The sequence below is a fragment of the Mus musculus genome, chromosome 7, assembly GCF_000001635.26.
Source record: "Mus musculus strain C57BL/6J chromosome 7, GRCm38.p6 C57BL/6J".
Taxonomy (NCBI): Eukaryota; Metazoa; Chordata; class Mammalia; order Rodentia; family Muridae; genus Mus; species Mus musculus.
The window spans coordinates 20,817,777-20,888,927 of NC_000073.6; the positions used below are offsets into that span (position 1 = coordinate 20,817,777).

At 39.7% G+C, this 71,151-nt stretch overlaps 3 protein-coding genes across 3 annotated transcripts; 1 reads left to right on the top strand and 2 right to left on the bottom strand.

The window, feature by feature from the left end:
- Nucleotides 1–26,321: 26,321 nt before the first annotated feature.
- Nucleotides 26,322–27,209, bottom strand: Vmn1r115 (vomeronasal 1 receptor 115). Its single transcript, NM_001166745.1, has one exon. The coding sequence runs from the start codon at nucleotides 27,207–27,209 to the stop codon at nucleotides 26,322–26,324; it is 888 nt and encodes a 295-aa protein (NP_001160217.1).
- Nucleotides 27,210–54,479: 27,270 nt separating this feature from the next.
- On the top strand, nucleotides 54,480–55,403 carry Vmn1r116 (vomeronasal 1 receptor 116). Its single transcript, NM_001166744.1, has one exon. The coding sequence runs from the start codon at nucleotides 54,480–54,482 to the stop codon at nucleotides 55,401–55,403; it is 924 nt and encodes a 307-aa protein (NP_001160216.1).
- Nucleotides 55,404–65,421: 10,018 nt separating this feature from the next.
- Vmn1r117 (vomeronasal 1 receptor 117) lies at nucleotides 65,422–66,345 on the bottom strand. The gene has a single exon (NM_001166743.1). The coding sequence runs from the start codon at nucleotides 66,343–66,345 to the stop codon at nucleotides 65,422–65,424; it is 924 nt and encodes a 307-aa protein (NP_001160215.1).
- Nucleotides 66,346–71,151: the final 4,806 nt, after the last annotated feature.

The following is a 71,151-nucleotide window of genomic DNA, read 5'->3' on the forward strand; positions in this document are numbered from 1 at the left end:
GACTAGGATATCATCTGATACATATGCAGATAGAGACAAGAGCTCCGGGGTACTGGTTAGTTCATATTGTTGTTCCACCTATAGGGTTGCAGATCCCTTATGCTCCTTGGTTACTTTCTCTAGCTCCTCCATTGGGGGCCATGTGATCCATCCAGTAACTGACTGTGAGCATGCACTTCTGTGTTTGCTAGGCCCCGGAATAGCGTCACAAGAGACATCTATATCAGTGTCCTTTCAGCAAAATCTTGCTAGTGTATGCAATGGTGTCAGCGTTTGGAGGCTGACTATGGAATGGATTCCCAGATATGTCAGTCTCTAATTGGACGATCCTTTTGTCTCAGCTCCAAACTTGGTCCCTGCAACTCCTTCCATGGGTGTTTTGTTCCCAATTCTAACAAAGGGAAAAGTATGCACACTTTGGTCTTCGTTCCTCTTGAGTTTTATGAATTCAAAATTTTATCTTATATCTTGGGTATTCTAAGTTTCTGGGCTAATATCCACTTATCAGTGAGTACATATTGTGTGAGTTCTTTTGTGATTGGTTTACCTCACTCAGGTTGATGCCCTCCAGGTCCATCCATTTGCCTAGGAATTTCATAAATTCATTGTTTTTTTTCTTTTTGTTTATTTATTTATTTACTTATTTATTTATTTATTTATTTATTTTTATTACATATTTTCCTCAATTACATTTCCAGTGCTATCCCAAAAGTCCCCCATATCCTCCCCCCAAAATTCATTGTTTTTAATAGCTGAGTAGTACTCCATTGTGTAAATGTACCACGTTTTCTGTATCCATTCTTCTGTTGAGGGGCATATGGATTCTTTCTAGCTTCTGACTATTATAAATAAGTCTGCTATGAACATAGTGGACCATGTGTCCTTCTTACCAGTTGGAACATCTTCTGGATATATGCCCTGAGGTGGTATTGCGGGATCCTCTGGTAGTATTATGTCCAATTTTCTGAGGAACTGCCAGACTGATTTCCAGAGTGGTTGTACAAGCTTGCAATCCCACCAACAATTGATGAGTATTCCTCTTTCTCCACATCCTCACCTCTGCTGAATTTTTGATCTTAGACATTCTGACTGGTGTGAGGTGGAATCTCCGGGTAGTTTTGATTTGCATTTCCCTAATGATTAAGGATGCTGAACATTTTTCATGTGCTTCTCAGCCATTTGTTATTTCTCAGGTGAGAATTTTTTGTTTAGCACTGAGCCCTATTTTTAAATGGGTTTATTTGGTTTTCTGGGCTCCACTTTATTGAGTTCTTTATATATATTGGATATTAGCCCCCTATCTGATTTAGGATAGGTAAAGATCCTTTTCGAATCTGTTGGTGGCCTGTTTGTCTTATTGACAGTGTCTTTGGCCTTACAGAAGCTTTGCAATTTTATGAGGTCCCATTTGTCAATTCTCAATTTTATCACACAAGCCGTTTCTGTTCTATTCATGAATTTTTCCTCTGTGCCCATATCTTCAAGGCTTTTGCCCACTTTCCCCTCTATAAGTTTCAGTGTCTCTGGTTTTATGTGGAGTTTGTTGATCCACTTAGACTTGAGCTTTGTAGATGGAGATAAGGATGGATCAATTCGAATTCTTCTACATGTTAACTGCCAGTTGTGCCAGCACCACTTGTTGAAAATACTGTCTTTTTCCCACTGGATGATTTTAGCTCCCTTCTCAAAGATCAAGTGACCATAGTTGTGTGTGTTCATAACTGGATCTTCAATTCTATTCCATTGTTCTACATGTCTGTTGCTGTACCATTACCATGCAGTATTTTTTTTTCACAATTTCTCTGTAGTACAGCTTTATTTCAGGCTTGGTGATTCCAGCAGAGATTCTTTTATCATTGAAAAGAGTTTTTGCTATCCTAGGTTTTTTTTTCCCAGATGAATTTGCAAATTGCCCTTTCTAATTTGTTGAATAATTGAGTAAGAATTTTGATGGTGATTGCATTAAATCTGTAGATTGCTTTTGGCAAGACAGTCATTTTTTCTATATTAATCCTGCCAATCCATGAGCATGGGAGATGCTTCCATCTTCTGAGATCTTCTTTGGTTTCTTTCTTCAGAGACTTGAAGTTTTTATCATACAGATCTTTCATTTCCTTATTTAGAGTCACACCAAGGTGTTTTATATTATTTGTGACTATTGTGAAGGGTGTTGTTTCCCTAATTTCTTACTCGGCCTGTTGATGTTTTGTGTGGAGAAAGGCCACTGATTTGTTTGAGTTAATTTTATATTCAACTACTGCACTGAAGGTGTTTATCATGTTTAGGATTTCTCTAGTAGTAATTTTAGGGTCACTTATATATTCTATCTTATCATCTACAAATATTGATATTTTGACTTCTTCCATTCCAATTTGTATCCCCTTTATTTCCTTTTGTTTTCGAATAGCTCTGGTTAGGATTTCAAGGACTATATTGAATAGGTAGGGAGAAATTAGGCAGCCTTGTCTAGTCCCTGACTTAGGTGGGATTGCTTCCAGCTTCTCTCCATTTAGTTTGATGTTGGCTACTGGTTTGCTGTATATTGCTTTTATTATGTTTAGATATGGGCCTTGAATTCCTGATCTTTCCAAGGCTTTTATGATGAAGGGGTGTTGGATCTTGTCAAATGCTTTCTCAGCATCTAATGAGATGATCATGTGGTTTTTGTCTTTGAGTTTGTTTATATAGTGGGTTGTATTGATGAATTTCCATGTATTAAACCATCCCTGCATCCCTGGAAGGAAGCCTATTTGGTCTTGATGGATGATTGTTTTTATGTGTTCTTAGATTCGGTTAGCGAGAAGTTTATTGAGTAATTTTGCATTGATATTCATGAGGGAAATTGGTCTGAAGTTCTCTTTCTTTGTTGAGTCTTTATGTGGTTTAGGTATCAGAATAATTGTGGTTTCATAGTATGAGTTGGGTAGAGTAATTTCAATTCGTATTTTGTGGAATAGTTTGATAAGAGCTGGAATTAGGTCTTCTTTGAAGGTCTGTGCACTAAACCCATCTGGTTCTGGACTTTTTTTGGTTGAGAGACTATTGATGACTGCTTCTATTTCTTTAGGGGATATAGGACTGTTTTGGTCATTATTCTAATCCAGATTCAACGTTGGTACTTGGTATCTGTCTAGAAATTTGTCCATTTCATCCAGGTTTTCCAATTTTGTTGAGTATAGCCTTTTGTAGAAGAATCTGATGGTGTTTTGGATTTCCTCAGGATCTGTTGTTTTGTCTCCCTTTCATTTCTTATTTTGTTAATTAGGATGCTGTCCCTGTGCCCTCTAGTGAGTCTGGCTAAGAGTTTATCTATCTTGTTGATTTTCTCAAAGAACCAGCTCCCGATTTGGTTGATTCTTTGAATAGTTCTTCTTGTTTCCACTTGGTAGAATCTGCCCCTGAGTTTAATTATTTCCTGCTGTTTACTTTTCTTGGGTGAATTTGCTTCCTTTTTTCTAGAGCTTTTAGGTGTAAGGTCAAGCTGCTAGTGCATTCTCTCTCGTTTCTTTTTGGAGGCACCCAGAGCTATGAGATTTCCTCTTATGAGTGCTTTTATTGTGTCCCATAAGTTTGGGTATGTTGTGGCTTCATTTTCATTAAACTCTAAAGAGTCTTTAATTTCTTTCTTTATTTCTTCCTTGACCAAGATATCATTGAGACGAGTGTTGTTAGGTTTCCATGTGAATTTTGGATTTGGATTATTTATGTTCTTATTGAAGATCAGCCTTATTCCGTTGTGATCTGATAGAATACATGGGATAATTTCAATATTTTTGTATCTATTGATGCCTGTTTTGTGACCAATTATATGGCCAATTTTGGAGAAGGTTCCACGTGGTGCTGAGAAGAAGGTATATCCTTTTGTTGTAGGATAAAATGATCTGTTAAATCCATTACTTCCATAACTTCTGTTAGTTTCACTGTGTCTTTGTTTAGTTTCTGTTTCCAGGATGTGTCCATTGATGCAAATGGGGTGTTGAAGTCTCCTGCTATTATTGTGTGAGGTGCAATGTGTGCTTTGTGCTTTACTAAAGTTTCTTTAATGAATGTGGCTGCCCTTGCATTTGAAGCATAGATATTCAGAATTGAGAGTTCCTCTTGGAGGATTTTACCTTTGATGAGTATGAAGTGTCCCTCCTTGTCTTTTTTGATAACTTTTGGTTGGAAGTTGATTTTATTCAATATTAGAATGGCTACTCCAGCTTGTTTCTTCAGACTATTTGTTTGGCTTGGTCATCTCAATGTGTCCTGGATTTCCTGGGTGTTTTGAGTTAGGATCTCTTTGCATTTTGTATTTTCTTTGATTGTTTTGTCCATGTTCCCAATGGAATCTTCTGCACCTTAGATTCTCTCTTCCATCTCTTATATTCTGTTGCTGATGCTCACATCTATGTTTCCTGATTTCTTTCCTAGGGTTCCTATCTCCAGAGTTTTCTCCCCTTGAGTTTTCTTCATTGTTTCTACTTCTATTTTCTAGATCTTGGATGGTTTTGTTCAACTCCATCCCATCTTGTTGTGTTTTCCTGTAATTCTTTAAGGGATTTTTGTGTTTCTTTTAAGGACTTCTACCTGTTTAGCAGTGTTCTCCTGTAACTCCTTTAGGCATTTTTGTGCTTCCTCTTTAAGGGCTTCTACCTGTTTTGCAGTGTTCTCCTGTATTTCTTTAAGTGAGTTATTAATGCCCTTCTTAAAGTCTTCTACCACCATCATGAGATATGATTTTAAATCTGTGTCTTTCTTTTCGGGTGTGTTTGGGTATCCAGGACTTGTTGTGATGGGTGTACCTGGTTTTGATGATGCCCAGTTGTCTTGGTTTCTGTTATTAAGATTCTTATGTTTGCCTTTCACCATCTGGAAATCTCTGGTGTTAATGCTCAAGTTGTCTCTGGCTGAAAATTGATCCTTCTGTGATTCTTTTAGCCTCTGTCAGCACTCCTGGGAGTCCAACTCTCACCTGAGTTCCAGCGGTCAGAGCACTCTCTGCAGGTAAGCTCTCCTCTAGCAGGGCAGGTATCCAGAAGTCTGGAGCTCTGATCCACATCCTGAGTCCTGGGTTTAGAGTCCTCCCTGTAGGGTGACTCTCCTCTGGCAAGGAAGGTACCAGGGCTCTGGGTCTCAGGTCCCCCTCCTAGCTGAGGATGAAGGCCCAACGGGACCCTGTCAAAGAAGCTCTGTTGCTTCTGTCGCCCATGTGCTCTCAGGTGATCATGAGGTCCTGGATGTGCTAGGGATCCTGGGACAAGGAGAGTCCTCTGGGTCCTTTGACACCCTAGGCCGGGTTCACACAGAAGATGGTGGGGCTTCCCCTGACCTGAACAGATCCCAGCCTATGGTCGGGCAGGGTTCCTCTGTCCCTGTTCCTGCTGGCACAAGACCCTCCTTGATTCTTTGGAGCTGATGTTGCATTCCACTCACCTGTGATCCCAAAGTTTTGTGGTGTGGAGAGTACTCTGGAGCCCTTAGTGGCCTCCGCTGGGTTCAGAAGGAAGATGGCGGGGTCTCTCCTGTATTTCTTTAAGGGAGTAATTTATTTCCTTCTTAAAATCCTCTATTGGCATCATGAGACGTGATTTTAAATCCAATTCTTGCTTTTTTGGTGTGTTGGGGTATCTAGGACTTGGTGTGGTGGGACAACTGGGTTCTGGTGATGCCAAGTAGCCTTGGCTTCTGTTGGTAAGCTTCTTGTACCTGCCTTTCACCACCTGCTTATCTCTGCTGTTAGTTGGTCTTGCTGTCTCTGGCTGGACCTTGTACCTCCTGTGGGCATGTAAGCCTGTGTCAGCACTCATTGAGACCAGCTCTCCACTGGAGAGATCTGTGTATGGTGGGCTGTAGAACAGCCCCAGCTTCTGGGTAACATATGGTAACTGTAGGTGAATCTATAATTCTATGTTTAAATAAGATTTATTTTTTAGATTCCCAGGCAGGAAGTCTGGGTGGATATGTTGGAGCAATTTCCTAGCAAGATTCTCAGGCAGGATTAATTTACTAATTTTAGTAAGTCACCATCTCCAGGTTTGTGAGACACAGGAAGTTTGCTTTTGATGTCCTCCTTACAATATTTAGGTTTTTCTGGTAGAGTGGGTGACCCAGGATATGTCTGTCTCAGGGCCAGGATTGGAGTAGCATTAATGGTAGAAGCCTTAGCTCCTACATCTGCCTTCTAATTGCCTCTGGACTCCTTGGTAGTTTCCCTGGATGTAGTGCTTGTAGATGAACCAGACCTGCCTTTGTTTGCTGGGCATTTGTGTGTAAAAGGGAGAAACACCTTTCTCCTATCCATCACCATCTCTTGCAGATGAGAAAGCTGGCCCCACGATTTTGAGTGGGTGGATTTGCCAAGTCTCTAACTGACTGCAGCACTCAGGAGAGCAGTCCCCACACCTCACTTGGGCAGCATATTTGAGATGGCAGTGTTCATGTGGCTTGCAGGTGAGCTGGCCCCATGGGCATGATAGCATTGGCTCTGGCAGGCTAACCATCTCTGATATCTCTCAGGTTCTGATCCAGGGCTTTCACTTCAACCATCTCAACATCCATTAACTTCTTGAATGTATGAAGAGGTTGGTTCTACTGATCTAAAACTATAGTATCCTCATGACTCAGGGCAATGACAGCATATTCAAGAGTAGTTTCAGCAGCAGAAGTTAGAGGATTCATATGAGATCCAGGTGTCATTGTAATGAACATTAAAAGCAAAGAAGGGTGGATAAAAGGTGGTACTTTGGAACATAGTGTGACACAGTACTCTCCCATGACAATTGTTTCCTGTGTTACAGGGGAAGTTTGCAGTGGTTGAAGTAAGATATGAAGGGTGGAAGAGATGAGTGGGATTGGGGTGCTGCTCATTCTTGTGAACTGAACTGCTGTATTCTGATTGCACAGATTTGTTTTGCTCCAAAGATTTATTTCTAAAGTGGTCTTCTCCTTCTTTTGCACTGTTAACTTTCTTTCCAAGATCTCTGAAGAGTGAAGGGTTTGAATGTACATTAAATCATTTAAGAGCCCCTATTAAAAGTAGGTCTATAAAAATCTAAGCTTATATACATTAAATCTCAAAGAAGAGATAGTGGGAAATACCCTTGATTAGATTGGTATAGGAGAAAATTTCCTGAACAGAACACCAATGGCTGAGGCTCTAAGATCAACAGTGGGTAAATAGGACCTCATGAAATTGCAGAGCTGCTGAAAGTCAGAGGACACTGCCAATAGGATAAAATGGAAGCATATAGATTGGGGAAAGAGTTTTGCCAACCACATATCTGACATAAGGCTAATATGCAAAATTTTAAAGAATTTAAGAAGTTAGATACCACCTACCCAAATAACTTAATAAAAAATGGGATACTCTCGAGCACCGGGGTACCATACCAGCAGAGTCGCCGGACACCCGCAAGGGCCCACACAGGATTCCCAACGGGATCCTAAGACCTCTGGTGAGTGGAACACAACTTCTGCCAGGAGGCATGTTCGAACACCAGATATCTGGGTACCTTCCCTGCAAGAAGAGAGCTTGCCTGCAGAGAATACTCTGCCCACTGAAACTAAGGAGAGAGCTAGCCTCCCAGGTCTGCTTATAGAGGCTAACAGAGTCACCTGAAGAACAAGCTCTTACCAGAGACAACTATAACAGCTAGCTTCAGAGATTACCAGATGGCGAAAGGCAAACGTAAGAATCCTACTAACAGAAATCAAGAACACTCACCATCATCAGAACGCAGCACTCCCTCCCCACCTAGTCCTGGGCACCCCAACACAACCAAAAATCTAGACCCAGATTTAAAAACATTTCTCATGATGATGATAGAGGACATCAAGACGGACTTTCATAAGTCACTTAAAGAATTACAGGAGAGCACTGCTAAAGAGTTACAGGCCCTTAAAGAAAAGCAGGAAAACACAACCAAACAGGTAGAAGTCCTTAAAAAAAACAGGAAAACACATCCAAACAGGTGATGGAAATGAACAAAGCCATACTAGACCTAAAAAGGGAAGTAGACACAATAAAGAAAACCCGAAGTGAGGCAACGCTGGAGATACAAACCCTAGGAAAGAGATCTGGAACCATAGATGTGAGCATCAGCAACAGAATACAAGAGATGGAAGAGAGAATCTCAGGTGCAGAAGATTCCATAGAGAACATCGACACAACAGTCAAAGAAAATACAAAATGCAAAAGGATCCTAACTCAAAACATCCAGGAAATCCAGGACACAATGAGAAGACCAAACCTACGGATAATAGGAGTTGATGAGAATGAAGATTTTCAACTTAAAGGGCTAGCTAATATCTTCAATAAAATTATTGAAGAAAACTTCCCAAACCTAAAGAAAGAGATGCCCATGATCATACAAGAAGCCTACAGAACTCCAAATAGACTGGACCAGAAAAGAAATTCCTCCCGACACATAATAATCAGAACAACAAATGCACTAAATAAAGATAGAATATTAAAAGCAGTAAGGAAGAAAGGTCAAGTAACATATAAAGGAAGGCCTATCAGAATTACACCAGACTTTTCACCAGAGACTATGAAAGCCAGAAGAGCCTGGACAGATATTAAACAGACACTAAGAGATCACAAATGCCAGCCCAGGCTACTATACCCGGCCAAACTCTCAATTACCATAGATGGAGAAACCAAAGTATTCCACGACAAAACCAAATTCACACATTATCTTTCCACGAATCAAGCCCTTCAAAGGATAATAACATAAAAGAAGCAATACAAGGACAGAAATCACGCCCTAGAACAAGAAAGAAAGTAATCCCTCAACAAACCAAAAAGAAGACAGCCACAAGAACAGAATGCCAACTCTAACAACAAAAATAAAAGGAAGCAACAATTACTTTTCCTTAATATCTCTTAATATCAATGGACTCAATTCCCCAATAGAAAGACATAGACTAACAGACTGGCTACACAAACAGGACCCAACATTCTGCTGCTTACAGGAAACACATCTCAAGGAAAAAGACAGACACTCCCTCAGAGTGAAAGGCTGGAAAACAATTTTCCAAGCAAATGGTCTGAAGAAACAAGCTGGAGTAGCCATTCTAATATCAGATAAAATCGACTTCCAACCCAAAGTTATCAAAAAAGACAAGGAGGCACACTTCATACTCATCAAAGGTAAAATCCTCCAAGAGGAACTCTCAATTCTGAATATCTATGTTTCAAATGCAAGGGCAGCCACATTCATTAAAGACACTTTAGTAAAGCTCAAAGCACACATTGCACCTCACACAATAATAGTGGGAGACTTCAACACACCACTTTCATCAATGGACAGATCGTGGAAACAGAAACTAAACAGGGACACAGTGAAACTAACAGAAGGTATGAAACAAATGGACCTGACAGAAATCTACAGAACATTTTATCCTAAAACAAAAGGATATACCTTCTTCTCATCACCTCATGGGACCTTCTCCAAAATTGACCATATAATTGGTCACAAAAGAGGCCTCAACAGGTACAAAAATATTGAAATTGTCCCATGTATACTATCAGACCACCATGGCTTAAGACTGATCTTCAATAACAACATAAATAATGGAAAGCCAACATTCACGTGGAAACTGAACAACACTCTTCTCAATGATACTTTGGTCAAGTAAGGAATAAAGAAAGAAATTAAAGACTTTTTAGAGTTTAATGAAAATGAAGCCACAACATACCCAAACCTATGGGACACAATGAAAGCATTTTTAAGAGGGAAACTCATAGCTCGGAGTGCCTCCAAGAAGAAACGGGAGAGAGCACATACTAGCAGCTTGACAGCACATTTAAAAGCTCTAGACAAAAAGGAAACAAATTCACCCAAAAGGAGTAGATGGCAGGAAATAATCAAACTCATGGGTGAAATCAACCAAGTGGAAACAAGAAGAACTATTCAAAGAATTAACCAAACGAGGAGTTGGTTCTTTGAGAAAATCAACAAGATAGATAAACCCTTAGCTAGACTCACTATAGGGCACAGGGACAAAATCCTAATTAACAAAATCAGAAATGAAAAGGGAGACATAACAACAGATCCTGAAGAAATCCAAAACACCATCAGATCCTTCTACAAAAGGCTATACTCAACAAAACTGGAAAACCTGGACGAAATGGACAAATTTCTGGACAGATACCAGGTACCAAAGTTGAATCAGGATCAAGTGGACCATCTAAACAGTCCCATATCCCCTAAAGAAATAGAAGCAGTTATTAATAGTCTCCCAGCCAAAAAAAGCCCAGGACCAGATGGGTTTAGTGCAGAGTTCTATCAGACCTTCAAAGATCTAATTCCAGTTCTGCACAAACTATTTCACAAAATAGAAGTATAAGGTACTTTACCCAACTCATTTTATGAAGCCACTATTGCTCTGATACCTAAACCACAGAAAGATCCAACAAAGATAGAGAACTTCAGACCAATTTCTCTTATGAATATCGATGCAAAAATCCTTAATAAAATTCTCGCTAACCGAATCCAAGAACACATTAAAGCAATCATCCATTCTGACCAAGTAGGTTTTATTCCAGGGATGCAGGGATGGTTTAATATACGAAATCCATCAATGTAATCCATTATATAAACAAACTCAAAGACAAAAACCACATGATCATCTCGTTAGATGCAGAAAAAGCATTTGACAAGATCCAACACCCATTCATGATAAAAGTTTTGGAAAGATCATGAATTCAAGGCCCATACCTAAACATGATAAAAGCAATCTACAGCAAACCAGTAGCCAACATCAAAGTAAATGGAGAGAAGCTGGAAGCAATCCCACTAAATTCAGGGACTAGACAATGCGGCCCACTTTCTCCCTACCTTTTCAACATAGTACTTGAAGTATTAGCCAGAGCAATTCTACGACAAAAGGAGATCAAGGGGATACAAATTGGAAAAGAGGAAGTCAAAATATCACTTTTTGCAGATGATATGATAGTATATATAAGTGACCCTAAAAATTCTACCAGAGAACTCCTAAACCTGATAAACAGCTTCGGTGAAGTAGCTGGATATAAAATAAACTCAAACAAGTCAATGGCCTTTCTCAACACAAAGAATAAACAGGCTGAGAAAGAAATTAGGGAAACAACACCCTTCTCAATAGTCACAAATAATATAAAATATTTTGGCGTGACTCTAACTAAGGAAGTGAAAGATCTGTATGATAAAAACTTCACGTCTCTGAAGAAAGAAATTAAAGAAGATCTCAGAAGATGGAAAGATCTCCCATGCTCATGGATTGGCAGGATCAACATTGTAAAAATGGCTATCTTGCCAAAAGCAATCTACAGATTCAATGTAATCCCCATCAAAATTCCAACTCAATTCTTCAACGAATTAGAAGGAGCAATTTGCAAATTCATCTGGAATAACAAAAAACCTAGGATAGCAAAAAGTCTTCTCAGGGATAAAAGAACCTCTGGTGGAATCACCATGCCTGACCTAAAGCTTTACTACAGAGCAATTGTGATAAAAACTGCATGGTATTGGTATAGAGACAGACAAGTAGACCAATGGAATAGAATTGAAGACCCAGAAATGAACCCACACACCTATGGTCACTTGATCTTCGACAAGGGAGCTAAAACAATCCAGTGGAAGAAAGACAGCGTTTTCAACAATTGGTGCTGGCACAACTGGTTGTTATCATGTAGAAGAATTCGAATCTATCCATACTTATCTCCTTGTACTAAGGTCAAATCTAAATGGATCAAGGAACTTCACATAAAACCAGAGACACTGAAACTTATAGAGGAGAAAGTGGGGAAAAGCCTTGAAGATATGGGCACAGGGGAAAAATTCCTGAAAAGAACAGCAATGGCTTGTGATGTAAGATCGAGAATCGATAAATGGGACCTCATAAAATTGCAAAGCTTCTGCAAGGCAAAAGACACCGTCAATAAGACAAAAAGACCACCAACAGATTGGGAAAGGATCTTTACCTATCCTAAATCAGATAGGCGACTAATATCCAACATATATAAAGATCTCAAGAAGGTGGACTCTAGAAAATCAAATAACCCCATTAAAAAATGGGTCTCAGAACTGAACAAAGAATTCTCACTGGATGAATACCGAATGGCAGAGAAGCACCTGAAAAAATGTTCAACATCCTTAATCATCAGGGAAATGCAATTCAAAACAACCCTGAGATTCTACCTCACACCAGTCAGAATGGCTAAGATGAAAAATTCAGGTGACAGCAGATGCTGGCATGGATGTGGAGAAAGAGGAACACTCCTCCATTGTTGGAGGGATTGCAGGCTTGTCCAACCACTCTGGAAATCAGTCTGGCGGTTCCTCCAAAAATTGGACATAGTACTACCGGTGGATCCAGCAATACCTCTCCTGGGCATATATCCAGAAGATGCCCCAACTGGTAAGAAGGACACATGCTCCACTATGTTCATAGCAGCCTTATTTATTTATTTATTTATTTATTTATTTATTTATTTATTTATTTATTATTCTTTAGTTCCACAATTATTACTTTTTTTAAATTATTAGGTATTTTCCTCATTTACATTTCCATTCCTAACCCAAAGGTCCCCCATACCCACCCCCCCAATCCCCTACCCACCCACTCCCCCTTTTTGGCCCTGGCGTTGCCCTGTACTGGGGCATATAAAGTTTGGAAGTCCAATGGGTCTCTCTTTGCGGTGATGGCCGACTAGGCCATCTTTTGATACATATGCAGCTAGAGTTAAGAGCTCTGGGGTACTGGTTAATTCATAATGTTGTTCCACCTATAGGGTTGCAGATCCCTTTAGCTCCTTGAGTACTTTCTCTAGCTCCTCCATTGGGGGCCCTGTGATCCATCCAATAGCTGACTGTGACCATCCACTTCTGTGTTTGCTAGGCCCCGGCATAGTCTCACAAGAGAGAGCTATTTCTGGGTCCTTTCAGCAAAATCTTGTTAGTGTATGCAATGGTGTCAGCATTTGGAAGCTGATTATGGGATGGATCCCTGCATATGGCAATCACTAGATGGTCCATCCTTTCGTCACAGCTCCAAATTTTGTCTCTGTAACTCCTTCCATGGGAGTTTTGTTCCCATTTCTAAGAATGGGTAAAGTGTCCACACTTTGGTCTTCGTTCTTCTTGAATTTCATGTGTTTGGCAAGTTGTATCTTATATCTTGGGTATCCTAAGTTTCTGGGCTAATATCCACTTATCAGTGAGTACATATTGTGCGAGTTCCTTTGTGATTGGGTTACTTCACTCAGGATGATACCCTCCAGGTCCATCCATTTGCCTAGGAATTTCATAAATTCATTTTTTTAAATAGCTGAGTAGTATTCCATTGTGTAAATGTACCACATTTTCTGTATCCATTCCTCTGTTGAGGGGCATCTGGGTTCTTTCCAGCTTCTGGCTATCATAAACAAGGCTGCTATGAACATAGTGGAGCATGTGTTCTTCTTACCTGTTGGGACATTTATGAATGTGGCTGCCCTTGTATTTGGAGCATAGATATTCAGAATTGAGAGTTCCTCTTGGAGGATTTTACCTTTGATGAGAATGAAGTGCCCCTCCTTGTCTTTTTTGATGACTTTGGGTTGGAAGTCAATCTTATCAGATATTAGGATGGCTACTCCAGCTTGTTTCTTCATACCATTTGCTTGGAAAATTGTTTTCCAGCCTTTCATTCTGAGGTAGTGTCTATCTTTTTCTCTGAGATGAGTTTCCTGTAAGCAGCAAAATGTTGTGTCTTGTTTGTGTAGCCAGTTTGTTAGTCTATGTCTTTTTATTGGGGAGTTGAGACCATTGATATTAAGACATATTAAGGAGAAGTAATTGTTGCTTCCTGTTATTTTTGTTAAAGTTGGTATTCTGTTCTTGTGGCTGTCTTCTTTTTGGTTTGTTGAGGGATTATCTTCGTTTTTTCTAGGGCGTGGTTCCCATCCTTGTCTTGTTTTTTTTTTTTTTTTTCTTTTATTATCCTTTGAAGGGCTGGATTCATGGATAGATAATGGGTGAATTTAGATTTGTCGTGGAATACTTTGGTTTATCCTTCTATTGTAATTGAGAGTTTGGCTGGGTATAGTAGCCTGGGCTGGAATTTGTGTTCTCTTAGTGTCTGTATAACATCTGTCCAGGCTCTTCTGGCTTTCATAGTCTCTGGTGAAAAATCTGGTGTAATTCTGATAGGCCTGCCTTTATATGTTACTTGACCTTTTTCCCTTACTGCTTTTAGTAGTCTATCTTTATTTAGTGCATTTGATGTTCTGATTATTATGTGTCAGGAGGAATTTCTTTTCTGGTCCAGTCTATTTGGAGTTCTGTAGGCTTCTTGTATGTTCATGGGCATCTCTTTCTTTAGATTTGGGAAGTTTTCTTCAATAATTTTGTTGAAGATGTTTGCTGGTCCTTTGAGTTGAAAATCTTCATTCTCATCCACTCCTATTATCCGTAGGTTTGGTTTTCTCATTGTGTCCTGGATTTCCTGGATGTTTTGAGTTAGGATCTTTTTGCATTTTCCATTCTCTTTGATTGTTGTGCCGATGTTCTCTATGGAATCTTCTGCACCTGGGATTCTCTCTTCCATCTCTTGTATTCTGTTGCTGATGCTCGCATCTATGGTTCCAGATTTCTTTCCTAGGTTTTCTATCTCCAGCGTTGCCTCACTTTGGGTTTTCTTTATTGTGTCTACTTCCCTTTTTAGTTCTAGTATGGTTTTGTTCATTTCCATCACCTGTTTGGATGTGTTTTCCTGTTTTTCTATAAGGACTTCTACCTGTTTGGTTGTCTTTTCCTGTTTTTCTTTAAGGACTTGTAACTCTTTAGCAGTGTTCTCCTGTATTTCTTTAAGTGAGTTATTAAATTCCTTCTTTATGTCCTCTACCATCATCATGAGATAAGCTTTTAAATCCATGTCTACCTTTTCAGGTGTGTTAGGGTGCCCTGGACTGGGCGAAGTGGACGTTCTGTGTTCTGATGATGGTGAGTGGTCCTGGTTTCTGTTAGTAGGATTCTTACGTTTACCTTTCGCCATCTGGCAATCTCTGGAGTTAGTTGTTATAGTTGTCTTTGTTTAGAGATTGTTCCTCTGGTGATTTTGTTACCCTCTTGCAGCAGACGTGGGATACTAGCTCTTTCCTCTGAGTTTCAGTGGTCAGAGCAGTCTCTGCAGGCAAGCTCTCCTCTTTCAGGGAAGGTGCACAGTTATCTGATGTTTGGACCTCTGCCTGGCTGAAGATGAAGGCCTAAAACAGGATCTTTCCCAGAAGTTGTGTTGCTTTGGCCAGGAAGGTGGCAGGTTGTCTGGAGCCGAAGATGGCACCGCCTCAGAAGCTCTCTGGCTCTCGCCTGTCTCAGAAACTGCTGGCCTCTGTATTCCACACCCTCTCCCATGCAGCCTGCTCTCCTCGGAGTCCCAGAACCAAGGTGCCTCCCACCGGAGCCTGAGGCAGAAACCTCTCGGGCCAGGCAGACCCCTGTGCTCTCACCAGGAAGGTGGCCGGTTGTCTGGAGCCGAAGATGGCACCGCCTCAGAAGCTCTCTGGCTCTCGCCTGTCTCAGAAACTGCTGGCCTCTGTATTCCACACCCTCTCCCGTGCAGCCTGCCCTCCTTGGAGTCCTGGAACCAAGGCGGCTCCCACCGGAGCCTGAGGCATAAACCTCTCGGGCCGGGTGGACCCCTGTGCTCTCATCAGGAAGGTGGCTGGTTGTCTGGAGCCGAAGATGGCGCTGCCTCAGGCAGCCTTATTTATAATATCCAGAAGCTGGAAAGAACCCAGATGCCCCTCAACAGAAGAATGGATACAGAAAATGTGGTACATCTACACAATGGAGTACTACGCAGCTATTAAAAAGAATGAATTTATGAAATTCCTAGCCAAATGGATGGACCTGGAGGGCATCATCCTGAGTGAGGTAACACATTCACAAAGGAACTCACACAATATGTACTCACTGATAAGTGGATATTAGCCCCAAACCTAGGATACCCAAGATATAAGATACAATTTGCTAAACACATGAAACTCAAGAAAAATGAAGACTGAAGTGTGGACACTATGCCCCTCCTTAGAAGTGGGAACAAAACACCCATGGAAGGAGTTACAGAGACAAAGTTTGGAGCTGAGACGAAAGGATGGACCATGTAGAGACTGCCATATCTAGGGATCCACCCCATAATCAGCATCCAAACGCTGACACCATTGCATACACTAGCAAGATTTTATCGAAAGGACCCAGATGCAGCTGTCTCTTGTGAGACTATGCCGGGGCCTAGCAAACACAGAAGTGGATGCTCACAGTCAGCTAATGGATGGATCACAGGGCTCCCAATGGAGGAGCTAGAGAAAGTACCCAAGGAGCTAAAGGGATTTGCAACCCTATAGGTGGAACAACATTATGAACTAACCAGTACCCCAGAGCTCTTGACTCTAGCTGCATATGTATCAAAAGATGGCCTAGTCGTCCATCACTGGAAAGAGAGGCCCATTGGACACGCAAACTTTATATGCCCCAGTACAGGGGAACGCCAGGGCCAAAAAGGGAGAGTGGGTGGGTAGGGGAGTGGGGGTGGGTGGGTATGGGGGACTTTTGGTATAGCATTGGAAATGTAAATGAGCTAAATACCTAATAAAAAATGGAAAAAAATGGGATACAGAGCTAAACAGAGAATTCTCAATGGAGGAATTTTGAGTGGCTGAGAAATACTGCAGGTAGAGCAGGGGAGAGATAAGTGATATCAGTGATTGAGGAGGTCAGTCTCTAGGATGTGCCAGAGACCGGGGATGGGGAGAGGCTTGAGAGCATCTATGGGTGACTCTAGCTGAGACACCAATAGTCAGAAATGTGAATCCTGAAGTGCCCATTTCCTGTAGCCAAGCAAAGCTCCCACTGGAAGGATAAGGATAACAAACTACTCAAAAAACCTTTGCCCCAAATTGTACCCTGACTACTATATGTATAGTGACAAATAAAGAGCATAGACTGAGGGAATGACCAACCAATGACTGACCCAAATTGAGACCCATTCCATGGGCAAGAACCAATCCCTAACATTATTGATAATGCTCTGTTATTCTTGCAGATAGGAACCTGACATAACTGTCTTCTGAGAGGTTCCACCCAGCAAGCCAGTGGAAAGAGATGCAGAAACTTATACCCAAAAATTAGATGAAGGTTTTGGAGTCTTATGAATGAGTTGGGAGAAGGATTGAAGGCCATGAAGAGGACAGGGACTCTACAGAAACCCAACAGAGTCAACAAACCTAGACCTTTGGGAGATCCCATAGACTGAATCAGCTGTCAAAATTGAGCAGAGACTGGACCCTGCAGGTATGTAGCAGATGAGCAGCTTGCTCTTCATGAGGGTCCCCCCAAAACTGGACCCTCATGGTCTTTTTCTGAGCCTATTGCCTTTTTGTTTGTTGACACTTTTCCCACCCCTGTTGCTCCTAAATGGACCAACTTGCCTGGTCTCAATGGGAGAGAATGTGTGAAATTCAGCAGAGATTGATATGTGACTGGTTTGGGGTTCAGTTGGTTAATCAGGGATTTGTGAGGCATGAGGAAAGTAGTTTGACTGCGCTTCAGAAAGGGTGATACCCAGAAGAGGGCTTCCCTTTCTCAAGAAACGAGAAGAAGGTAGAATGGTGGGAGAATTTGATAAAGGTGGTACTGAGAGGAGAGGATGGACTGATATTTTGTTGTAAAGTGTATAGATAAATAAAATTGAAAACATGTTAACTTAAGCCCTACCTTTGCCCAAATATCACCCAGTGATTATTAACATCACACTTTGTTGGAGAAGTTAACCTTGCATGCTTTTCTTACATAGGATGCAAATTTAGTTGTCAATACCTACATATGGCTCACAGCTATCTGTGTTTCCAGTTCAAGGGGATTAAGTGCCATTTTCATACCACTCAGGGTGTCATTAATGCATGTGGTACGAAGACATATATTTAAGCGAATATTCATACACACAAAAGAAAATATTGTTTATTTTTACTGAAAATAGATTTTGTTCTAATGTAATATATCTTGATTATAATTTCTCCTCCCTTTATTCACTCCAGTTTTTCATTCCCTACATATTTACAACTTTTCTATGTCTAATAAGAAAAGAATTACTACCCTTCTGGTCGGTGCCCGCACCGGGTCACCTTGAACGGGGAGTCAGTGGACAACCCCAAGGTCTCCAGAGCACTCTCCACGGGATCTCAGGACCTCTCGTGAGTGGAACACAACTTCTGTTCCAATCCAATCGCACGGGACCTGAGACAGCATTAATTAGGGAAGCAGAAAATGTGGACTGACCAGGGTCACAAGTCCCATCTGGTCTGCGCCAGCACCTGGTCAACTAGGGCATGGAGTCGGCAGACATACCCAAGGTCCCCAGAGCACTTTCCATGGGATCTTAGGACCTCTGGTGAGTGGAACAGAACTACTGCCAGGAGGCAGGTTCGAGGGCCAGATATCTGGGAACCTTCCCTGCAAGAGGAGAGATTGCCTGCAGAGAGTGCTCAGACCACTGAAACTCAGGACAGAGCTAGTCTCCCAGGTCTGCTGATCGAGACTAGCAGAATCACAAGAGGAACAAGCTCTAACCAGAGACAACTATAACAACTGACTCCAGAGATTACCAGATGGTGAAAGACAAACATAAGAATCTTACTAGCAGAAGCCAAGACGACTCACCATCTTCAGAACCCAGCACTCCCACCTCACCCAGTCCTGGGCACCCCAACACACCCGAAAAGCTAGACCCAGATTTAAAGCATATCTCATGATGATGGTAGAGGACATCAAGAAGGACTTTAACAACTCACTCAAAGAAACACAGGAGAACACTGCTAAAGAGTTACAATTCCTTAAAGAAAAACATGAAAACACAACCAAACAGGTAGAAGTCGTTAAAGAAAAACAGGAAAACACACCCAAACAGGTGATGGAAATGAACAAAACCATACTAGACCTAAAAAGGGAAGTAGTCACATTAAGAAAATCCAAAGTGAGGCAATGATGGAGACAGAAACCCTAGGAAAGAAATCTGGAACCATAGATGCGAGCATCAGCAACAGAATACAAGAGATGGAAGAGAGAATCTCAGTTGCAGAAGATTCCATAGAGAACATCAGCACAACAATCAAAGAACATGCAAAATGCAAAAAGCTCCTAACTCAAAACATCCAGGAAACCCAGGACACAATGGGAAGACCAAACCTACGGATAATAGGGGTAGATGAGAATGAAGATTTTCAACTTAAAGGGCCAGCAAATATCTTCAACAAAATAATAGAAGAAAACTTCCCAAACTTAAAGAAAGAGATGCCCATGAACATACAAGAAGCCTATAGAACTCCAAATACACTGGACCAGAAAAGAAATTACTCCTGACACATAATAATTTGAACAACAAATGCACTAAATAAAGATAGAATATTAAAAGCAGTAAGGAAAAAAGGTCAAGTAACATATTATGGTAGGCCTATCAGAATTACAACAGACATTTCACCAGAGACTATGAAACCTAGAAGATCCTGGACAGATATTATACAGACACTAAGAGAGCACATATGCCAGCCCAGGCTACTATACCCAGCCAAACTCTCTATTGCCATAGATGGAGAAACCAAAGTATTCCACGACAAACAAATTCACACATTATCTTTCCATGATTCCAGCCCTTCAAAGGATAATAACAGAAAAAAACCAATACAAGGACAGAAACCACGCCTTAGAAAAAGCAAGAAAGTAATCTTTCAACAAACCTAAAAGAAGACAGCCACAAGAACAGAATGCAAACTCGAACAATAAAAATAATAGGAAGCAAAATCCAAAACAAAATCAGAAATGAAAAGGGAGACATAACAACAGATCCTGAAGAAATCCAAAACACCATCAGATCCTTCTACAAAAGGCTATACTCAACAAAACTGGAAAACCTGGATGAAATGGACAAATTTCTAGACAGATACCAGGTACCAAAGTTAAATCAGGATCAGGTTAATGATCTAAACAGTCCCATATCCCCTAAAGAAATAGAAGCAGTCATTAATAGTCTCCTAACCAAAAAAAAGCCCAGGACCAGATAGATTTAGTTCGGAGTTCTATCAGACCTTCAAAAAAGATCTAATTCCAGCACTGCACAAACTATTCCACAAAATAGAAGCAGAATGTAATCTACCCAACTCATTCTATGAAGCCACAATTACTCTGATACCTAAACCACAGAAAGATCCAACAAAGAGAACTTCAGATCAATTTCCCTTATGAATATCAATGCAAAAATACTCAATAAAATTCTTGCTATGTGAATCCAAGAACACATTAAAACAATCATCCATTCTGACCAAGTAAGTTTTATTCCAGGGATACAGGGATGTTTTAATATACGGAAATCCATCAACGTAATCCAATATATAAACAAACTCAAAGTCAAAAACCACATAATCATCTCCTTAGATGCAGAAAAAGCATTTCACAAAATCCAACACCCATTCACTATAAAAGTCTTGGAAAGATCAGGAATTCAAGGCCCATACCTAAACATGATAAAAGCAATCTACAGCAAACCAGTAGTCAACATCAAAGTAAATGGTGAGAAGCTGGAAGCAATCCCACTAAAATCAGGGACTAGACACGGCTGCCCACTTTCTCCCTACCTCTTCAACATAGTACTTGAAGTCCTAGCCAGAGAAATACGAGAACAAAAAGAGATCAAGGGGATACAAATTGGAAAGGAAGAAGTCAAAATATCACTTTTTTCAGATGATATGATAGTATATAAAAGTGACCCTATAAATTCCACCAGAGAACTCCTAAACCTGATAAACAGCTTCGGTGAAGTAGCTGGATATAAAACTAACTCAAACAAGTCAATGGCCTTTCTCTACACAAAGTATGAAAAGGCCGAGAAAGAAAGTAGGGATACAACACCCTTCTCAATAGTCACAAATAATATAATATACTTTGGAGTGACTCTAAGTAAGGAAGTGAAAGATTTGTATGATATGAACTTCAAGTCTGTGAAGAAAGAAATTAAGCAAGATCTCAGAAGATGGAAAGATCTCCCATGCTCATGGATTGGCAGGATCAATATAGTAAAAATGGCCATCTGGCCAAAAGCAATCTACAGATTCAATGCAATCCCCATCAAAATTCCAATTCAATTCTTCAAGAAATTACAAAGAGCAACCTGCAAATTCATCTGGAATAACAAAAAATCTAGGAAAGCAAAAACTCTACTCAAGGATAAAAGAACCTCTGGTGGAATCACCATGCCTGACCTAAAGCTGTACTACAAAGCAATTGTGATAAAAACTGCATGGTACTGGTATAGCGACAAACAAGTAGACCAGTGGAATAGAAATGAAGACCTAGAAATGAACCCACATACCTATGGTCACTTGATGTTTTACAAGGGAGCACAAACCTTCCAGTGGAAGAAAGACAGCATTTTCAACAAATGGTGCTGGCACAACTGGTGGTTAACATGCAGAAGAATGCAAATTGATCTATTCCTATCTCCTTGTACTAAGGTCAAATCTAAGTGGATCAAGGAACTCCACATAAAACCAGAGACACTGAAACTTATAGAGGAGAAAGTGGGGAAAAGCCTTGAAGATATGGGCACAGGGGAAATATTCCTGAATAGAACAGCAATGACTTGTTGACAAATGGGACCTCATAAAATTCCAAAGCTTCTGTAATGCAAAAGACACCGTCAATAAGACAAAATGACCACCAACAGACTGGGAAAGGATCTTTACTTATTCTAAATCAGATAGGGGACTAATATCCAATATATATAAAGAACTCAAGAAGATTGACTCCAGAAATTCAAATAACCCCATTAAAAATGGGGCTCATCGCTAAAAAAGAATTCTCACATTTGGAATACCGAATGGCTGAGAAGCACCTGAAAAAATGTTTAGCATCCTTAATCATCAGGAAAATGCAAATCAAAACCGCCCTGAGATTCCATCTCACACCAGTCAGAATGGCTAAGATGAAAAATTCAGGTGACAGCAGATGCTGGCGAGGATGTGGAGAAAGAGGAACACTCCTCCATTGCTGGTGGGATTGCAAACTTGTACAACCACTCTGGAAATCAGTCTGGCGATTCCTCAGAAAATTGGACATAATACTACCGGAGGATCCCACAATACCTCTCCTGGGCATATATCCAGAAGATGTTCCAACTGGTAAGAAGGACACATGGTCCACTATGTTCATATCAGCCTTATTTATAATAGCCAGAAGCAGGTAAGAATCTAGATGCCTCTCAACAGAGGAATGGATACAGAAAATGTGGTCCATTTATACAATGGAGTACTACTCAGCTATTAAACAGAATGATTTTATGAAATTACTAGGCAAATGGATGGATCTGGAGGGCATCATCCTGAGTGAGGTAACTCAATCACAAAAGAACTCACATGAAATGTACTCACTGATAAGTGGATATTAGTCCAGATGTTAGACTACCTAAGATATAAGATACAAAGCACATGAAACTCAAGAAGAACGAAAATCAAAGTGTGGACACTTTGCCCCTTCTTAGAATTGGGAACAAAACACCCATGGTAGGAATTGGAGGTGAGACAAAAGGATGGACTAACTAGAGATTACCATATCCGGGAATCTATCCCATAATCAGCCTCCAAACGCTGACACCATTGCATACACTAGCAAGATTTTGCTGAAAGGACCCTGATATAGCTGTCTCTTGTGAGACTATGCCACGGTCTAGCAAACACAGAAACTAATGTTCACAGTCAGCTCTTGGATGGATCACAGGGCCTCCAATAGAGGAGCTAGAGAAAGTACCCAAGGAGCTAATGGGATCTGCACCCCTATAGGTGGAACAACAATATGAACTAACCAGTACCCCCCTGAGCTTGTGTCTCTAGCTACATATGTATCAGAAGATGGCCTAGCCGGCCATCAGTGGAAAGAGTGGCCCATTGGTCGTGCAACTTTATATGCCTCAGTACAGGGGAACGCCAGGGCCAAGAAGTGGGATTGGCTAGGGGAGTGGGAGGAGGGTATGGGGGACTTTTGGGATAGCATTAGAAATGTAAGTGAGGAAAATACTTAATAAAAAAATTAAAAAAAAACCTGACAACCAATTAGTCTGGAGATTTATGGAAAGTTCTTTTGCAAGAAAATAAGCATATATTTTGTCTTAATAGAATATCCCATTCTAAAGACATTCTTAAAATGTATTACTTTCGCCAAACCATGATTGGGGATCTCATCCATTTCTATTGATTTTAAAGCAAGGGAAAACCAGAGGCTGAAAGAGTAGACTTCCTTCATTCGAGAAAGTACCCAAGGAGCTGAAGGGGTCTGCAACCCTATAGGTGGAACAACAATATGAACCTACCAGTACCCCCAGAGCTCATGTCTCTTGCTGCATATGTAGCAGAAGATGGCCTAGTCGGCCATCACTGGGAAGAGAGGCCACTTGGTCTTGCAAACTTTATATGCCCCAGTACAGGGGAGCACCATGGTCAAGAAGTGGGCGTGGGTGGGTAGAGGAGTGGGGGGAGAGAGGGTATGGGGGAATTTTGGGATAGCATTTGATATGTAAATGAAGAAGATACGTAATTTAAAATATATATATAAAAGAAAATAATTACTTTCTAAGAGACAACAAAATGGGACAAAAGAGAATATAATATAAGACAAAATCCATCACATTATGCCTGGTCTAGACAATAAAACAAAACAAAAAGTTCCCCGAGGGAAGGCATAGCAATCAGTGACTCATTTGTTCACACACTCAGGTGTTCCATAAAAATACTAAGCTGAAAGCTTTAATATATATGCAGGTAATCTGATGCAAACCCTTGTAGGCCCATTCTTGATGTTTCAATCTCTGTGTATTCATGTGTACTTTGCTCAGTTGATTTACTGAGTCCAGTTCTCCTGGTGTCTTCATCCCCATGGCTCTTACACTCTGTCTGGACTCCTCTTCTTCAGAATTCCCTGAGTTCTGAGAGGGGAGATTTGATGGAGACATTCCATTTAGAGCTGTGTATTTTGAGAAATCTCTTTCCACATGATGCCAGTCTGTGATTCTCTGAATCTGTTTCTGTCTGCTGTAAGAAGATTTTTCTCTGATAATAAGCAAAAAACACACTGATCTATAAATATGGCAAAATACAATTAGAAGTCATATTATTGATGATTTTATTTTATTTTATTTTATTTCATTTTATTTTATTTTAGAGAGGTAGTATTTGGTCTTACCGTAGGTATGTTTGTTGACTATCTAATTTCTGGTTATTGGTCACCTGACAGTGCTGTGTATGTGTTCTGTCTATGACAAATTTGATATTGGTTGGATACTCCCAAAAGTTCCATGCCACCATTGCATTAACATATCTTGTGTGCAGGACAGATTATAGACCAAATGTTTTGTGGCTGAGTTGATGTTTATGTGTCTCTTTTGGTAGCCTGCAGAGTATTTTTCCATACCAAACACTATTATAGGAGTAAAGGCCCTATGTCGGTACCAGGTCTACTTTTCCATTGTGAAGGAGTGTATGGGTGTTGTCTTAGGTATGGGTATCTCACTGTCAGTTTGTAGAGAGCAAACCTTTATCTTAACATCGGCCTGTGTGTGTTATTTTAAAAAGATTTATTTATTTCATTGATATGTGTACAATGTATCTGTCTTCAGCACACCAGAAGAGAGGATCAGATTTCATTGAAGATGCTTTCGAGCCACCATGTGGTTGCTCAGAATTGAACTTAGGACCTCTGTAATAGCAAGTAGCCAGTGGTCTTAACCATTGAGCCATCTCTCTAGCCCTAGCCTGGGTTTTGTAGGCATTTCCACAGGACATCTTTGGCCAACAACTCAGTTGAATGCAATATAGTCCCTGTACTTGAAAAGACCCCTTAGTTGAAAATAGGTGGTCATTTGGGTGCTCCATACCCTCAGTTATTAGATAATTTCAGTAGGACCGCTTTCATATATGTTACTAAATTTCCACTGCCATATGGTTTCATAACATTTCTCATATGTCCTCCAATTCCAGCTCTCTCTCCACTGATTCCCTCTCTTAACCCTATACCTGTTCCAACCCACCCCCCTAGTCCACTCAGAATAGCTAATCTCTTTCCCCTTTCCATGAAATCCATTTGTCCCTCACTTGAACATTTCTATGGATTAATCTCCTTTTTAGCTTGATTATCATTTATTTAATAGCTATGTATGTATAAGTGAATACATACCATAATTACCTTTCTGGGTGTTGGTTTCCTCACTCAGGATAGATTTTTTTTTCTAGCTTTAGCGTTTCTCCTATAAACATCATGATGCCTGTCTTTAAACAGTGGAGTAATGCTCTATTGTGCTAATGTGCCATATTTTTTATCCTTTCTTTTGTTGTGACTTCTTGGTTCTTTCCAGGTTCTGGCTATTATGAATGAATAGAGCAGTAAGAATCATGGTTGAGTACATGTCCTTGTAGTAGGATGAAGTGTCCTTCAGGTATATATCCAAGAGTGGTGAGATAGATTTAATGCCAACTTTCTGTGGAATCTTTATTTTTTTTAAAAAATATATTTTTATTAGATATTCTCCTCATTTACATTTCCAATGCTAAAACAAGAGTCCCCAATAACCCCCCCCCCCACTACCCTACCCACTCTCTCCCACTTTTTGGCCCTGGCGTTCCCCTGTACTGGGGCTTATAAAGTTTGCAAATCCAATTGGCCTCTCTTTCCACTGATGGCCGACTAGGCCATCTTTTGATTCATATGCAGCTAGAGTCAAAAGCTCCGGGGTACTGGTTAGTTCATAATGTTGTTCCACCGATAGGGTTGCAGATCTCTTTAGCTCCTTGGATACTTTCTCCATTGGGGGCCCTGTGATCCATCCAATAGTTGACTATGAGCATCCACTTCTGTGTTTGCTAGGCCCCGGCCTAGTCTCACAAGGGACAGCTATATCACCGTCCTTGCAACAAAGGCTTGCTAGTGTATGCAATGGTGTCATCGCTTGGAGGCTAATTATGGGATGGATCCCTGGATATGGAAGTCTCTATATGGACCATCCTTTTGTCTCAGCTCCAAACTTTGTCTCTGTAACTCCTTCCATGGGTGATTGTTTCCAATTCTAAGAATGAGCAAAGTGTCCATACTTTGGTCTTCATTCTTCTTCAGTTTCATATGTTTTACATATTGTACCTTATATCTCACTATACTAAGTTTCTGGGTTAATATCCACTTATCAGTGAGTACATTTCATTTGAGTTCTTTTGTGATTGGGTTACCTCACTCAGGATGATGCCCTCCAGGTCCAACCATTTGCCTAGCAATTTCGTAAATTCATTCTTTTTAATAGCTGAGTAGTACTCCATTGTGTAGGCAGATACTGGGGAAGACTGCAGCCAGAACCTCACTGACAAGCCTTATGAAGAGACGAGAATGTATATAAAAGGCATGAAAGATGATACAAATACAATTTAGAAGATAAAAGCTAACAAATGTGACCACCAGCATCAGGATAGTACGGGTTGCTCTTGTCTCAGCTTGGCCTCTGGGGTTCTGATTGGGAGTGAGGATGTGTTGCATTCGCTGGCGATGTCTATGGAGGAGAAGTATAATGGAGACACTGGTCCAGACCATGATGCTCATGAATGTGGCATCATAGGCAAACTGCAAGAAGACAATGCCTACAATGAATCCAGAAGTGGAACAGAACAAGTTGCTTTTAGAGTCAGTGTTATTGTCTGTTATCTGTGGACCAGTGACCTTAATTGGAATGTGGATGTTACTTAAGACACTGAAAAACCAACAACTGTAACAAGAATAACTCACAAATTTTGGGACACTAGCTCTTAGTATAAGTTTACCTCTATTAACAAGAACAAGAGTGACAAACTGATGGATACTCAGGACACAGGTGGAACACAAATTTGTGCTTCTTGCCACCATGTGACTGAAGAATTCTAATTTACATTTGAGTTCAGTTGGAGGAGTTTTTGGAGCAAAAGCTATCATGTTGTTTGGAAATATAGTGAGGAATAGAGTCAAGGCATTGGCCATAGCCATGTGGCTTAAAATCACCTGTCTGGGTCTCTGTTTAGAACCAGTCAAGACTGGAGAGAAATTATGGACAAACAGAAAGACATTGGCCAAGGTCCCAACCCCAAACTGGCAAAGCAAGAGGAGCTGAAGAGCCACTTCCTCAGTGGTTTTCACGGATTTACCATGATCAGACATTGAGAGGGTTTTACAGGACCCTGGATGATTAGGTAGAACACTACTCTTCTCGGGTCTCTGTTTTATTGTCCACACTTACCAATTGATTTGAGACAATTTCTTCACTTGATAAGTGATACACTATTCTATCACACTACAGGTAAATTGCCTGGAAAACATGTATATATAGTAACTCAAATTAAATTTCATACTGATTTTATTACTCCGGCCTTGAGATAATTTTTGTATTACAACTGCAGATTTATTGGTCCAGTAGCTCAAGAACACAATAACACACATTTTAACACACAATGGTCCTTGCTTATGAATACAGACAAGAAAGAGAATAGTTTGAACATGTGATTCTACCATCAGAATTCAATACAATTAGGAGAGAGGGGAGGCTTCAATTGGGATGTAACTAAACCATTAAAAATAAAACAATATATAAATGCAGCATAAAAAATAATTAATTGAATTTACTTATGTTATAGTAACATGTTAAAAATAATGTGTATGCGAATATCATGTAAGATTACACATATTAATGAAGTTGTGTAATTGAGTTCAGGTGTAGAAAATTAAGTTATTGGCTTTTGAGAAAATTTTATACTACTCATCCACACAAGCACACACACACAAAAACCCACCACATATTTCTAATAAAGCCAGCTGTCTTCTGATCACACAGATGAACATAGTCTTACATATGTGTCCTCCATGGAAAAAAGAATCCAACTTGCTAAAACGTTTCATCTATTCATATTTTTCCTGACCTTAATTTTTGTTCTAAAATGTCCTGTGCCAGAGCCTTAGCTGTGTCACCTGCAGCTTCCCTCCAAAGTTACTAACACAATCACTGTTACACCCTTTGGAAGCTGATGCTTAGTCTGCATTTTACTTGTTTATATGTTTTCTGTAGGAACATGAGGGCCCCATCCACCAGATAAAATTCAACATCTCACATACATGTTACACTGAATGCTGTTTTCTCCTGAGTACTAATCTAGGACAGAGACATTTCTTTGAGATAAAAGCAAAATATTAACCTATTTAAGTTTACCTGCAGACTTCCAAAAGAAATAATGTTTCATGTTGACTTCAGAAGACAATTTTCACTGAAGAAAATAGAAGAGAATTTTAAGCAGAAGTCTATGGTTGGAAGAATCCCACCTTCTGAGCCTCAGTCAGGATGAATATTTTCATCTGAAGGCCAGCTGCAGAGCACAGCTCCTTTAGAAGCATATTTCCTAGTGCCTGGATTGAGGAACTTCTCTGTGTCACTCTTTGCCTGAGAAAGAATGCAATGAAATTCGGAATGGTTTTTTATTCTCCATGCAATGCTGTGAAGGTAACCCAACAAAGTCCAAGTTTCCAGTCTCATAAAACAATAGGGCACTGGGACATGACATCCTTCAGAGAGTTTATTATTGTGTCATCTGTGGCATCCGCACATTTGTCTGCATGGTGTCTTTGGGATACCTCCAATGAAGGAAAATCATTTATCCCCAGAGCAAACCTCCATTCCTTTCTGATGTTTACTGATGATGTCTAGGAGTTTGTTAGATGTTAATGAGTACCTGGGCAGAAGTTAGGGAAGGGTTTTCATGTTTCCTTTGGGAGAATCTAAGTTCTGAATTGATCTCATGGTCAGATGTGAATTGGGGCGCTCCAGGGTAGAACAAGAGACTCATTACATGAGTTTCTACAGAGTACTTTCCTCCCTACTATTTTACTCTTGCAAAATTATTCTGACACCAAGTCTTCCCAAAATACTGGCAATGTATCAGTCAAATTCTGTAATTTCCCTGGAAGTTGCTTCATTCCAACTTTTCCCATGTTTGTCCCAGGACGTTCATAAATGACAAATTTATTGAAACTGGTCTTTCCCACCTGAATCCTGGAGTTATTCCAATATCCACTTGTTTTCAGATAGATTATGACCTTTTTTTCTGATAAACTCATGAATTCTTATCACAGGTCTAATATTCTTTGGTAGTATCTAGAGAATCTCATTTGTAATAACTCATACAAGGAAAGATATGGATTGAGCTATCATTAAGGAATAAATAGCTCCAACTCATTTCTGCTCTAGGTATAATAAAAAACTAGGGACTTAGTTTTGATTTTCAATGATGAAAAGTAAAAATTCAGGTTATAAATCTAAGAATTGTATGTTCTAAACATTTATTGATATTTAAGCCTGCAGCAATATAGTCTCAGGCACAATGAACTTATACTTTCATGTGTGAGAATTAAGATATCACTGTACAAAATTTTTACAAATGAAAATACCAGCATTTAGAATGGGATATATGTGGAAATAGGACCAAAAGAAAGAATAACGTATCTTTAATTGCTCAGATACCTTATGTTTGTCTAGGACAAGCACATATCCATGATTTCATCTGTAACATTTATATCGGCTAATTGTCATTTACACATATTTATTAGCCTAATACATAATTATATTGGAATAACCTTCCTAGTCAGGAATTTGTTAGAGTCATGGCATGTTGAAAAAAATGAGAAGATAAAATACAGTCTTTAAAGAATGAAAAGGTGATAATGGAAGATGAAGATTTAGATTTGGGTGTGTGTAGGAGGAAAAGTAGACGAGGAAATATGGAGAGGAATAACTAACACTAAGTTTCTTTTGCAAATATGTACAGAAACATTGTACTCTGGGGCTTCCTGTAATATGTTCACAGGCATAGTTCAAAAGAGTTTTAAAAACCAGCACTATATTAGTTGGACAGTTTACCACATAGATACCTCACGTTGGATTATGTAAAGTTCTTTTATTTTATTTTTTTGTAATTTTTTTTCAGGTATTAATAAGTTCTTGTTGGATATTTTCTTCATTTTCATTTCAAATGTTATCCCCCCCCCGGAAACCCTCTATACAATCCCTTCTCCCCCTGCTTCTATGAAGGTGTTCCTCTACACACTTACCCAGTACCACCTCTCTGCCCTCAGTTCACCTACACTGGGGCATCTATTGAGCCTTCATAGGACCAAGAACCACTCCACCCACTGATGCATGACAAGGACATCCTCTGCAACTTCTGCTGCTGGAGCTTCGTGTACTCCTTGTTCCCTGGGAGCTCTTGGGGGACTGGTTGGTTGATATTGTTGTTCTTCCTATGGGACTGCAATCCCCTTCAACTCCTTTGGTCCTTTCTCTAACTCCTCTATTGTGGACCCCATGCTCAGTCCAATGATTGGTTTTGAGCATCTGTCCCTGTATTTGTAAGGCTCTGGCAGGGTCACTCAGGAGACAGCCATACCAGCCTCTTTCTCGATGCACTTCTTGGCATCCACAAAGTTGTCTGGGTTTGGTAACTGTATATGGGATGAATCTTCAGGTGGGACAGTCTCTAGATGACTTTTCCTCCAGTCTTTGCTCTACTCTTTATCTCCATATTTGCTCCTGTGAGTATTTTGTTCTCCTTCTAAGAAGGACTGAAGCACCCACACTTTTGTTTCCTTTCTTCTTGAGCTTCTTATGGTCTGTGAATTCTATCTTGGTTATTTATAGCTTTTGGGCTAATATCCACTTATCAGTGAGTGCGTACCAAGTGTGTTATTTTGCCATTGGGTTACCTCACTCTGGATGATAATTTATAGTTCTATAATTTGGCTAAGAAGTTCATGAATTCATCACATTTATTTATTTATTTATTTATTTATTTATTTATTTATTTATTTATATTAGATATTTTCTTTATTTACATTTCAAATGTTATCTCCTTTCCTAGTTTCTCTCCTGAAAATCCCCTATCCTCTACCCCCTCCTCCTGCTCACCAATCCACCCTCTTCTAATTCCTGGCCTAAGAATTTTCCTATACTGGGGCTTAAAACCTTCTCAGTCAAAGGGCCTCGCCTCCCATTGATGACCGACTAGGCCATCTACTGCTACTTATGCAGCTAGAGCCATGATTCCCATAATGCATTTTCTTTCATTAGTGGTTTAGTCCCAGGGAGCTCTGGGGTTACTGGTTATTTCATATTGTTGTTCCTCCTATGGGGCTGCAAACCCCTGCAGCTGAAAGGGTACTTTCTGTAGCTTCTTCAATGGGGAGTTTTGTCCTCTATCTAATGGATGACTGTGAGCATCCAGTTCTATATCAGTCAGGTACTGCAGAGCCTCTCAGTAGACAGTTATACCAGTCTCCTGTCAGCAAGCTCTTGTTGGCATCTGCAATAGTATCTGGGTTTGGTGGTGGTTTTTGGAATGGATCCTCAAGTGAGGCAGTTTCTGGATGGTCACTCCTTCAGTCTCTGCTCCATACTTTGTCTCTGTAACTTCTTCCATGGGTATTTTGTTCACCCTTCTAAGAAGGATTGATGTGTCCACATTTGGTCTTCCTTCTTCTTGAGTTTCATGTGTTTTGCAAATTGTATCTTGGGTATTCTGAGCTTCTGGGCTAATATTCACTTATCAGTGGGTACATATCACATGTGTCTTTTTGTGATTGTGTTACCTCAATCATGATGATATCCTCCAGCTCTATCCATTCCTCTAAAAATTTCATGAATTCCTTGTTTTTAATAGCTGCATAGTACTCCATTTTGTAAATGTACCACATTTTCTGTATCCATTCCTTTGTTGAGGGACACCTAGTTTTTTCCAGCTTCTGGCTATTATAAATAAGGCTGCTATGAACATAGTGGAGCATGTGTCCTTATTACAAATTGGAGCATTTTCTGAGTATATGCCCAGGAGAAGAATTGCTGGATCTTCTGGTAGAAATATGCCCTATTTTCTGAGGAACTGCCAGATTGATTTCCAGATTGGTTGTACTAGCTTGTACTCCCGCCAGCAATAGAGGAGTGTTTTGCTTTCTCCACATCCTTGCAAGCGTCTGCTGTCACCTGAGCTTTTGATCTTAGCTATTCTTACTGGTGTGAGGTGGAATCTTAGTGTTGTTTTGATTTTCATTTCCCTGATGAATAAGAATGCTGAACATTTTTCAGGTGCTTCTCAGCCCTTCAGTATTCCTTAGTTAAGAATTCTTTGTTTACCTCTGTACCCCATTTTTAAATAAGCTTATTTGATTTTCTGGAGTCTAACATGTTGAGTTATATATACACACACACATATACATATATATATATAATGATATAACGTTATAACGATATAACGATATATATATATATATATGTATATATATATATATATATATATATATATATATATATATATATATATGAATGATTGGTAAAGATCTTTTTCCAATCTGTTGGCTGTTGTTTTGTCTCACTAAAAGTGTCTTTTACCATACAAAAGCTTGGCAATTTTAAGAGGTCCCATTTGTTGATTCTTGATCTTACAGCACAAGCCCATTGCTGTTCTGTTCAGGAATTTCCCCCGTGTGCCCAAATCTTTGAGTCTCTTCCCCACTATCTCCTCTATAACTTTCAGTGTCTCTGGTTTCATGTGGAGTTTTTGATCCATGTAGACTTGAAATTTGGACATGGAGATAAGAATGGATCAATTCGCATTCTTGTACATGGTAACTGCCAGTTGAGCCAGCATCATTTGTTGAAAATGCTGTCTTTTTTCCACTGGATGATTTTAGCTCCCTTGTCAAAGATCAAGTCACCATAGGTGTGTGCATTCATTTCTGGGTCTTCAATTACCTTGATCAACTGTCTGCCCCTGTACCAGTACCATGAAGCTTTTATCACAATTGCTCTGTATTACAGGTTGAGGTCAGGCATGGTGATTCCACCAGAGGTTCTTTTATCATTGAGAAGAGTTTTTGGTATCATAGGTTTTTTGTTATTCCAGATGAATTTCCAAATTGCCCTTTCTAATTTGTTGAAGAATTAGAAATTCTTGGAATTTTGATGGGGTTTGCATTGAATCTGTAGAGTGCTTTTGGCAAGACAGCCATTTTTACTATATTGATCCTGCCAATCCGTGAGTATGGGAGATCTTTCCATCTACTGAGATCTTTGATTTCTTTCTTCAGAGACTTAAAGTTCTTATCATACAGATCTTTGACTTCCTTAGTTTGAGTCACACAGGTATTATATATTATTTGTGACTATTGTGAAGGGTGTTGTTTCCCTAATTTCTTTCTCAGCCTGTTTATCCTTTGTGTAGAGAAAGGCCATTGACTTGTTTGAGTTAATTTTATATCCAACTACTTCATTGAAGCTGTTTATCAGGTTTAGGAGTTCTCTGATGGAATTTTTGGGGTCACATATATATATTATCATATCATCTGTAAATAGTGATATTTTGACTTCTTCCTTTCCAAATTGTATCCCCTTGATCTCATTTTGTTGTCAAATTGCTCTGGGTAGGACTTCAAGTACTGTATTGAATAGGTAGGGAGAAAGTGGGCAGTCTCGTCTAGTCCTTGAGTTTAGTGGGATTGCTTCCAGCTTCTCACCATTTACTTTGATGTTGGCTACTGGTTTGTAGTACATTGCTTTTATCATGTTTCGTTTGGTCCTGGAATTCCTGATCTTTCTAAAACTTTTTTCATGAAGGGGTGTTGGATTTTCTCAAATGCTTTTCCAGCATCCAACGAGATGATCATGTGGTTTTTGTCTTTGAGTTTGTTTATATAATGGATTATGTTGATCGATTTCTGTATATTAAACCATCCTTGCATCCCTGGAATGAAACCTACTTGGTCAGGATGGATGATTGTTTTGAAATTTTCTTGGATTCGGTTAGCGAGAATTTTATTGACTATTTTTGCATCGATAGTCATAAGGGAAATTGGTCTGAAATTCTCTATCTTTGTTGGGTCTTTTTGTGGTTTAGGTGTCAGAGTAATTGTGGCATCATAGAATGAATTGGGTAGAGTAACTTCTGCTTGTATTTTGTGGAATAGTTTGTGCAGTACTGGAATTAAGTCTTCTTTGAAAGTTTGATAGAACTCTGCACTAAACCCTGGCTAAATCCTGGGCTGTTTTTGGTTGGGAGACTATTAATGACTGCTTCTATTTCTTTAGGGGATATAGGACTGTTTAGATCATTAACCTGATCTTGATTTAACTTTGGTACCTGGTATCTGTCTAGAAATTTATCCATTTCATTTAGGTTTTCCAGTTTTGTTGAGTATAGCCTTTTGTAGAAGGATCTGATGGTGTTTTGGATTTCTTCAGGGTCTGTTGTTATGCCTCCTTTTCATTTGTGATTTTGTTAATTAGGATGCTGTCCCTGTGCCCTCTAATGAATCTGGGTAAGGGTTTATCTATCTTGTTGATTTTTCTGAAAGTAAAAGCTCCTTGTTTGGTTGATTCTTTGAATAGTTCTTCTTGTTTCCACTTGGTTGATTTCACCCCTGAGTTTGATTATTTCCTGCTGTCTACTCCTCTTGGGTGAATTTGCTTCCTTTTTTTTCTAGAGCTTTTAGGTGTGTTGTCAAACTGCTAGTGTGTGCTCTCTCTAGTTCCTTTTTGGAGGCACTCAGAGCTATCCTCTTAGAAATGTTTTCACTGTGTCCCATAAGTTTGGGTATGTTGTGGCTTAATTTTCATTAAACTCCAAAAAGTCCTTAATTTCTTTCTTTATTCCTTCCTTGACCAAGGTATCATTGAGAAGATTCAGTTTCCACGTGAATGTTGGCTTTCTATTATTTATTTTGTTATTGAAGATCAGCCTTAGTCCGTAGTGATCTGATAGGATGCATTGGACAATTTTAAATATTTTTGTATCTTTGAAACCTGTTTTCTGACCAATTTATATGGTTAATTTTGCAGAAAGTACCATGACGTCCTGAGAAGAAGGTATATCCTTTTTTTTTTCAGGATAAAATGTTCTGTAGATATCTGTTAAAACCATTTGTTTCATAACTTCTGTTAGTTTCATTGTGTCCCTGTTTAGTTTCTGTTTCCATGATCTGTCCATTGATGAAAGTGTTACGTTGAAGTTTCCCACTATTTTTGTGTGAGCTGAAACATGTGCTGTGAACTTTACTAAAGGTTCTTTAATGAATGTGGTTGCCCTTGCATTTGGAGCATAGATATTCAGAATTGAGAGTTTTTCTTGGAAGATTTTACCTTTGATGCGTATGAAGTGTTCCTCTTTGTCTTTTTTGGTAACTTTGGGTTGGAAGTCGATTTCATTAGATATTAGAATGGCTACTCCAGCTTGTTTCTTCAGACCATTTGCTTGCAAAATTGTTTTCCAGCCTTTCATTCTGAGGTACTGTCTGTCTCTTTCCCTGAGATGGGTTTCCTGTAAGCAGCAAAATGTTGGGTCCTGTTTGTGTAGCCAGTCTGTTAGTCCATGTCTTTTTATTGGGGAGTTGAGTCCATTGATATTAAGAGATATTAAGGAAAAGTAATTGTTGCTTCCTATTATTTTTTTTTGTTAGAGTTGGCATTCTGTTCTTGTGGCTGTCTTTTTTAAGGTTTGTTGAAGGAATTCTATCTTGCTTCTTCTAGTGCGTGGTTTCTGTCCTTGTATTGGTTTTTTTTCTGTTATTATCCTTTGAAGGGCTGGATTCATGGAAAGATAATGTGTGCCTAGTCTTACTGCAACTTGATAAGTCATGGCTAGCTGATATCCATGGGAGGTCTGCCTTTTTCTAAAGAGAAATACAGGATGAGTGGATGGGGTTGTGTGGGGGAGTGTGAAATGAGGGATTTGTGGGGGAGAAGAAATGTGAGGAGAGGAGGGATGGGAATCTTTATATACTATATTATCATGCATATTACATATATTACACCCATATAGAAAAGTTGGACCCCAAGGGAAACCATGAGTGCAATGGGGAAGAGCAGAAAATATCACGTGACTTCTAATAGGACATCTAGATTTAGCTGTGTGTGCTGCAAATAGGGATGAAATGGACTGTACAGGTGAAAGGGAAGACTAGTAGGAAGGAGCAAGGAAGACAGCAAAGGATGATAGTTGATCAGGTGAACATGAACCCAGGACAAAGACACGCATGGATAAAAGTGACATAACATCATTCTATATTTTGTACACTTACAATTAAAATTCATCTATTTGTTAAAAAGGAAAATTCAGAGTCTTGAAGTTGGCTTAGCAGGTCATAGCACTTGCCACTTTTGCAGTGATCTGAGTTTGGTTCCCAATACCCATGTCAATTATCTAACTGCCTGTATCAATACTTCCAAGGGAATCTCATAGCCTCTTCTGCTCTCCATGGACAGCTAAGTACACACACACACACACACACACACACACACAAACACACACACACACACACACACACACCACATATATACAAACACACCATACATATCACACACATACACCACACTCATACATACCAGACATATACACACACTCATATCATACATATCACACACATACATGCACACTAAAACATACATATTCAATACACACAACACACACATTACACAAACACATGCCCACCTACCACATAACACCCCACACCCAACCACTAAACACATACACACTCACACATACACTCACCGTGCACACACACTACACAAATAGACACAAACATATATACAACACACCTTTTAAAAGAGAGTTGGCTGTTGGTATGTAGACTTTACAAAGGAATGGGGTTTTTCTTTTCCTTGACCCATTGATCCCTTTATAAAGTAACACAGAGTCTGAAACTTGGTTACGGTGGTGCTGGAGTAATGGATCAGTGGTTGAAATTTAAAAGGACATGGGTTCAATTCTAAGCACCCACATGGTATCTCCAAGCCAACTCTAACACAAATGAAGAGATCCATTGCCCTTTTTAGGCCTCAGTGAGCATTGCATGAACATGATGCGTATACACATATACACACAGACACACATAAACACTTGTAATGTAAATGTACACATGAATATATATATATATATATATATATATATATATATACATATGGAGACACATATGTGTACATATATATGCACATGCTGCATATATAAGCATTTATATATATGTAACAAAATGATGTAAACAAATATTAGGTCACACACTAAGGGAGTATTCAGCTCAGTCAGAATTCAATCACCTGTGACTTGCCAATGCTTGTATCAATTCTCTGCTGATAACTTCTTTTCCAACCGCCCAGGACCTCAGAGGCAGCATGCAAAAGGTGTGTTGATTTCTTCACAAGCATTTGAGTCCAGAACAACTTGATTGTGCTTTCCAAAACTGTTCCTTTCCAGTCCTGAAAGAGAATAGAATGTCCAACAGTATAACAATGAGAAGTCCAGGAGATGACTCTGTCTCCAATATACCATTGCTGAGAAAAGGTGAGAGGAGATACAGTGTCGAAGTTTTACTGTAGAAATGGGAAGTTTTTCAATATTTGCATAAAGCATGAGACATGGAATCCAATGTGCTTGGAAGTTAGCATCACACTTCAACAATTTCTTTCAGAAGAGTCATAGCCCATAAATCCATTACTGAGATGCCTTATAGAACCATGGTTAAGCAGAGAAGGAATGGGAGATACCTATGCCCTGCTGGCTCTGCTTGTAAAATGGATAAGTCCTGATTATATACTTAGATGATTCAGATCTCAGTGATATTATCTACGTCTGTAAGAAACTAGAGACATGGTCACCATAACAAGACTTTTCAGTTCAGAGGGGTTTTGTGGGATTACAATATCAATTGACAGATACAATTTTGTGCATGAGTGATAGAACCTATTTACACATGCTGCAACTGGGATGGATTCCAGTGGCATTATGCCGAGTGACAAAAGTTAACACCAGAGATATGTACACAATGGACTTATGTTACCTTAAGAAAACATAAAATAACTGTAGAATGGAAGAGCATGTTGCTGATGTGTAGGGAGAAGGGTGCTGGGCATTAGTAGTTCATATATGACCCAAAAATTAGAACTGGGAGGTGTTTGGTGGTGGACTATATGTATTTCAGCAGAAATGGATTACAAAACCCAACATGGAGAAAAGTGAGACAGAATACATCTGTTTTCCTTATGTGTCAGGAGCCATAATGGGACAAGCTAATAACTAGCAGATAATTATATAATAGCATGTTATATAGTTATTAACAAGCTAATAACTATCTTCCTGAGATGGCCTCCTGCTTCAGATTATTATATAATCTGTGACAGGTTTGCCCTTATTAGGCAAGGCTGTAAGGGATTCATTTTAAGAAAGATTCCTGCTATTAATATGCTTTTCCTGTTATTATTAAACATACATAACAATCACTAAGTAATAGCACACCTCTCTAAAGCAGATCTCTGTAGATCCATGAAAATGTACTGTCAAGTAGTGATGCTATATAGACAAATAGATGATTTCTTAATGATGACCCTATAAGAATTCCTAAAATTATATCAGTGATCATTAAGCTCTTTTACAGTGGGACTGCCATTAGGTCTTTTTCTGATAGTCAAAACTGCAAAGAGAACTCTGCAAGTTTCCCATGTGTCACCAGTTAATTGCTCTTAGATAGTAAACAGACTTTCTCCATCTCAAAGCACATTCCAAGAGGTTGTAAAATAATTAAACAAAGGTCACAAAAGGGAACTAACGATTTATTATAGGTGCTAGAACAGAAGATAAAATATTGACTGGGTTTATCTATATAAAACTTCACTAATCACTTAGTTATGGTTTTAAACCTTCAGTGAACCTGTGGAGCTGAGACAGGTGATAGATGTTTAGCCAGATAATTACTCCCAATGGATATGCCTGTAAACATTCATTGCTATAAATAAACTTCTATTTCAATTTATGATTTGATTTTTTTGTGTGAACTTGTGATGAACTTTGTAACAGGTGATCATGTATTCTGAAGGATGTGTAAGCACTGAGGACAAAGAGAAGAGAAGAGAAGAGAATTTTTCCCTTTCCCCCTGCCTAGAAGAATTTTTCCTTACTAGAACATTTTCCTTTTCCCCACTTAGGATCTTTCTGCTTTTCCCCTTAGATAGCTTTCATAGGAAACTTTTTACAACTTAGTAATAAACTCTATAACCACTTCTCTAAGTGTCCCTTTTTCTTCCTGTGACTTCTGACCAGCAGGCTAAGTTAGAGCTGTGCAGTTCCCGTTGAGATAGAAGAAAGACCACATTACTTAATCCCCCACTGTCAGGCTACTGGTGTCACTCTCCTAAGCTAGCAGTCTTTTACCCTCAGAAAGAGAAAGGAAGTTTTTAGAACCTTTTAAAGTTATCAGCATTTCAGTACAGTCACTGAGCTAGAAAGCCCTGAGACCCTCAGACTTTAAAACCATCACCAGAGTCCTGCTCTGTGAATTCGCTACTACTCTCCCTGGGCCAGGAGGCTCCCAGCACTAATGGATATTTTTCTGATAATATATTGTGTAACAGTTCCATTACTGTACTACATACCTTAGTTGAAAAAGTAGTTCAAGGACACCGGCAAACCCTCAGTGCGTTTTGTAATGTGCTGTTCTATCACATGGTTGCCATTTTTCAACACTGAGGAGCAGAGGACCGAGGTTCAGGTATGAGAAGAAACTTCCTCGGTTTTTCCATGAAAGTTCCAAGACCAGGATTTCCCATCTAGCATTTCTGACACTCACAGTCACCAGCTCTATATCATCACTTGTTCCAGTCCTTCTGTGCTCAAGGTCGTTTTGACAGTTGGTATGAAGCAGACAATTGTAGGAGGACTAGTTTGGTCTTGGGGGAAAATACCAACTGGATTGATGAGGTGACAGAATGACAGGCTTGCCTGTGCATGTGCAATATTTGCTCATTTTCTGACTGCATTTCCATCTTAGCATGACAGGAATTTCTGGTGACTGGAAGAATCTATTCACTTTGGCTCAAAGTGAAGCAATTGACAGTCTACAGGGGGAAAATATTGAATCTGGATCTGGGTCACCTCCCCTGGTTGGAAGGTTGTTGATTGACCCTCTTCTAGTACCAGATAAAGTTTGTGTAGTCCTGGCTGTCCTAGAACTTGCTCTGTAGAGGAAGCTGGCCTTGAACTCAACAGAGTGAGTGCCTGAGCTCCCCAAGTGCTGGCATTAAATGTGGGTACTACCACAGCCTAGCTATAAGTTGGAAGACTGTAAATCTTTCAGGAACTATGAGTGTTAGTTACTTGTGCTTAAAAATAAAACCTATCTGTACTTTTTTGTCATCTAGAAACAAGTTTAAGTAAACTAGGAACAGGAAAACTCAATGGAGAAAATGCCTCCATCATATTGGCCTGTACACCAGTCTATGGTGACATTCTCTTGATTCATGATATGGGTTGTGAGGGGACCCTGCCCATGCAGAGTGGTGCCACACTTGGAGAGGTGGCTCTGGATTAAAAAACAAAACAAATCAAAACAAAAACATTCTAAGCAAGCCATAGAGATTAAGCCAGTAAGCATCATTCTTCTGTGATCTCTACTCCAGATCCTGCCTCAGTTTCCCTTGATGGACCTGTAAGGTAAATAAAACCCTTCCCTCCTCATGTTGATTTTCATCAGTGTTTTACTACAGCAATGGAATGAGCATTAGAATGCTATGGTTTTTGAGTTGTCTTCTGTGTCACATTACAAAATCAGAGCAAAATAATTATTTTGCTCTGTGAACAAACAGGCAGACATGTCTGTACCTAGTTTGAGATTGTTAATTACAAGCAAAGTATTAATAATAAATTATCATTAAAAGTAATTTGTATTTATTTTTATTATTTGATATATGAGTGCTTTGCCTTCAAGTTGTCTGTGTACCACATGTTGGTGCTTGAGTAGGAGATGAGCCTCCATGTAGGTGCTGAGAATCAAATCCAGCTATCAAGCACTGGGCAACCCTCCAGTCCATGCACCATCATTTTAATGTCTCTTTCAAACATCTATGATGATGATGGATCTATTACTGTTGGAGGGCACAAGCAGAAGAGAAGTGTATGCCTCCCTGAGAGCTTAACATCTATAGTTAAAAGGAACCCATAGAAAGAGTCAACACTTGTCTAATTAGAGCTTGAAACAGGTGGGGTATAGCTACAGCTCAGCTGTTCACACCATGTGAGGCTATTGCAGAAGATAGCCATTTCTTATTTTTTTCAATTTCTATTAGATATTTTCTTCATTTACATATCAGATGCTATCCCTAAAGTCTCCTATACCCTCCCCTGCCCTACTCCCCTACCCACCCACTCCCACTTCTTGGCCCTGGAGTTCCCCTGTACAGGGCCATATAAATTTTGCAAGACCAAGGGGCCTCTCTTCCCAATGATGGCCAACTAGGCCATCTTCTGATACATATGCAGCTAGAGACATGAGCTCTGGGGGTACTTGTTAGTTCATATTGTTGTTTCACCTATAGTGTGGCAGACCCCTTCAGCTCCTTCGGTACTTTCTCTAGCTCCTCCTTTGGGGACCCTGTGCTCCATCCAATAGATGACTGTGAGCATCCACTTCTGTATTTGCCAGACACTGGCATAGCCTCAAAAGAGACAGCTATATCAGGGTCCTTTCAGCAAAATCTTCCTGGCATTTGCAATAGGGTCTGCTTTTGATAGCTGATTATGAGATGGATCCGTGGGTGGGGTAGTCTCTGGATGGTTCTTTCATCTTAGCTCCAAACTTTGTCTCTGTAATTCCTTCCATGGGTATTTTGTTCCCTATTCTAAGGATGAATTAAGTATCTACATGTTGGTCTTCCTAAATAGCCATTTCTATTTCCCAGCACGCACACCAAGCCCTCACAGGGGCCTCCAGCTGCGAGGGATCTAGTGCCCTCTTGTGGCATTGACAGGTATCTTCACTCTTGTGCACAACAACAACAACAAAAAGGATTCACAGGGAGGGACTTGCAGGATGGGCTTTCGAAGACAGGAGGGAGTGGGGCCAAGACTGGGATGTTAAGTTAATAAATAAATTAATTAATGGAAAACAAGACAATTAAAGGGGAGGCATTCTATTCTGTTGAAGAAATCAACATTGAGTTAAATGTATCAGAGTTATATTGAAGCTGAATAGTAGTTTGGGAATAAGTCAATTATTTCTATTAAGAAAGCTCAACTGAACTGATAATATATTTTTTAGTTTTGTAAAAAATAATTTAAAGACTGGAGAGGTGATTCAGACATTATTAATACTGACCATACAGAGGACGTGGGTCAGGTCCAACTTTCTAGCACCCACATGCAGCTCATACTCACCTGTAGCTACAGTTTCAGAGGACCTGACACCCTCTTGATCCCCAAGAGCTTCTGTAAACACATGGTGTAATACACATACCCAGGTGCACATATAACCATAAAATGTGTATGTTTTAAAAAGAAACAATTTAAATATTATTCATAATAATATTATTTCTCAACCTTCCTAATGTTGCAACACTTTAATACAATTGCTCAAGTTGTGGTGACTGCCAACCATAAAATTATTTCATTACTACTTTATAACTGTATTTTTCTTTTTTTTTCCATTTTTTATTAGGTATTTAGCTCATTTACATTTCCAATGCTATACCAAAAGTCCCCCATACCCACCCACCCCCACTCCCCTACCCACCCACTTCCCCTTTTTGGCCCTGGCGTTCCCCTGTACTGGGGCATATAATGTTTGCGTGTCCAATGGGCCTCTCTTTCCAGTGATGGCCGACTAGGCCATCTTTTGATACATATGCAGCTAGAGTCAAGAGCTCCGGGGTACTGGTTAGTTCATAATGTTGTTCCGCCTATAGGGTTGCAAATCCCTTTAGCTCCTTGGCTACTTTCTCTAGCTCCTCCATTGGGAGCCCTGTGATCCATCCATTAGCTGACTGTGAGCATCCACTTCTGTGTTTGCTAGGCCCCGGCATAGTCTCACAAGAGACAGCTACATCTGGGTCCTTTCGATAAAATCTTGCTAGTGTATGCAATGTAGTCAGCGTTTGGATGCTGATTATGGGGTGGATATAACTGTATTTTTCTACTGTTATGAATCATAATGTAAATATCTGATATCACGAACCACAAGCTGGAAAGTACTGACTTAGATTATTTATTTTTAAAATATAATATTTAAGCAAGACTGACCTATTCATTGTAACTTATAGCAAACACCATAGTGAATAACAGTTAAAATGTAAACTATGATGTTTCCAAGGTTTATTATTTGTATGTATATGTACATCTCTGTATGTACATGCACATAGGTACCTGTGGAGGCCAGGAAAGCATATCATATACCCTAGAGCTGGAGTTACAGGCAGTTGAGAGGCACACAGTGTATTGCTGAGGTTTGAACTCTGGTTCTGAAGAGCAAGAAATACTTTTAATCACTTAATTTATCATTGCCCAACCCCAAGAGTGAGTCCTAGATCTGATCCCTAGAACTTAGAAAAGAATTTTTGAAATTCTTTTCCCAAAATTATTGATCCAAATCTTAACCTTTGGGGATTCTAGACATTATCTTCCCGCTTCCCACTTTCTGCACAGTGATATTCATGTCTTTTAGAATCTTGGCATGAACTACCCACAGAAGTTCATGTGGATGTTAGCTGCTGAGAAAGACACCTAGTGAAGACATGCTACAAATATCACAACCACTACAACACATTCATTGAAGAAACATCCATGTTTTCAAACACGCTTAGTGTTTATTGAATTTGCTTGTAATATAAACATTGCAAAGTGGTGTGGGGAGATGTATAGATGGGTGGGAGTGGGACAAGGTGGAAGAACAGCCCTGGAAACAGCTACCACTACCATGGTGTGCAACTTGGGGCAGGGTATATGGGAGAAACATAACAGAGGATAAGCCTTTGTCACAGATCAATTCCTGCTGTGCCATACCAGATGAACACCCCTCTTGTTGCATTCCTCTTCAAACCAGGGATAATACAAAATATTCAGATTATTATTTTTCTTTTCTACATCTTGCAATAATGTCTGTGATTCCTCGGAAAACGCAGATTTGTCCAGTCTGGCACAAAAACAAACAATTCTGTTTACTAATGGAAAAATATTTACAAATCTGCATTTGTTTTTACCAGGTGCTTGCTGCTGCACACATGTTAAGATCAGAGGACTATTCGTGGAAAATTATCCTCTCACTTCTCCTATGGGGATTTTTTTGTTGTCAGGCATGGTGGTAAGCCCCTTCTCTCATTGAGACATATCACCATCCCAAGTTTTGTTGACAGTCATTTGTGTCTCTTTACAGCTATGACTACTTCTCTGTCATCAGTCCCCAGGGATAAAAGAGAGGAATGTATTGAGAATGAAGAGACAGCATAATTCCCTGCAGGGAGAAGGGCCCCTCCAACATACACACACACACACATGCACACACATACACATACATACATACACACACACACACACACACACACACATGCACACACACACACACACAGACACACACACACACACACACACACACACACACACATACCTACACTTTCCACACCTCCTTCTTGTGGCTGTTTCACCCACTCACTGTTTATGTGCTTAATCATGTGTATTTCTTATTCATGCATTATAACTTAGTGTTGAGTTTTCTTACATTTATGAACACTGGTGTAATCAATGTCATAGTCACTGATCTCATAATTATTCATAGTAACTCTGTTCCTTCTTTATCTTTACTCACTTTCTGTGAGACATTTACAGCATATTCTACACCTTAGCTCAGCTGTCCTCACCGCCTGTTTCCCCAGTGCTGGTATCACTATGTTTACCTAAAAAACATTGTTTTCATTCATTTTCATGACCATCTCTTCTGTCCTTCCCCATGCCTAATCCTAAACCCTCATCCCTTCCCCATCCCCACTCCCTCCATCTGCCTCTCAGGACTATTCTATTCCTCCTTCTAAGTGAGATTCAGGCTTCCGAGTTTGGGCCTTCCTTCTTGTTTTGCTACTTTGGGTCTGGAATTTAGCATGGTACCTGTATTTTAAGGTTAATATGAGGGGGTGGGGCTTCTCCACGATGAGGCAGAGACTCAGAATAAGGGAGACAGCCAGGAATCAATGGGGGGGTGTGTGTGTGACCTTAGCTATGACTCACAACATTGGGGATATGGAACCTGAAGTGGCTAGTTCCTGTAGCCAGACAGGAACTCCAGACACCAAGTAGATAGAGACACTAACTCACCCACAAAACTTTCAACCCAAAATTGATCCTGTCTACAAGAAATGAAGCCACAGGAGTTGGAGCAGAGACTGAGGCAAAGGAATAACCAGCCCAACTTGAGACAGATCCTATGGACAAGTGCCAACCCTTAACACTATGAATGATGCTCTGCTATGCTTGCAGACAGGAGCATGTTCTTCTCTGAGAGGTTACACCTAGCAGCTGACTCAGACAAATAACAGACTCCCATAGCCACACATTGGTTGGAACTTGGGGATTCTTATGGAAGAATAGAAAGAAGGATGGCCTGCCCTGAAGGGGATAGGAAGTACACAGGAAAACAGTCAACTAATCTTAAGCTTTAGGTCTCTCAGTGTCTGACCCAACAAGCAAAGAATATAAAGGGCTGGACCTTATATTCCCTGCAATTATGTAGCAAATGTGCAGCTTGGTTTTCATGTGGGTCCTGGAGAGCTCCAACAGGGTGTGTCCCCAAAAGCTGTTGTCTGTACGTGGAATATGTTCTAGCTGGGCTGCCTTTAGCTGGGCTGCCTTGTGTGGCCTCAATGGGAGAGGAAGTTCTAACATTACAGAGACTTGACATGCCAAAGTTGGGGGGACAGGGGGTAATACACAGGTGGCCCTAACATGCTCAGGGGAGAAGAGGAGGAGGAATGTGGAAGGAATGTAGGAGGGTATCCAGGAGGGGGCAGTGAGCAGGATGTAAAATGAATAAGTAAAAAAATGAAATTACGGTGTCCCGGGTCCCTCTGAGACCAACTCGCAGACTGCTGAGGGTGAGCAAGTGGACTGCAGAAGCGAAACAGCTTCTGGGACAGGCAGAAGCAACATAGCTTCTGGGACAGGCTCTGTTTTGGACTGCAGACATCCAGGCACCTTCCCAACCAGAGGAGAGGTGGCCGCCTGGGAGGGCTCTGATCCCCAGAGCAGGTTAGGGAGCCATCTTGTTTCCCAGGTCCCTCTGACACCAATCTGCACAGATCAGCTCACAGACTGCTGAGAGTGAGCGAGCAGACTGCAGAAGCAAAACAGGTTATGGAACAGGCAGAAGCAACACAGCTTCTGGGACAGAGCTCCCTCTCGGGCTCCAGACATCAGGGCACCTTCCCCACCAGAGGAGAGGTGATCACCTGGGAGGGCTCTGACCTCCAGAGCAGGTGAGCGAAACATCTTGTGTCTTGGGTCCCTCAGAGACCAGTCTGTGCAGGTGAGTGCACAGACTGCAGAGGCAACCCATCTTCTGGGACAGGCCCTGTTTTGGGCCTTCATCTTCAGCCAGGAGGCAGGTCTGAATACCAGACTTCTATGTGCATTCCCTGCAAGAGGAGAGCTTGCCTGAAGAGAGTACTCTGACAACTGAGACTCAGAAGAGAGCTGGAATCCCGGGACAGCTGACAGAGGCTAACAGAATCACAGGAGAAACAGGCTCCAGCCAGAGACAACTATAACAACTAATACCAGAGATTCCCAGATAACGAAAGGCAAATGTAAGAACCTTATCAATAGAAAGCAAGAACTCTCACCATCATCAGAACCCAGCACTCCCAACTCTGCCAGTCCTGGATACCTCAACACACCAGAAAAAAAAAAAAAAACAAGAATAGGATTCAAAATCATATCTCATGATGCTGGTAGAGGACCTTAAGAAGGACATTAATAACTCACTTAAAGAAATAAGGAGAACACTGCTAAACAGTAGAAGAATTTAAGAATCACAGGAAACACTGCTAAACAGATAGAAGTCCATAAAGAGGAAACCCAAAAATCCCTATAGAATTACAGGAAAACACAACCAAACAGGTGATGGAATTGAACAAAACCATCCAAGACCTAAAAAGGAAAGTAGAAACAATAAAGAAAACCCAAAGTGAGACAACTCTGGAGATATAAACCCTAGGAAAGAAATCAGGAACCATAGGTGAGAGCATCAGCAACAGAATACAAGAGATTGAAGAGAGAATCTCAGGTGGAGAAAACTCCATACAAAACATGGGCACAACAATCAAAGAAAATGCAAAATGCAAAAAGATCCTAACTCAAAACATCCAGGAAATACAGGACACAATCCCACAGATAATAGGGGTAGATAACGAATATTTTCAACTTAAAGGGCCAGCAAATATCTTCAACAAAATTATAGAAGAAAACTATCTAAACCTAAAGAAAGAGATGCCCATGTACATACAAGAAGCCTACAGAACTCCAAATAGACTGGACCACAAAAGAAATTTTTACTGACACATAATAATCAGAACAACAAATGCACTAAATGAAGATAGAATATTAAAAGCAGTAAGGGAAAAATGTTAAGTAATATAAATGCAGGCCTATTAGAATTACACAAGACTTCTCACCAGAGACTATGAGAGCCAGAAGATCCTAGACAGACCCTAAGAGAACACAATTGCCAGCCCAAGCTTCTATACCCAGCAAAACTCTCAATTACCATAGATGGAGGACCTAAAGTATTCCATGACAAAACCAAAGTCACACAATATCTTTCCATGAATCCAGTCTTTCAAAGGATAATAACCAGAAAACACCAACAAAGGGACAGAAACTACACCCTAGAAAAAGCAAGAAAGTAACCCTTAAACAAACCTAAAGAAGAGAGAACAGAATCCCAACTTTAGCAACAAAATAACAGGAAGCAACAATTATTTTTCTTTAATTTCTGTTAACATCAATGGACTCAAATCCCCAATAAAAAGACATAGACTAATAAACTGGCTAAACAAATAGGACCCAACATTTTTCCCAATTTTTTATTAAGTATTTTCTTCATTTACATTTCAAATGCTATCCTGAAAATCCCACATACCCTGTGCTCCCTCCTTACTACCCTACCCACCTACTCCCATTTCTTGGCCCTGGTGTTCCCCTGTACAGGGGCATATAAAGTTTGCAAGATCAAGGGGCCTCTCTTTCCAATGATGGCCAATTAGGCAGTCTTCTGCTTCATATGCAGCTAGAGACACAAGCTCTGGGGGTACTGGTTAGTTCATATTGTTGTTCCACTTATAGGGTTACAGAACCCTTCAGCACCTTGGGTACTTTCTCTAGCTCCTCCATTGGAGGCCCTGTGTTCCATCCTATAGGTGACTGTGAGCAACCTCTATTGTATCCACCAGGCACTCGCATAGCCTCACTCGAGATAGCTATATCAGGGTCCTTCCAGGGAAATCTTCCTCCCATATGCAATAGTGACTGCATTTGGTGGCCAATTATGGGATGGATCCCCGGGTGCAAGAAAATCCAGAACACCATCAGATCCTACTAAAAATGCCATACTCAACAAAACTGGAAATCCTGGAAGAAATGGACAAATTTCTAGACAGATACCAGGTACCAAAGTTAAATCTGGATCAGATTAATGACCTAAACAGTCCCAATCACCTAAGGAAATAGAAACAGTCATGAATAGTCTCCCAACCAAAAAAAAAAAAAAAACCCAGGACCAGATGGGTTTAGTGCAGAGTTTTATCAGACCTTCAAAGAAGACTTAATTCCAGAGCTTCTCAAGATATTCTACAAAACAGAAACAGAAGGTACTCAACCCAATTCATTCTATGAAGCCACATTTACTCTGATACCTAAACCACATAAAGACCCAATAGAGATAGAGAACTTCAGACCAATTTCCCTTATGAATATCGATGCAAAAATACTCAATAAAATTCTACCCACTTTCTCCATACCTATTCAACGTTGTAGTTGAAGTCCTAGCCAGAGCAATTCGACAACAAAAGGAGATAAAGGAATACAAATTGGAAATGAAGAATTCAAAATATCACCTTTTGAGGATGATATGATAGTATATATAAGTGACCCTAAAAATTCCACCTGAGAACTCCTAAACCTGTTAGACAGCTTCAATGAAGTAGCTAGATATAAAATTAACTCAAACAAGTCAATGGCCTTTCACTACACAAAGGATAAACAGGCTGAGAAAGATTTTAGGGAAACAACACCCTTCTCAATAGTCACAAAGAATATAAAATACCTTGGCATGACTCTAACTAAGGAAGTGAAAGATCTGTATGATATGAACTTCAAGTCTCTGAAGAAAGAAATTAAAGAAGATCTCAGAAGATGGAAAGATCTCCCATGTTCATGGATTGGCAGGATCAATATAGTAAAAAATGGCTATCTTGCCAAAAGCAATCTACAGATTCAATGCAATCCCCATCAAAATTCCAACTCAATTCTTCAATGAATTAGAAAGGGCAATCTGCATATTCATTTGGAATAACAAAAAACCTAGGAAAGCAAAAAGTCTACTCAAGGATAAAGGAACCTCTGGTGGAATCACCATGCCTGACCTAAAGCTGTACTACAGAGCAATTATGGTAAAAACTGCATTGTACTGGTATAGCGACAGAGACGTAGGCCAATGGAATAGAATTGAAGACCCAGAAATGAACCCACACACCTATGGTCACTTGATCTTTTACAAGGGAGTCTAAACCATCCAGTGGAAAAAAGACAACAAATGGTGCTGGCACAACTGGTGGTTATCATGTAGAAGAATGCTAATTGATCCATTCCTATATCCTTGTACTAAGGTCAAATCTAAGTGGATCAAGGAACTCCACATAAAACCAGAGACAGTGAAACTTATAGAGGAGAACGTGGGGAAAAGCCTTGAAGACATGGGCACAGGGGAAAAATTCCTGAATAGAACAGCAATGGCTTGTGCTCTAAGACTGAGAATCAACAAATGGGACTTGATAAAATTGCAAAAGCTTTTGTAAGGCACAAGACACCGTCAATAAGACAAAAAGTCCACCAATTGATTGGAAAAGGATTTTTACCTATCCTAAGTCAGATAGGGAACTAATATCCAATATATATGAAGAACTGAAAAAGATGGACTCCAAAAAATCAAATAACCCTATTCAAAAATGGGGTGTAGGGCTTAACAAAGAATTCACAACCGAGGAATAACGAATGTCTGAGAATCACCTGAAAAAATGTTCAGCATCCTTAATCATCAGGGAAATTCAAATCAAAACAACCCTGATATTCTAGTTTACACCAGTCAGAATGCCTCAGAGCAAAAATTCAGGTGAGAGCAGATGCTGGCGAGGATGTGGAGAAAGAGGAACACTCCTCCATTGTTGGTGGGATTGCAAGCTTGCACAACCACTCTGGAAATCAGTCTGGCGGTTCCTCAGAAAATTGGACATAGTACTACCGGAGCATCTCTCAATACCACTCCTGGGCATATATCCAGAAGATGTTCCAACCATTAAGAAGGACACATGCTCTACTATGTTCATAGAAGCCTTATTTATAATAGCCAGAAGCTGGAAAGAACCCAGATGCCCCTCAACAGAGGAATGGATACAGAAAATGTGGTACATTTACACAATGGAGTAGTACTCAGCTATTAAAAAGAATGAATTTATGAAATTCCTATGCAAATGGATGGACCTGGAGGACATCATCCTGAGTGAGGTAACCCAATCACAAAAGAACTCACATGATATGTACTCACTGATAAATGGATATTAGCCCAGTTACTTAGAATACCCAAGATATAAGATACAATTTGGGAAACTCATGAAACTCAAGAAGAATGAAGATCAAAGTGTAGACACTTTGCCCCTTTTTGAATTGGGAACAAAACACCCATTGAAGGAGTTACAGAGACGAAGTTTGGAGCTGTGACGAAAGGATGGATCATCTAGAGACTGCCATATCCAGGGTGCCATCCCATAATCAGCATCCAAAAGCTGACACCATTGCATACACTAGCAAGATTTTTCTGAAAGCACCCTGATATAGCTGTCTCTTATGAGACTATGCCGGGGCCTAGCAAACACAGAAGTGGATACTCACAGTTAGCTACTGGATGGATCACAGGGCCTCCAATGGAGGAGCTAGAGAAAGTACCCAAGGAGCTAAAGGGATCTGCAAACCTATAGGCAGAACAACAATATGAACATCCAGTACCCCCGGTGCTTCTGTCTCTAGCTGCATATGTATTAGAAGATGGTCAGTCAGCCATCATTGGAAAGAGAGGCTCATTGGTCTTGCAAACTTTATATGCCTCAGTATAGGGGAAAGCCAGGGCCAAGAAGTGGGAGTGGGTGGGTAGGGTAGTGGCATGGGAGGGTATGGGGTACTTTTGGGATAGCTTGGAAATGTAAATGAAGAAAATACCTAATTTAAAAAAATAAAATTAAAAAAATATTTCAGTTCTAGTTCCATTAAGGGAAACAGTACTGGATTCCCTCCTAGTATCCATCTGCCCACAGAAAATATAAACAGTGACATTTATGAGTTCTAGCTGGTGGATAGGGTCTGTAGCCTAAGAAGAAAGTAGTTGGTCTCTCCTATAACATTTTTTCCATGTTTTTCTTCTTCAAACTTTTTTTTTTATAATTCTGTCTTTATCTCCCTCCTGGTTTGCCCTCTGACTATTCTTCATCTCATGCCTTGTCCCCCTTCTCTAAAAGGATGTCTCCACCTCTACCCTCCCCACTCTCTGGGGCCTCAAGTCTCTCCAGGGTTAGGGGCATCTTCTTTCACTTAGTCCAGATTACACAGTACTCTGCTGTATATACATGTTGGGTGCCTCACATCAGCTGGTATATACTGCCGGGTTGGTGGCTCAGTGTCTGAGTCATCTCTGTGGTCCAGGTTAGTTGAGACTGCTGGTCTTCCTATAGGGTTGCCCTCCTCCTCAGCTTCTTCCAGCTTTAATCAATGGATAGATCTCATCAAGCCCATAATTGCTGAACATGTCAGGGTTCACAGAAGGATGGTATTGCTGAGTCCTTTTCTCCTGCAGTACTGTATGTGGCACCTTTAAAGAATGATTTCCACTTGACTTTTCAACCTGTTTCTATACCACCTATGGACAGATGGGCGGCATACAAATCTTCAAAGTAAGTGCCAGTTTGATTTCTTCATGTTCTGTGTGTTTAGTATGTGCTGTCTTCAGCCACCAAGTTTTGGAGAATTACCAGCACCAGGGGTAATAGCCTGTGAGGTTTGGTTGTGGCTTAGATAGTGCTTTGGGAGTTAATTGGCAAGCAACTAGAAAAAGAAATCACCTAAACCTGAAAGAGAAGTTTAAATACTTCTGTAAGGCAAAGGACACTGTCAGTAGGACAAAAAGGCCACCAAAAGAATGGGAAAAGATCTTTAACAATCCTACATCTAATAGAGGGCTAATATCCAATATATACAAAGAACTGAAGAAGTTAGACTACAGAAAATCAAATAACCCTATTAAAAATTGGATACTACCAAAGTACATTAGACCTGTGATAAGGATTCATGAATATATCAGAAAACAAGGCATGATCTAGCTGAAAATAAGTGAATATGGGAATAACCCCAGGATTCAGGTGGGAAAGACCAGTTTCAGTTAATAAATTCGTCATTTATAAATGTCCTGGGTCCAACATGGGAAAAGTTTTAATGAAGCAACTTCCTGGGAAATTACAGAATCTGAATGACACATTGCCAGTTTTCTGAGAGGACTTGGTGTCAGAATAATTTTGCAGAAGTGAAATAGTAGGGAGGAAAGTACTCTGTAGAAACTCATATAATGAGTCCCTTGCTCTACCCTGGAGCGCCCCAATTCACATCTGATGACAAACTCAATTCAGAACTTAGATTCTCCCGAAGGAAACATGGAAACCCTTCCCTAACTTCTGCCCAGGTACTCATTAACATCTAACAAACTCCTAGACATCATCAGTAAACATCAGAAAGGAATGGAGATTTGCTCTGGGGATAAATGATTTTCCTTCATTGGAGGTATCCCAAAGACACCATGCAGACAAATGTGCGGATGCCACAGATGATACAATAATAAACTCTCTGAAGGATGTCATGTCCCGGTGCCCTATTATTTTATGAGCCTGGAAACTAGGACTTTGTTGGGTTATCTTTACAGCATTGCGTGGAGAATAAGAAACCATTCCGAATTTCATTGCATTCTTTCTCAGGCAAAGGGTGACACAGAGAAGTTCCTCAATTCGGGCACTAGGAAATATGCTTCTATAGGAGCTGTGCTCTGCAGCTGGCCTTCAGATGAGCATCTTCATCCTGACTGAGGCTCAGAAGGTGGGATTCTTCCAACCATAGACTTCTACTTAAAATTCTTTCCTCTTTTCTTCAGTGAAAATTGTCTTCTGAAGCCAACATGAAACATTCTTTCTTTCTGAAGTCTGGAGGTTAACTTGAATAGGTTAATATTTTGCTTTCATGTCAAAGAAATGTCTGTGTCCTAGATTAGTACTCAGGAGAAAACAGCATTTAGTGTAACATATGCATGTAAGATAATGAATTATACCTGGTGGATGGAGGCCCTCCTGCTCCTATAGAAAACATATAAACAAGTAAAGTGCAGACTAAGCATCAGCTTGCAAAGGGTATTGGGATTATATTATATTGTATTATATTATATTATATTATATTATATTACTGCAAAGGGATTGTGTTAATAATTTTGGAGGGAATCTGCAGATGATGCAGGTAAGATTCTGGCACCTCACATTTAGAACAAAAATTATGATCAGTAAAATTATGAATAAATGGAACTTGTTAGCAAGTGTTTTTTTTTTCATATGGAGGACATATATGTAAGCCTGTGTTCATCTGTGTCATTACAACACAGGTGGCTTTATCAGAAGTATTTGGTGGTTTTTTTTTTTAATTTTGAGGATGAGTAGTATAAAATTTTCTCAAAAGCCAACAACTTAATTTTCTACAACTGAATTCAGTTACACAACTTTACTATTGAGTGCAATATCATATTGTTCCCATACATACTATTTTTAATATGTTACTATAATACACAAAATTAAATTAATTATTTTTATGTTGCATTTATATATTCTTTTATTTGTTATTGATTTAGTTACATCCCAATTGAAGCGTTTCCTCCCTCCTAATTGTATTGAATTCTGATGATGGAATCACAGACTCATAGTAGACTCTTTACTGTATGTATTCATATGCAAAGACCTTGGTGTGGCAAAATGTGTGTTATTGTGCTCTTGACCTACTGGACCAATAAAGATGTAGTTGCAATACAAAATTTACATTGAGGCAGGAGTAATAAAATCAGTATAAAATTTTATTTGAGTTATTATACATTCATTGTTTTTCAGGCAATTTGCCTGTAGTGTGATAGAATAGTGTCTCACTTATCAAGTGAAGAAATTGTGTCAAATCAATTGGTAAGTGTGGACAATAAAACAGAGACCCGAGGAGAGTAGTGTCCGACCTAATCATCATTCCAGGGTCCTGTAAAGCCCTCTCCATGTCTGCTCATGGTAAATCCGTGAAAACCACTGAGGAAGTGGCTCTTCAGATCCTCTTGCTTTGCCAGTTTGGGGTTGGAACTGTGGCCAATGTCTTTCTGTTTTTCCATAATTTCTCTCCAGTCTTGACTGGTTCTAAACAGAGGCCCAGACAGGTGTTTTTAAGCCACATGGCTGTGGCCAATGCCTTGACTCTATTCCTCACTATATTTCCAAACAACATGAGTGCTTTTGCTCCCAAAACTCCTCCAAATGAACTCAAATGTAAATTAGAATTCTTCAGTCACATGGTGGCAAGAAGCAAAAATTTGTGTTCCACCTGTGTCCTGAGTATCCATCAGTTTGTCACTCTTGTTCCTGTTAATAGAGGTAAAGGTAAACTTATACTCAGAGCAAGTGTCCCAAATTTGTGGAATTATTCCTGCTACAGTTGTTGGTTTTACAGTGTCTTAAGTAACATCCACATTCCAATTAAGGTCACTGGTCCACAGATAACAGACAATAACACTGACTCTAAAAGCAACTTGTTTTGTTCCACTTCTGGATTCATTGTAGGCATGGTCTTCTTGCAGTTTTCCCATGATGCCACATTCATGAGCATCATGGTCTGGACCAGTGTCTCCATGGTACTTCTCCTCCATAGACATCGCCAGCGAATGCAGCACATCCTCACTCCCAATCAGGACGCCAGAGGCCAAGCTGAGACCAGAGCAACCCATACTATCCTGATGCTGGTGGTCACATTTGTTAGCTTTTATCTTCTAAATTGTATTTGTATCATCTTTCATGCCTTTTCTATACATTCTCGTCTCTTCATAAGGCTTGTCAGTGAGGTTCTGGCTGCAGTCTTCCCCAGTATCTGCCCCTTACTGTTGATCTTCAGAGATCCTAAAGATCCTTGTTCTGTGCTCTTCAAATGTTGAAAATAAGAGCCCATAAAAACTGCCAAATACAGAAGACACCTTCACTAATACCATTAAGTACTTTATTCCATAAATATGTTTTCAACATTTTGTATGAACAAGGTGTGGTGCTCACTGCTGTAATTTTAAAAGAATAAGGCTATACTCATTTGTTGATGTGAAATGATTTCTGGTTGGAATCTTACTGACATGGTAAGTGAGTTATTCACCATTCTCTGTTTTCCTGTATATAACTGCATTCTGCTGCAGGCTGGACTGAAACTGATACAACCAATTTTCACTAAACAGTTAAATGTGTTAAATGGTCCTGATCAAACTGATACTCTCCCTCCGTCTTAGTTGATACTTCAAACTTCGGACAAGAACAGAATCCCTCTCTATATTTCTCTATCTGAACAAACAAGGATGCATTGCTCTAATTAAATATTTTCAAGGATGAACATTTTGTATATAGTAAATATATTGCATGTTATTCCACTTTAGTTAGGAGATATATGCTTTGTACCTTGGGCCCTAAGGAGGTGAGAGTCAAGCACTGAACAACATAACTTTGTGCTCTCTAGAGCAGTACAATCTGCTGATCACATCAAGAGTAAATAGGAAAAGAGGCATAGACAGCTCCTGCTCAGAAGCCTTAAGAGATTTAAAGTCTCAGGACCAGGGAGGAATCCAGGATCCACACTGGAGATCTTCTCCTGAAAGACCTTGGTAAAGACTTGACTCTGAGCCATGGTGAAATTGTTTTTCCAATCATCACAAACACCTACGAATCAGACAGGAGACAAGAGATATCAGAACAACGAGGAAGCAAAGTTGTCACTCCATCTGTCAGTGGCTTTCTCAATCGCAAAATTATTTTCTCAGAAGATTAAAATCAAGCATCTAATATTTTCAGCTACCTGAGAATGACCAAGGCTAGAAAGACCACAAGATAAATATCTGGAGTGGTTATAGCTGTCAGTGTGATGAAACTTATAATCTGACTTGTGGTACTTACTTCTGTGAACAAAGAATATTTTAGCATTCATTTTTTTGTTCATATGTATTGGGTATGTATGTATTTGTGGGGATTCCCTCCTCTTAAGGAGAATAGGTGTCATACCCCTAGAGCTGGAGTTACAAACTGATGTAAGCCTACAAAGATAGTTTCTCAGAATCGAGCTCTGATCCAATGTAAATATGGCCAGGCTTCCAACCTGCTGAGCCATCTCTTGAGGCCCACACTGAAAAATTTATCCAACACACTTAACTCTTCACTTACAATTTGGGGGAGTAGGAAATCATCAATATCAGGTATATTGAAAGAGCTTGAAATAATAGAATATGAACCAACAGTTTGTTGTTCTATATTGAGAATAGATTTGCACTGAGTTATGAAATTAATACCGAGACTCTTCATGTACTGACAATCCCACAGCACCAAGCCTTGATCATAACACTGGCCATAATAAGAATCAGCAAGACAGCTCAGCAGCTAAAGCACTCACAACTTAGAAATGATTATCCCAGGTCCCACCTAGTGGAGAGAACAAAATCCTACAATTGTACTCTGCCTTCCTCAAATCTGTGCTTGAACATGTCCACACACTGAAAAGAAAAAAAGTGTATTTTCTAAGTTCACTTTAATCAGTTCAGTGTATCCTATAACACTGATCTCTGCCTGTTAATCTGTATATACCCTTATCTCTAAGCATTATTTTGGTGTACGTTATTGGACTGTATTATCTACTACCCTTCCAACAGTTTTTTTCAGCACAATATTTCCAACCAACACTCAGTAGTAAAGAATAGTTAGAGAGGAAAAGGAGTGTAGACCTCTGATGTTGGTTTTGGTAAGTCCAAAATCTATCATCATGATATATCTAACCAGAAGTCAAACAAGACAGCCAAACAATAATTCATCAATAGCAAAATCAGGAGCAGGTACAGCAGCAAAGGGGACTGACAGCAGCAGGCAAAGCAGGAGCCACCACAGGCCATCTTGGGGATGTCACACAAATACCTTCTCAAGACCCCCAAGAATTCCAAACTAAAACTGTCTGCAGCTGGAAAAAATCATACCCCTCCTAAAGCATGAGACACTCATAATTATTCGTTGTGGACAATTGGAAACAGCCCCATATCCCATATCAGGGATTAAAACAAAAACATATTCATGTAACATAACTGGGTTTTTGACAAAATGAAAATTATCACATCAATCAAAATAAAGAACTAATACTGAAATGTTAAGAAAATTCAAAGGAGGCATGAATTATAATGAGATAACTTTGGAAAGGGAAGAAATTAGCAGGTAAAATTTCAAGAAAACATGCATAAATAAATAAATAAATAGATAGATAAACAAACAAACAAACAAACAAACAAATAAATGCATGGCCTTTCTATGTTCCATCTAAAGTTCCACACACCAGTCTGCAATCTCTGATCTATACTCCTCTCCCTGGCCCATAGTTCTGCCTGCCTTCCAGGATGCTGAGTCCTGCATGGTCATGAGGGTGATGGTGGGACATGATCGCAACTCTGGGATGGAGCCAGTAGGACATAGGACTCCACAAGTGTTGACAGTTATCAGGAAATATGATACTTGACAAGTTTATTGTGGAATGTCCTTTCTGGGAAGGTTAATACCTCTTAGGATGGGAGGGTATGTTTATGCCTTAGCAAAAACTATAAATGCTGTGGCTTTCACAGCAGCCCTTAATGATATAGGAAAGAACACTGAATACATGAATTTAAAAATATATAAACAGGATTTCTCAACTATTCAAAAAATAAAGATGTAATATGAGTTACAAGAGGGGTTTCATGTACCAAAAAAAGTACAGAAGCAGTTGCACTATGAGCAAGCTTGTCAGAAAGATGCAAAGGCAGGCAGACACAAAAGCAAGCAGGTTTCTGAGTTCAAGGACATCCTGGAACAGAGGAAATTTAGACCCAACATGAGGGAGTAGTGATCTCATAGCTTATTGTATTTTCTTACAAAGCAATCAGATTTCTGAGTTTGTTTGCCATGTTAAGAAAAATGTGCTTGCTGTCTTTTCTTAGCGGTTAAGGGGCTAAGTTCAAAATTTGTGATGTAATCAAAAGAGTATGTGGGGTGCATGATTGCATTGACATGAAAATAAAAGAATGGACTATTGTCTGTTACAGGTTATCTCTCTGGTCATCTTCAGAAAGCTGTCTTAGCAGAACACAAGGCTATCAGCTTGTACCCCAGAACTGACTTCAAGCCATTCTTTTTGTTGCTCCCAAACACCACTTCCTCAGAACCCCCCTCTAAGCCAAGGCTGGTCCTTGTCACCAGGAGGCCTACTGACATCCAGAACAACCAAGAACAACTCACTCTCCTATTTCCCATGTGCTGAACTCTATTACTCCCAGAAGCTGTGAGGTCTGCCCAATTCTCTCCATTCTTTTTATGCCCTATCTTCCTGTCCACACTTCTACATGCAATTGAGAACCTGCACTCCACACCCTAGTTCACAGCTCTGCATGCCTCCTGGTAGACCTGTTACCAAGTGGTACAATCAGTCCCAGAGGCCTACTGTGACCTTGTATGGCCAGGACAGCTAATACCAGAGACAACAAGATGGCTAAAGGATGAGCTAAAATATGATAAGGAAAAGCCAGTGAAATATGGCACCACCGGTAATCAGCTATCTTACTCTAGCAAGCATTAGGTACCCTGACACACCTGAAGAGCAAGAAAATGACCTCACATCTCATCGTATGAAGAAGATAGAGGCCTTTGATGAGGAAATAAGTAAATATCTTTTTAAAATACAGGAAGACAGGATCAAACAGGTATTTAAATAGGAAACAAATAAATATGAAAGAATACAGGAAAATGCAACCAAACAGATGAAGGAAATGAATAAAACTGTTCAGGACCTGAAAATGGAAATAAATGTAATACAGAAAACAAAAAAAGGAGCCAACCCTGGAGAAAGAAAACCTAGAGAAGAGAATTACAAGCCACAAGCATCATCAACAGAATACAAGAGAAAGAAGAGAGAAGCTCAGCCATCAGAGATACAACAGAAAAATTGCTGTATCGGTCAAAGAAAATGTCAAATAAATTGATTCTAATACAATACACTCAGAAAATTTGGGACACTAGGAAAAGACAAAAACTAAGAATGGTAGAAATAAAGGGAGAAGAATCCCAGCTCAAAGGCACAGAAAATATACTCAACAAAATCATAGAACAAAACATCCCTAACCTAAAGAAAGAGATAACTATAAAACTACAAGAACCAAAATAGATTTGATGACAAAGAAAATCCTGCCACCATATAATAAAACATTAAATGTACATAACAAAGAAAGAAATTTAAAAGATGAAGGGGAGAAAAAGACAAGTAGCATATAGGGTAGTCCTGTTAGAATTACACCTGACTTCACATCAGAGGCTCTAAAAGCCAGAAGGGCATGGACAAGAGTTTTGCAGACCTTAAGAGACCACAGTATCAATCCATGAAAATGTTCAATTACCATAGATAGAAAAGTAAACATAATCCATGACAAAAATAAATTTAAGAAATATCTATTTACTAATAGAGTCCTTCAAAGATATAAGAAAGAAAACTTCAATTCAAGGAGTTTAACTGTACCCAGGAAAACATAAGAACTTAATCATTGAACAGCAAAACCAAAAGAATAGAATTATATACACACAATAACACCTCCAACAACAAAACACCAACGAGTAACAATCATTGGGCATTAGTATCTCCTATCAGCAATGGACTCAAGTCACCAATAAAAACAGAGTAGTTAGGCAAAGAGAATCCATGATTTTACTATATACAAGAAATACAGCTCAGCAACAAAAATAAACACTGCCTCAGAGTAAAGGACTGGAAATAGGTTTTCCAAGCAAACGGACCCAGGAGACAAGCTGGCCTAGCCATTATAATATCTAATAAAACAGACTTTCAACCAGAAGTTATGAAAAGAGATGGAGAAGGACACCTTATATACATCAAAGGAAAAAAGCAGCAAGATGATGCCTCAGTACACACACACACACACACACACACACACACTGCATGGCTGAAATAAAGTAGTCCAATAACTCATACAAATACATACATACATACATACATACATACATACATATGTTCATACAAACTTACATGCATACAGACCTATAGAGAGACATACACATTAATACATGGAATAGTTAGAGCAAGCACTAACTAACCGAGCCTTTCACACACACTTACATATATAAAAACAGTTGGTGGATGGAGCAAGCTCCAACACACACCCAGACAAGCTTTATATATATGTATATATACAGATACTTCTGCTCAATGAACTTTGTTCCAAACTTCCACTCAAACAAACTTTACACATATACACACATACACATAGTTCTTGTATGAAAGGAACAATTTTCAGCTCTCCACTCTTTATTCCTTTTTCCATAGCTTATATATCCTAGCAAAAATTTTCAAGCAGTATAAAACTACAATGTGAGTATGTTTTAGTTTTCTTCTAGTAAATGATTATGAAAAACAGTGTGTTACCCAATACTGTTATGAGAAATAACATTATATAGTAAAGGTAAAGAAAACAAATTATCCCCAAACACCCAGGTACATTTTTTTTTTAGATTTTATTTATTTTTTATTAGATTTTTCTTTATGTACATTTCAAATTTCAAATGCTATCCCGAAAGTTCCCTATACCCTCCCCCCATGCCCTGCTCCCCTACCAACCCACTCCTGCTTCTTGGCCCTGGCATTCCTGTGTACTGGGACATATAAAGTTTGCAATACCAGGGGCCTCCCTTCCCAGTGATGGCTGACTAGGCCATCTTCTGCTACATATGCAGCTAGAGATACAAGCTCTGGGGGTACTGGTTAGTTCATATTGTTGTTCCACCAATAGGGTTGCAGACCCCTTCAGCTCCTTGGGTGCTTTCTCTAGCTTCTCTATTGGGGGCCCTGTGTTCCATCTTACAGATTACTGTGAGCATCCACATCTGCATTTGCCAGGCCCTGGCATAGCCTCATACGAGACAGATATACCAGAGTCCCTTCATCAAAATCTTGCTGGCATATAACCTAGGTACATTTATAAGTAAGGAACTTATTATAAATTCACAAAGTGTACACATGCAAGGCAGTTTTCTCATCAAGTTTCTCTTCCTGGAAGGCAGAAATTACAAAGAAAGGGACAAGTATTTTATTATTTATCTCTAAAATAATCTGAAAAAAGCTTAAAGGAATCACAAATCTAAACTTTTACATAAAAATCAATCATGTTGATTTTGAATTCTTGAAGACCACTTAGTTGAAAAGAGGTGGTCAGTTGGGACTCTGTATCCTCAGTTATTAGAGAATTTCAGTAGGATCACTTTCATATATGTAAGAAATTTCCACTGCCATAGGTTTTCATAACATCTCTCATATGCCCTCAAATTCTAGCTCTTTCTCTTCATTCCATCTCTCAACCCTATGTCTCCTTGCACTTCTGGCCCTTTTCCAACTCATCCCCCTAGTCCACTCAGAAGAGTCAATCTCTTCCCCCCTTTCATGAAATACTCGTGTCCCTCACTAGAACATTTTTATGTATCAATCTCCTTTGTAGGTTGATTATTATTTATTTAATGGCTAATAACTATGTATAAGTGATGGTGATTGATAATAGTGATGCCCGTGATGGTGATGATGGTGAAAAATGTGATAATGGTGGTGATGGTAATGGTGGCTATGGTAATGGTGATCAGGATGGTAAAGTGGGAATGGTGAGATGCTGCTGCTGGTGGTGATCGTGATATTGATGTTGGTGGTTGTGATGATGTGTTTCTCTGTATAGCCTCGACTGTCCTGGAACTCACTCTGTAGACCAGGCTGGCCTCAAGCTCAGAAATCTGTCTGCCCCTGCCTCCCAAGTGCTGGGATTAAAGGCTTGGACCACCACTGCCCGGATTACTTTTTGTTAAATAAAAACATTTTATTTTCATCACAATACCACTATAATACATTTACTTTGTTATGAGCAAGTTTGTGTGTGTGTGTGTGTAATTTATCTTTGTACTGTAATAAGAAAATAATGTTCCTTTGATTTGGAAACCATCTTCACATAAAGTCTTATTTAAAGTAGAGTGTGGTGGTCCTTGGCTATCATTCTGGCTACTCTGAAAGCCAAGTAAAAACTCTCAAGTTCAAAGCCACATCACTCCAATCTCTGCCTCTGTGGTTATATGGCTGTCTTCCCTCTGTATGTGTTTGCTGCTTCTTATAAGGACACAGTCACTCTTAAAGGTTTTATTCTACTTGTGGCTTTCATCTTTTATTTCCAAATAGGTCATTCATGGACCAGGACTTTACATAGCAGAAATACTGTCCAACCCATAGCAGGCAATGATAGCTTTCCCTTCATTCCCCCTCTCTGACCAGATGCCCTTCACAGGCCCATCCCATGGCCCTTGTGTCTGCTGATTATCGAATTGCAGAGCTTCTCACAGAGCTCCATCAGCTGACCAAGCAAATCCAGGTAAGAGGAATGTTTGTATAAGTGAATACATACCGCAATTCTCCTACAAACATCATGATGCCTGTTCTTAAACAGCTGAGTAATGCTCCATTGTGCTAATGTGCCATACTTTTTATCCTTTCTTTTGTTGACACTTCTTGGTTGATAACAGATTTATTCATATTGTGAATGAATAGAGCAGCAAAAAAAAATCATGGTTGATCACATGTCCTTGTAATAGGATGAAGTGCCCTTCAGGTATATATCCAAGAGTGGTGAGATAGATCTATTGCCTACTTTCTGTGGAACCTCTATTCTTATTCCCATAGTGACTGTACAAGTTTTTACTTTCACCAGCAATGGGTGAGCCTTTCCCTTATTGCACATCCTTGCCAGCATGAGCAGTCACCTGTGTTGTTGATCTTGGCCATTGTAATAGGTGTTAGAATCCCAATGTAGTTTTCATTTCCTTTTTCCTGATGTCCAAATATTGCCAAGGGTCATGCAGTAGGAATGACCAATGGCTTTAGAACTCAGGGAATGTGGTCACCCCACTGATTACCACAGCCACATGGGTTAATCTTGTTGTGTCATGGCCCCAAGAACTTCATGATGTTAAGGAGTTCTGCTCTGCTTGCAGCCCTCACATCCCACTTAATATAAGAAGGACATAGCATTAAGAGGTCTAGACTCATTTTCCTCTCTAACTTTTTCCTTTACTACTGGGTGTTAGTTTGTTGGAAGTAATTGAATTGAAAAGTTTTTGACGGGTGGTAGATAATAGAACCCAACAAAGTATCCCAAAATAATGCTTAGAAATAAGGGGATACACAGATTAACAGGCAGAGATCAGTGTTATAGGATACACTGAACTGATTAAACTGAACTTAGAAAATATACTTTTCTTCTCTTCGGAGTGTGGACATGTTCAAGCACAGATTTGAGGAAGGCAGAGTACAATTGTATGAGTTTGTTCTCTCCACTATGTAGGACCTGGGATAATCATTTCTAAGCTCTGAGTGCTTTAGCTGCTGAGCTGTCTTGCTGATTCTTATTATGGCCAGTGGTATGATCAAGACTTGGTGTTGTGGGATTGTCATTTTTATTGTTGGTAGAGGTCTGTGAAAATGTACATGAAGAGTCTCAGTATTAATTTCATAACTCAGTGTGAATCTATCCTCAATATAGAACATACAAACTGTTGGTTCCTATTCTATTATTTCAAGCTCTTTCAACATTTCATTACGATATCCTACTCCCCCAAATTGTAAGTGAAGAGTTAAGTGTGTTGGATAAATTTCTCATTGTGGGCCTCGAGGGATGGATCAGCAGGTTAGAACCCTGGCCACATTTACATTGGATCAGAGCTCGATTCTGAGAAATTATATTTGTAGACTTACATCAGTTTGTAACTCCAGCTCTAGAGGTATGACACCTATTCTCCTTAAGAGGAGGGAATCCCCATAAATACATACATACCCAATACACATGAACAAAAAATGAATGATAAAATATTCTTTGTTCATAGGACTAAGTACCACAAGTCAGATTATAAGTTTCATCACACTGACAGCTATAAGCACTCCAGATATTTATCTTGTGGTCTTTCTTGCCTGGGTCATTCTCAGGTAGCTGAAAATATTAGATGCTTGATTTTGATATTCTGAGAAAATAATTTTGTGACTGAGAAAGCCACTGAGTGATGGAGTGACCACTTTGCCTCCCCATTGTTCTGATACGTCTTATCTCCTGTCTGATTGGTAGGTGTTTGTGATGATTGGAAAACAATTTCACCATGACCCAGAGTGAAGTCTTTACCAAAGTCTTTCAGGAGAAGATCTCTAGTGTGGATCCTGGATTCCTCCCTGGTCCTAAGACTTTAAATCTCTGAAAGTTTCGGAACGTGAGCTGTTTTTGCCTTTTTACCTATTTACTCTTGATGTGATCAGCAGATTATGTTGCTCTAGAGAGCACAAAGTTTTGATTTTCAGTGCTTGACTCTCCCCTGAGTAGGACCCAAGGTAGCTAAGCATATATCTCCTAACTAAAATGGAATGACATGCAATATACTTACTATTTATATAAATTTCATCCTTGAAAATATTTAATCATAGCAAAGCACTCTCATTTATTCAAATAGGGAAATATAGAGATGGATTCTGTTCTTATCCAAAGTTTAAAGTATTAACTAAGAAGGAGCAAGAATATGCGTTTGATCAGGACCATTTAACACATTAAACTGTTTAGGGAAGATAGGTTGCATCAGTTTTAGACCAGCCTGCAGCAGGAGGCAGTTATATACAAAAGTACAGAGGGTAGTGAATAACTCACTTACCATGTCAGTCAGATTCCAACCAGAAATCATTTCACATCAACAGAGGTGTATAGCCTTATTCTTTTAAAATTACAGCAGAGAGCATCACACCTTGTTCATACAAAATGTTGAATACATATTTATGGAATAAAGTCCTTAATTGTATTAGTGAAGCTGTCTTTTGTATTATGCATTTTTTAGCGACTCTGATTTTCAACAGTTGAAGAGCACAGAACAAGGATCCTTGGGATCTCTGAAGATCAACAGTAAAGGAGAGATACTGGGGAAGACCGCAGTTAAAATCTCACTGACAAGCCTTACGAAGAAATGAGAATGCATAAAAAGGGCATGTAATATGATACAAATACAATTTAGAAGATAAAAGCTAACAAATGTAAACACCAGCATCAGGATAGTATGGGTTGCTTTGGACTGAGCTTGGCTTCTGGGGTTCTGATTGGGAGTGAGGATGTGCTGCATTCGCTGGTGATGTCTATGGAGGAGAAGTACCATGGAGACACTGGTCCAGACCATGATGCTCATGAATGTGGCATCGTACGCAAACTGCAAGAAGACAATGCCCACACTGAATCCAGAAGTGGAACAGAACAGCTTTCTTTTCCAGTCAGTGTTATTGTCTGTTATCTGTGGACCACTGAACTTAATTGGAATGTGAATGTTACTTAAGACACTGAAAAACCAACAACTGTAAGAAGAATAACTTGCCATGTTTGTGACACTTGCTCTGAGTACAAGTTTACCTTTCCCTCTATTAAGAGGAACCAGAGTGACAAACTGATGGACACTCAGGACACAGGTGGAACACAAGTTTGTGCTTCTTACCACCAGGTGACTGAAGGATTCTAATTTACATTTGAGGTCATTTGGAGGAGTTTTGGGAGCAAAAGCCATCATGTTGTTTGGAAATATAGTGAGGAATAGAGTCAAGGCATTGGCCACAGCCATGTGGCTTAAAATCACCTGTCTTGGCCTCTGTTTAGAACCAGTCAAGACTGGAGAGAAATTATGGACAAACAGAAAGACATTGGCCACAGTTCCAACCCCAAACTGGCAAAGCAAGAGGATCTGAAGAGCCACTTCCTCAGTGGTTTTCAGGGAGTTACCATGAGCAGACATCGAGAGGGCTTTTCCCAATCCTACAGTGATGAATAGATAGAACAGTACTCTCTGTGGGTCTCTGTTCTATTGTCCACACTTACCAATTGATTTGTGACAATTTCTTCACTTGATAAGTGAGACAGTATTCTAGTTACACATTACAGGTAAATTGCAGGGAAAACAATGCATGTATAATAACTCAAGTAAAATATTATACGTATTGAATTACTCCTGACTCAAGATACATTTTGTATTGCAACTACATCTTTATTGGTTCAGTAGGTCAAGAGCACAATAACACACATTTTAACACACCATGGGCTTTGTATATGAATACAGACAGTAAAGACTCTAGTATGAATTTGTGAATTCATCATCAGAATTCAATTAGCAAGGAGGGGAAGCTGCAAATGGAATGTACCTTAATCAATAAAAAATGAAAGAATATATAAATGCAACATAAAAATAATTAATTGAATATCCTTATGTTATAGTAACATATTAAAAATAGTGTGTATGGGAATCACATGTAAGACTGTACATAATAATAAAGTTGTGTAACAGAATTCTGCTGTACAAAATTAAGATGTTGGCTTTTGAGAAAATTTTATACTATTCATCCACACAAACACAGACACACACACACACAAAAGCCACCACATATTTCTGATAGAGTCAACTGTCTTCTGATCACACAGATGAACACAGGCTTACATATGTGTCCTCCATGTGAAAAAAACCCCAACTTGCTAACAAGTTTCATTTATTCATAGTTTTTCTGACCTTAATTTTTGTTCTAAAATGTCAGGTGCTAGAGTCTTAGCTGTGTCATCTCCAGCTTCCCTCGAAAATTATTAACACAGTCAGTCTTATACCCTTTGCAAGCTAATGCTTAGCCTGCATTTTACTTGTTTATATATTTTCTGTAGGAACACAAGGGTCTCCATCTACCAGATAAAATTCAACATCTCACATACATGTTACAGTTAATTACTAATCTGGGAAACAGACATTTCTTTGAGATGAAAGGAAAATATTAACCTACTTAAATCAAACTGCAGACTTCAGAAAGAAATAATGTTTCATGTTGGCTTCAGAAGACAATTTTCACTGAAGAAAAGAGAAAAGAATTTTAAGCAGAAGTCTATGGTAGATGAATCCCACCTTCTGAGCCTCAGTCAGGATGAAGATGATCATTTGAAGGCCAGCTGCAGAGCATAGTTCCTGTAGAAGTCTATTTCGTAGTGCTTTAATTGAGGAACTTCTCTGTGTCACTCTTTGCCTGAGAAAGAATGCAATGAAATTCGGAATGGTTTCTTATTCTCCATGCAATGCTGTGAAGGTAACCTAACAAGTCCAGGTTTCCAGTCTCATAAAATAATAGGGCACTGGGACATGCCATCCTTCAGAGAGTCTATTATTTATCATTTATCCCCAGAGCAAATCTCCATTCTTTTCTGATGCTTACTGATGATGTCTAGGAGTTTGTTATATGTTAATGAGTACCTGGGCAGAAGTTAGGGAAGGGTTTTCATGTTTCCTTTGGGAGAATCTAAGTTCTGAATTGAGTTTGTCATCAGATGTGAATTAAGGCGCTCCAGGGTAGAACAAGGGACTCATTATATGAGTTTCTACAGAGTACTTTCCTCCCTACTATTTCACTTCTACAAAATTATTCTGACACCAAGTCCTCTCAGAAAACTGGCAATGTGTCATTCAGGTTCTGTAATTTCCCAGGAAGTTGCTTCATTAAAACCTTTCCCATGTTGGACCCAGGACATTTATAAATGACGAATTTATTAACTGAAACTGGTCTTTCCCACCTGAATCCTGGGGTTATTCCCATATTCACTTATTTTCAGCTAGATCATGCCTTGTTTTCTGATATATTCATGAATCCTTATCACAGGTCTAATGTACTTTGGTAGTATCTAGAGAATTTCATTTGTAATTAAGTAATCCTGGACATACAAGCAAAGATATGGATTGAGCAATCATTAAGAAATAAATAGCTCCAACTCATTTCTGCTCTAGGTATAATAAAAAACTAGGGACTTAGTCTTGATTTTCAATGATGAAAAGTAAAAATTCAGGTTATAAATTTAAGAATTGTATGTTCCAAACCTTTATTGATATTTAAGCCTGTAACAATATTGTCTCAGGCACAATGAACTTATACTTTCATGTGTGAGAATTAAGATATCACTGTACAATATTTTTACAAATGAAAGTACCAGCATTTAGAATGGGATATATGTGGAAATAGGACAAAAAGTAAGAATAACTTATCTTTAATTGCTCAGATACCTTATGTTTGTCTAGGACGAGTACATATCCATGATTTCATCTGTAAAATTTGTGTTGGCTAATTGACATTTATTATCCCGACCTGTGGGACCTAGTTATTCGGGGATCAAGGGGGATCAAGCCTGAAATAGAAATGGGCGAGAAAAGGGAGCGAGATCAAGCAAAGTGTTGTCAAGGTCTACTCTAATGGAGGCTGGAAGCCTGATTATCAGCACACAGTGAGAGCAAATAGGGAGTGTCTGAGTGGGATCAAATCACAGAGAGAGGGAGGGACATCTGGGGCAGATGCTAAGTGCAGGCTTGAAACATCTTGTGGCTTATCTTTGGATGCTGGTTCTGCCCAAACAGCCCCAGGTGTCTGTCCAAGAGAAGGGTCAGTTGATTCTCACAATCAGCCTTGTGTGAGGAGGAGGTGGCTCAGCTCCCAACAAAGGGTCAATTGATTCTCAGGGTGGGAGCTGTTGAAGGTCTGGTTTCCCTCAGACTCGTCTTCCACAATTTACATATGGCTTATTAGCCTAATACATACTTATATTGGAATAACTTTCAAAGTCAGGAATTTTTAAGAGTCATGGCTTGTCGAATACAGTCTTATAAAGGGTGAAAGGGTGATAATGGAAGATGAAGGGTTAGATTTGGGTGTGTGTAGGAAGGAAAGTAGATGAGGAAATATTGAGAGGAATAACTAACACTAAGTGTCTTTTGAAAATCTGTACAGTAACATTGTACTGTTGGGGCTTCCTGTAATATGTTCACATGCATATTTCTTTTTTTTTCAATTTCTTATTAGATATTTTCTTCCTTTACATTTCAAATGCTATCCCTAAAGACCTCCATGCCCTCCCCCCACCCTGCTCCCCTACCCACCCACTCCCACTTCTTGGCCCTGACGTTCCTCTGTACTGGGGCATATAAAGTTTGCAAGACCAAGGGACCTATCTTCCCAATGATGGCCAACTAGGCTATCTTCTTCTACATATGCAGCTAGAGACACGAGCTCTGGGGGTACTGGTTACTTCATATTGTTGTTCTACCTATAGGGTTGCAGACCCCTTCAGACCTGCGTTCCATCCAATAGATGATTTTGAGCATCCACTTCTGTATTTGCTGGGCACTTGCATAACCTCACAAGAGAGAGCTATTTCAGGGTCCTTTCAGCAAAATCTTCCTCGCATATACAATAGTGTCTGTGTTTGGTGGCTGATTATGGGATGGATTCCCGGGTGGGGCAGTCTCTGGATGGTCCATCCTTTTGTCTCAGCTCCAAACTTTGTCTCTGTAACTACTCCCATGGGTATTTTGTTCCCCATTCTAAGGAGGGACAAAGCATCCACACTATGGTTCTTCTTGAGTTTCATGTGCTTTGTATCTTGTATCTTGGGTACTCTAAGTTTCTGGGCTAATATCCACTTATCAGTGAGTGCATATCAAGAGACTTCTTGGCCTGAGCATCTGTGGGAGACATATTGGTTCCCGGACACCACCAAGACTAGTCTGCACAGGTGAGAGTGTGGACTACAGAAGCTAACAGCTTCTGGGACACATGGGAGCCACAAGCTTCTGAGGCAGGCCCCTTTTCGGGTTCCAGAAATCCGGGCACCTTCCCTGCCAGAGGATAGGTGACTGCCCGGCCCAGGAGGGCTTTGCAGGAGTACCTGGGGGAGCCATCTTGGTTCCCAGATCCTTCGAGACTAGTCTGTGCTTGTGAGAGTGTGGACTACAGAAGCTAACAACTTCTGTGACAGGCCAAAGTAACACAGCATCTGGGACAGGTCCTGTTTTGGGCCTTCATCTTCGGCCGGGAGGGAGGTCCAAAAGCCAGATATCTGTGCACCTTCCCTGGAAGAGGAGAGCTTGGCTGCAGAGAGTGCTCTGACCTCTGAAACTAGGAGAGAGCTAGTCTCCCAGATCTGCTGATAGAGGCTAACAGAAACATGAGAGCAACAATCTCTAACCAGAGACAACTATAACAACTAACTCCAGAGATTACCAGATGGCAAAAGGCAAACGTAAGAATCTTACTAACAGAAACCAAGACCACTCACCATCATCAGAACCCAGCACTCCCACCTCGCTCAGTCCAGGGCACCCCAACACACCCGAAAAGCTAGACCCGGATTTAAAAGCATATCTCATGATGATGGTAGAGGACATCAAGAAGGACTTTAATAACTCACTTAAAGAAATACAAGAGAACACAGCTAAACAGGTAGAAGACCTTAAAGAGGAAGCACAATATTCCCTTAAAGAATTGCAGAAAAACACGACCAAACAGGTGGTGGAATTGAATAAAACCACCCAAGACCTAAAAAGGGAAGTAGATACAATAAAGAAAACCCAAAGTGAGGCAAAACTGGAGATAGAAACCCTAGGACAGAAATCTGGAACCATAGATGCGAGTATCAGCAACAGAATACAAGAGATGGAAGAGAGAATCTCAGGTGCAGAAGATTCCATAGAGAACATTGGCACAACAATTAAAGAAAATGCAAAATGCAAAAAGATCCTAACTCAAAA

What these genes read in the sequence shown, in the direction of transcription:
- Vmn1r115 (NM_001166745.1), bottom strand. Translation starts at nt 27,209, where the DNA reads ATGTCTGATCATGGTAAATCCGTGAAAACCACTGAGGAAGTGGCTCTT.
- Vmn1r116 (NM_001166744.1), top strand. Translation starts at nt 54,480, where the DNA reads ATGTCTGCTCATGGTAAATCCGTGAAAACCACTGAGGAAGTGGCTCTT.
- Vmn1r117 (NM_001166743.1), bottom strand. Translation starts at nt 66,345, where the DNA reads ATGTCTGCTCATGGTAACTCCCTGAAAACCACTGAGGAAGTGGCTCTT.